The sequence below is a fragment of the Pecten maximus genome, chromosome 11, assembly GCF_902652985.1.
Source record: "Pecten maximus chromosome 11, xPecMax1.1, whole genome shotgun sequence".
In the NCBI taxonomy this organism is placed as follows: Eukaryota; Metazoa; Mollusca; class Bivalvia; order Pectinida; family Pectinidae; genus Pecten; species Pecten maximus.
This window is the reverse complement of record NC_047025.1, coordinates 8869611-8941699: the sequence shown is the minus strand read 5'-3', so window position 1 is coordinate 8941699 and position 72089 is coordinate 8869611. Positions and strand designations below refer to the sequence as shown.

The 72089-nt window shown below is 37.2% G+C and overlaps 1 protein-coding gene across 1 annotated transcript; it reads left to right on the top strand.

Moving 5' to 3' along the window:
- Positions 1–28276: 28276 nt before the first annotated feature.
- Positions 28277–64677, top strand: LOC117338350 (pyrokinin-1 receptor-like). The gene is made up of 2 exons (XM_033899674.1): positions 28277–28759; positions 62571–64677. Exons 1-2 carry the CDS (start codon positions 28348–28350, stop codon positions 63458–63460), a joined length of 1302 nt encoding a protein of 433 aa, XP_033755565.1. The 5' UTR covers positions 28277–28347; the 3' UTR covers positions 63461–64677.
- The last annotated feature ends 7412 nt before the right edge of the window (positions 64678–72089 follow it).

The following is a 72089-nucleotide window of genomic DNA, read 5'->3' as shown; positions in this document are numbered from 1 at the left end:
ACCTTAGCTGTTGATAGGACGTTAAACAAATAAAACCAAACTAAAACTAAACCAAACCAATTCCGAAATTAAACTGTGCAAATTGTTGATTTTTGGCTTTGATGCGGGTCACCGAAATAAACGAACGTGAACATAACAGACCACCATGTAACACTCTAAACCTTAATGTACTGGAGTCTACTGTGCCTGTCCCAACATATGCCAAAAAATGCCGACGTCTGTAAGCCACGTCTTTTAATATGACCGTCGCTGTTAATCATAATTAGGACATTAAATACGATTAGCTGTTAATAGGACGTTAAACAAAATTAACCAAACAAATATTTATATATATTTATCTCATCGATCTATCAGTGAAAATGATTTAGAGCTGATTACAAAGTAACAAGATACTTCATGCATTATGTATAGTGACGATCACTCAATTAAGAATAACAATGGCATTTTGCAAGATTTCCAAGAAATGATTAATCATAACTGTTCGATTTTGTTTTGACCTCAATGAAATGATTATCTTGCATGCTTTATACCCATAAACAAGATAAAATTTAAGTTACACGATACCACTCATCAATTTTATTGGGGGAAAAAGTTCAAGTTTGCTTTCTAATTTGTCGAGTAACGAATCAAATAATTCTGGAATTCCCCGTAAGACTGACACAATTCCATCTTGACTAGCTCATAAAAACTGATCTTTGGTAGGAATTATTTTACATCCGTAACGCCCATCTTTCTCATTATGTTTCATATTGTAATAGGAATATTTTCTGTTGCAGTGTGTAGCAGAAACAATGCCAACAAAAGCAATCGTTGTCAGACTCATTTCATTGATTCGCAGTAGCCTAACGTTCAATTTGACCTAGACTACACAGGGACACTCGATCATTTGTCAAGTTGTACAATTATAAATAACAATAATACAAATTAAACAAATGGAAAGTCTGCTTAACTTCATAATTGACATCGAATACTTTTTATCATCAATTTCCTTTTTAGCCCACCATCATCAGATGGTGGGCTATTCAAATCGCCCTGCGTCCGTGGTCCGTCGTCCGTCCGTCCCTCCGTCCCTCCGTCCCTCCGTCCGTAAACAATTCTTGTTATCGCTATTTCTGAGAAAGTACTGAAGGGATCTTTCTCAAATTTCATATGTAGGTTCCCCTTGGTGCCTAGTTATGCATATTGTGTTTTGAGACCAATCGGAAAACAACATGGCCGACAGGCAGCCATCTTGGATTTTGACAATTGAAGTTTGTTATCGCTATTTCTGAGAAAGTGCTGAAGGGATCTTTATGAAATTTCATATGAAGGTTCCTCTTGGTGTCTAGTTATGCATATTGCATTTTGAGACCAATCGGATAACAACATGGCCGACAGGCAGCCATCTTGGATTTTGACAATTGAAGTTTGTTATCGCTATTTCTGAGAAAGTACTGAAGGGATCTTTCTCAAATTTCACATGCAGGTTCCCCTTGGTGCCTTGTTATGCATATTGCGATTTGAGACCAATCGGGGAAAACAACATGGCCGACAGGCAGCCATCTTGGATTTTGACAATTGAAGTTTGTTATCGCTATTTCTGAGAAAGTACTGAAGGGATCTTTCTCAAATTTCACATGCAGGTTCCCCTTGGTGCCTAGTTATGCATATTGCGATTTGAGACCAATCGGAAAACAACATGGCCGACAGGCAGCCATCTTGGATTTTGACAATTGAAGTTTGTTATCGCTATTTCTGAGAAAGTACTGTAGAGATCTTTCTCAAATTTCATATGTAGGTTTCCCTTGGTGCCTAGTTATGCATATTGTGATTTAAGACCAATCGGAAAACAACATGGCCGACAGGCAGCCGTCTTGGATTTTGACAATTGAAGTTTGTTATCGCTATTTCTGAGAAAGTACTGAAGGGATCTTTCTCAAATTTCACATGCAGGTTCCCCTTGGTGCCTAGTTATGCATATTGCGATTTGAGACCAATCGAAAAACAACATGGCCGACAGGCAGCCATCTTTGATTTTGACAATTGAAGTTTGTTATCGCTATTTCTGAGAAAGTACTGAATGGATCTTTCTGAAATTTCATATGTAGGTTTCCCTTGGTGCCTAGTTATGCATATTGCGATTTGAGACCAATCTGAAAACAACATGGCCGACAGGCAGCCATCTTGGATTTTGACAATTGAAGTTTGTTATCACTATTTCTGAGAAAGTATTTAAGGGATCTTTCTCAAATTTCATATGTAAGTTTCCCTTGGTGCCTAGTTATGCATATTGCATTTTGAGACCAATCTGAAAATAACATGGCCGACAGGCAGCCGTCTTGGATTTTGACAATTGAAGTTTGTTATCGCTATTTCTGAGAAAGTACTGAAGGGATCTTTCTCAAATTTCATATGGAGGTTCCCCTTGGTGCCTCTTTATGCTTATTGCATTTTGAGACCAATCTGAAAATAACATGGCCGACAGGCAGCCATCTTGAATTTTGACAATTGAAGTTTGTTATCGCTATTTCTGAGAAAGTACTGAAGGGATCTATCTCAAATTTCATATGGAGGTTCCCCTTGGTGCCTCTTTATGCTTATTGCATTTTGAGATCAATTGGAAAACAATATGGCCGACAGGCAGCCATCTTGGATTTTGACAATTGAAGTTTGTTATCGCTATTTCTGAGAAAGTACTGAAGGGATCTTTCTCAAATTTCATATGGAGGTTCCCCTTGGTGCCTCTTTATGCTTATTGCATTTTGAGATCAATTGGAAAACAATATGGCCGACAGACCGCCATCTTGGATTTTGACAATTGAAGTTTGTTATCTCTATTTCTCAAAGTACTGAATGGATCTTGCTCAAATTTCATAAGTGGGTTCCCCCTGGTCCCTTGTATTGCATTTTTGGACCAGTCTGTCCTCAAAACAACCTGGCAAACAAACAGCCATTATCGTTAAATCTCAAATTTCTTATATAGCTAGGATTCCCTTGTTTGAAAAGTACTGGAGGGATGTCTCAATTTGCACAGATTAGTAAAATGAAGGGAAAAGTAGAGAAAAGATCAATCTGACATGGAACTTATGAAGATCATTCAATGGTGGGCGCCAAGATCCCTCTGGGATCTCTAATTTATCACTACAGGTGATATCGCGTGTCCATAGACGTGCTCCATGCAATCACATTTGTCCTTAACCACTGGTTGGATTCTAAGGAAGGGGTATTAAGGCTGCTAATGCATGGAATTATAATTCACAGTTTCCTGGTTATTCGTACTTTATCAATGAATAGTGTAACCTTTAAAATTCTTGAGTATTGAGTTTAAGTTTCCCAGCCATGTAAATGGTCCCTTTAAATGCAAAACAAAGGTTCAAAACTTACAATAGTATATATGAAATAAAGGACATGAATATTAATGTCAATATCTTTGCCTGAATTTTGTAGAGGGTCTGCGATTGCTTTATATGTTTATTGATTAGATGCGGAAACGGTTTCCATAACACAAGGGGGCGTACGTTGTTTTAATGTTTATATTTATTAAATGGTCTAGGTCTTAGTTGAACGTTTGCCATTTTGAGAGAAGATATGAATTGTTTTAGATGGTGACACATTAAAGTCTTTAAAACATTGTACTTTATACTCCCTGCTTGACCCTCCCTCGTCCCTTAAATACTTGGTTTGGTTTATTATTTTTTAACGTTCTTTCAACAGCTTAGGTCTTTTTTGGATGACCTCCCATGCTTGTGGCATGCGTGCGTATAGTGAGTGTTTATATCTGTTGTGGGAGGCTCACTTAAAATACATTCACACGGAAACACCTAGACCTATATGTATTGAAAGGACGTCAAACATTCAACATCTAACCAACTTATGGATTCATTGGTGGCTAGGGAAAAGTGATTGATTGTTTAGAACCATTTGATGTCCTACTAGCACATCAATGAGAGCTACTTCAAGGGCATTTTATAGTGATACCGGAATGACGCTGCCTTTTGTATGTCTTCAGGTGCCGAGCAAAGCAGGGGAGCGAGTGGAATGTTAATGACCTTTTGCATGTAACGACCTTTGGACAGAACCCACTGACTCCCAAACCAGGGCGAACGCTCAGTTCAACGGCAAAAACTGGCGGTGATGGAACATAAGTAACACAATTCTATTTAGAAAGAAAAGGAGAGACCAAATCCCAAATTATATTGCTACTGATGACGATCTATATCGACCCCCCGACCTACAGGGAAAATAGTACTGGTGCATGCGCAAAACCTTTATAACCTTACATTTGTATTAAAGAGTCATATGAATAGCAAATAGCCAAATAATTACTACTACCGTGCAACTTTATAAAAGTAATTCCATCAATTTTCAGTTTGTATCATTGCTAATCACGGACCTTGCTGCTGACATGTAATGTTTTATTGTTTGAGAAAAGCATATTTCACGGGAACACAATTAGCGTGTGTATCACATGCATTTCCAACAATAACCTTATCGTAACGCGCACAAGTGTCTTTAGCACACAACAGGGGCATTTGTTTGACCAGATGTGACTGTATATATGTTTAAAGATTAATTCTGTGGCGACTCTGAATAATATCACGTTGATTTGGCATATAGGGAGGCATTTCAAACATCTCAAGCGCTCTTTTTATACCCTTTTAAGAACTCTCTGAACATGGAAATGTGACTTTTGAAAACTATTGTAAACCGCTGAGTTTGAGGTAAAAGGTGCAGATTTCTGAAAAAAGGCCCCAACTTCACAGTTTAACTATGATCGGAGGTCTTTATAGTATACAATATGCCATAATTGTGAAGTAGTTTTTGCAACCGCCATTAGACATTTCCGGATAAACACAAAATTAGTGTTGTGCCTTAATAAAATTAAATCTTGTCAAACAAATGTCCCTTGTTGCCTGCTGTTGACATTTATAAGTATAACGGCATGGCGATTTTTTCATGTTTTATTTTAGGTCATCTGACCCATAGTCATCATGATTTGTCCGTCGTCGTGCGCCGTGCGTAAAATTTTCACATTTCAAACTTCTTCTCAAATTCCACCAGTGGGTTTCATCTCTAACTTACCAGAAATGATTCCGAGATGGTCCTCACCAAGTGTTGTTATTTTTCAGGTCGGTCAGAAATCCAAGATGGCCGCCATGTCAGCCATCTTTAAAAACACATTTAAACTTCTCCAGTTCCACTTGTGCTATTGAGCTGGAAATTGGTGAGGATGTTAAGGAAGGAGAGCCAATAAAGTGTTGTTATTTGTTGGCTTTTTAAAAACTTTGACATGGTAGCCATGGCGGTCATTTTGTAACATAATTGTGCAATCATGGTTTTTCCTGAACAACAACTATGTCAAACTACTTCTCAATTCTACCAGTGAGTTTCAGCTCTAAATTACCAGAAATGATCCTGAGATGTTCTTGATCAAGTGTTGGTATTTTCCGGGTTGATCCAAATTCCAAGATGCCCAACATGCATGGCCAACAGTGCCACTATACTCGCTACAGAGAAAGCATACTACAACAGTATAAGGGCCCCATTGCATGATCGTAAGAGGCGACTAAATTTGGGATCTTATATTTTCTCTTCTTTCTGAACAACTTTCTTCTTCCTAATGTCTCCCTTGACAATGCCTCACTTTTGGCCTTTAGTTGAGCGTTCGCCCCTGTGAGGAAGGCTTTGGGTTCTGTCCCCTTGCCAAGACATACCAGAGTCTTTAGCAAGAGATCCCAGAGGGATCTTGGCGCCCACCATTGAATGATCTTTATAGGTTCCGTGTCAGATTGATCTTTTCTCTACTTTTCCCTTCCTCTAAGTCTTACTAATCTGTGTAAATTCAGAAACAGCCCTCTAGTACTTTTCAAACAAGGGGAACCTATATATAAAATTGAAGATTTAGCGATAGTGGCTGTCTGTCGGCCATGTTGTTTTCGGATTGGTCCCAAAATGCAATACCAGGGATTGGTTTGGTTTGGTTTATTTTGTTTAACGTCCTATTAACAGCCAAGGTCATTTAAGGACGGCCTCCCGTGCGTGCCACATGTATGCGTGTAGTGAGTGCGTATGTGTGTTTTAGGAGGCTGCGGTATGTTCGTGTTAAGTCTCCTTGTGATAGGCCGGATCTTTTGCCGATTTAGTGTGCTACCTCACTGAAGCATACTGCCGAAGGCAATACCAGGGACCAAGGGTACCTACATATGAAATTTGAGAAAGATCCCTTCAGTACCTTCTGTAAAATAGCAGTAACAAACTTCAATTGTCAAAATACAAGATGGCTGCCTGTGGGCCAGGTTGTTTTCTGACTGGTCTCAAAATCCGATATGCATACCTAGGCACAGAGGGCAACCTACAAATGAAATTTCAGAAATTTCAGCAATTTCTGATCAATAGCAATAACAAACTTCAATTGTCAAAATCCAAGATGGCTGCCTGTCCGCCATGTTGTTTTCCTATTGGTCCCAAGATGCAATATTGCAGAACTACAGACCAAGGGGAATCCAATATGCATAACTACGCACTGAGGGAAACCTACATATGAAATTTGAGAAAGATACCTTCATTACTTTCTGAGAAATAGCGATAACAAACTTCTATTGTCAAAATCCAAGATGGCTGCCTGTCAGCCATGTTGTTTTCCGATTGGTCTCAAAATGCATATATGCATAACTAGGCACCGAGGGAAACCTACATATGAAATTTCAGAAAGAGCCCTTCAGAACTTTCTGAGAAATAGCGATAACAAACTTCAATTGTCAAAATCCAAGATGGCTGCCTGTCGGCCATGTTGTTTTCCGATTTGTCTCAAAATGCATATATGCATAACTAGGCACCGAGGAAAACCTACATATGAAATTTCAGAAAGAGCCCTTCAGAACTTTCTGAGAAATAGCGATAACAAACTTCAATTGTCAAAATCCAAGATGGCTGCCTGTCGGCCATGTTGTTTTCCGATTTGTCTCAAAATGCATATATGCATAACTAGGCACCGAGGAAAACCTACATATGAAATTTCAGAAAGAGCCCTTCAGAACTTTCTGAGAAATAGCGATAACAAACTTCAATTGTCAAAATCCAAGATGGCTGCCTGTCGGCCATGTTGTTTTCCTATTAGTCTCAAAATGCAATATGCATAACAAGGCACCAAGGGGAACCTATATATGAAATTTGAGAAAGATCCCTTTTGCACTTTATGAGAAATAGCGATAACAAGAATTGTTTACGGACGGAGGGACGGACGGACCACGGACGCAGGGCGATTTGAAATTAACTACTAGGTCATTTAAGGACGGCCTCCCGTGCGTGCGACATGCATGCGTGTGGTGAGTGCGTATGTGTTTTTTGGGAGGCTGCGGTATGTTCGTGTTAAGTCTCCTTATGATAGGCCGGAACTTTTGCCGATTTATAGTGCTATCTCACTGAAGCATACTACCAAAGACACCCAGCAGAACACCCCACCCGGTCACATTATACGTGCCCGGTTTTGGAGGTGGAGGAAAGCCGGAGTTCCCGCAAAAAAACACCAGCCTACGGTCAGTACCATTTAACTGCCCCACGTAGGTTTCCACTCGCCACTCAAGAGATGGAAGGCCAGTGATGAAGTGCCAACAATACCCCTACCCCGAACCAGGAACTACAACTTAGCAAATCACGAGAAGACCGTACATTTTAAAAAGGAAGCATAGTGTTTTTTGAGAATGAATTAAAGACTTTGACATTTGAATTCCATAATCTGATCTCTTTAGCCGGCGGTGGTTTGCACAGTTTTTCGAATTTCTTTTCTTACATCGTTATGTGTACAAAAGGGCAAACTGTTTTTTGACGCTGGAAGGAATCAATTAAAGAGGCATCATGTCTCAGTAAAATCCGGAGTACACGAATTCCTTTTCCTTAGTATCCGGATTTGTTCCGTGTGTTTTTTTGCCATTATAACTATGCCATATACAATTTGTAAAGCTGAAACCCCAGCAGGTTTCCCCAAGTCGTATATTATACAAATACATGTATATTATGGGTGTCCTTGCAAAAGTCCAGAATATTTGACACAATGTACTGGTAATCGACCGTTGTTCTATTGCACGAGGCCGAAAGCCGAATGCAATAGAACATCGGTAAATTACCAGTATAGAGGGTCAAATATTCTAGGCTATTGGACTGACACCCGTGATATTATTTTTGTTTTATTAAATAATCTCTTAACACACTTAAGAGTCAGTCACTGTAATCCCGACTTTCCTGTAGTCCTAAAAGTCACCATGACAGTCGTCTGGCAGTGTTGACATCTGTGTGACTTAGACGCTTGAAATGGTAGGAATACATTCCGAAACGTCATTGGTGTTCAATAGTTCGTACGGGACCAAATTCCGAACCGTCACAGGTGTTCGATAGTTTGCACGGAACCGTGGAATAGTTTATAATATTCCTTATGTGTATAGTTAAGGGAAGTCAAACGCAGTATATAATCAATTGAATATCTTATATTACAACTATGCAGCTTATATGCTATGAGCACTAGTGTATATATTGCAACAAGGCAGTTTTATTACTATTAGTACTAATACATATATTGCTAGCAGACAGTTTCTGTATCATGATTCCATTTTTCAATAACATAGTTTTCACCTTGTAAAGATTAAACACTTTTATTTCCTCGTTTGAAAAATCCAAACTGTAGTAAGAATAGAATTTTTCTACTTGGAACAAAGGACATTATATCAATTGTACAATTTCTAAATTGTGTCCTTGTTTACTAAGTAAAATCATGGCTTAAGTATTTACTACGACGACCAACCCAAGTGTGTGACATATGCAGATCGCGTTAATTATCGCAAAGGATTTTATGACATTTGTGTTACTAGCGGACTTTGATTTAATCTTTCAGTTTGATAAATCGGATGTTTCAACTGAATAATCATTTGCGTTTCTATCTACAAACTTTTGCATTTTAATCTTGCTTTGTGAAATTATATATTTTGATTCCATCTATTTATCTTTTGACTTTGACATATTCTATTCATTTAGCCATTGATCGGTTTAACTCAGTTGCAATATCATTTAATACGCGTGACCATTTAGCCTTTGATGTTACGTAACTGGTATGACCAGGTATGACACGTAAGTCTCGGAACAAATGTGAGCTAATTATCTTTAATTATCTCACCCTGCCCTGCAAGTAGGGCGTAAGAATTGTACCTGCTGTCCCCGTTGCATGATCGTAAGAGGCGAATAAATTTGGGATCTTATCTTTTCTCTACTTTCTGAACAACTTTCTTCTTCCTAGTGTCTCCCTTGACAATGCCTCACTTTTGGCCTTTAGTTGAGCGTTCGCCCCTGTGAGGAAGGCTTTGGGTTCTGTCCCCTAGCCGAGACATACCAGAGTCTTTAACAAGAGATCCCAGAGGGATCTTGGCGCCCACCATTGAATGATCTTCATAGGTTCCATGTCAGATTGATCTTTTCTCTACTTTTCCCTTCATTTTACTAATCTGTGCAAATTGAGACATCCCTCCAGTACTTTTCAAACAAGGGAATCCTAGCTATATAAGAAATTTGAGATTTAACGATAATGGCTGTTTGTTTGTCAGGTTGTTTTCAGGACAGACTGGTCCAAAAATGCAATACAAGGGACCAAGGGGAATCTACTTATGAAATTTGAGAAAGATCCATTCAGTACTTTGAGAAATAGCGATAACAAACTTCAATTGTCAAAATCCAAGATGGCTGCCTGTCGGCCATGTTATTTTCAGATCAGTCTCAAAATGCAATATGCATAACTAGGCACCAAGGGGAACCTTCATATGAAATTTGAGAAAGATCCCTTCAGTACTTTCTCAGAAATAGCGATAACAAACTTCAACTGTCAAAATCTAAGATGGCTGCCTGTCGGCCATGTTGTTTTCAGATTGGTCTCAAAACGCAATATGCATAACTAGGCACCAAGGGAAACTTACATATGCAATTTGAGAAAGATCCCTTAAATACTTTCTCAGAAATAGTGATAACAAACTTCAACTGTCAAAATCCAAGATGGCTGCCTGTCGGCCATGTTGTTTTCAGATTGGTCTCAAAACGCAATATGCATAACTAGGTACCAAGGGAAACCTACATATGAAATTTGAGAAAGATCAATTCAGTACATTCTCAGAAATAGCGATAACAAACTTCAATTTTCAAAATCCAAGATGGCTGCCTGTCGGCCATGTTGTTTTCCGATTGGTCTCAAATTGTAATATGCATAACTAGGCACCAAGGGGAACCTACATATAAAATTTGAGAAAGATCCCTTCAGTACTTTCTCAGAAATAGCAATAACAAACTTCAATTGTCAAAATCCAAGATGGCTGCCTGTCGGCCATGTTGTTTTCAGATTGGTCTCAAAATGCAATATGCATAACTAAGCACCAAGGGCAACCTTCATATGAAATTTGAGAAAGATCCCTTCAGTACTTTCTCAGAAATAGCGATAACAAACTTCAACTGTCAAAATCCAAGATGGCTGCCTATCGGCCATGTTATTTTCAGATCGGTCTCAAAATGCAATATGCATAACTAGGCACCAAGGGGAACCTTCATATGAAATTTGAGAAAGATCCCTTCAGTACTTTATCAGAAATAGCGATAACAATCTTCAACTGTCAAAATCCAAGATGGCTGCCTGTCGGCCATGTTGTTTTCCGATTGGTCTCAAATCGTAATATGCATAACTAGGCACCAAGGGGAACCTACATATAAAATTTGAGAAAGATCCCTTCAGTACTTTCTCAGAAATAGCGATAACAAACTTCAATTGTCAAAATCCAAGATGGCTGCCTGTCGGCCATGTTGTTTTCCGATTGGTCTCAAATCGCGATATGCATAACTAGGCACCAAGGGGAACCTACATATGAATTTTGAGAAAGATCCCTTCAGTACTTTCTCAGAAATAGCGATAACAAACTTCAATTGTCAAAATCCAAGATGGCTGCCTGTCGGCCATGTTGTTATCCGATTGGTCTCAAAATGCAATATGCATAACTAAGCACCAAGGGCAACTTTCCTATGAAATTTGAGAAAGATCCCTTAAATACTTTCTCAGAAATAGTGATAACAAACTTCAATTGTCAAAATCCAAGATGGCTGCCTGTCGGCCATGTTGTTTTCAGATTGGTCTCAAAATGCAATATGCATAACTAGGCACCAAGGGCAACCTTCATATGAAATTTGAGAAAGATCCCTTCAGTACTTTCTCAGAAATAGCGATAACAAGAATTGTTTACGGACGGAGGGACGGACGGACGGACGGACGGACGGACGGACGGACGGACGACGGACCACGGACGCAGGGCGATATGAATAGCCCACCATCTGATGATGGTGGGCTAAAAATGGTAGTTGCTACTCCTGCTTAGCGCTCAGCATATTTGGAGTGGGACGACTGGTTCGCCCGTTGTCAGTATAATGTGACCGGGTGGGATGTGAGGTAGCACTATAAATCGGCAAAAGTTCCGGCCTATCACAAGGAGACTTAACACGAACATACCGCAGCCTCCCAAAACACACATACGCACTCACCACACGCATGCATGTTGCACGCACGGGAGGCCGTCCTTAAATGACCTTAGCTGTTAATAGGACGTTAAACAAAATAAACCAAACCAAACCAATTATCTCACCGTCTGTTCTGACAAATAATGTTTTGAGTAATATTTTATTTATTGTAATTTAAGACTGTATCAAATGTTTGTCAGATATATAGAATCTGGAGCTAGGGTTGTACAGGTTGGTTTTCGGATACACCGGAGATGGCCTGCCGACTCTTTGAACGTTTGACTTATTAAATTTTACATATGGACTACTATTCACCATCTTTGGATTTTTATACTTTTTTTTTTCACAGCAAAAACCCCGTGATATTGTGAAGCACTCATGACCTTAGCTGTTAATAGGACGTTAAACAAAATAAACCAAACCAAACCAAACGCACTCCATGATAGATTTTCTGTGCTGACTTTATTGAAATACTCTGGGTTATTGGCTTGTCGTTTGTTCAAAAATATCGAGATAACTATTGTATATACAATATAAATTTTGCAAAAAATACAATACTTTTATAATTTTCATATGTTTTTCCTGCTCTGCCATTTTTAACCCTAGATAAATATGTCAAACAATTTCGTGTTGTCCTTAGAACGGTTAGTGCTGATACCGAGTAGAGTTCACATAACGTCCAATTTTAGTTAGCCATTGTACTCTACAACAAAACAACAGCTTGTAGAGTTCAGAGGTTATCACACAGGTATACTACATCTCTTGCTGTATGTCAGGACTCGGATATAATTGCATTTACAACTTCAAAGAAGAGAACTTTTAGATTTCATTTGCAGATTAGTTTAACAAATCAAAAAAAGAATTATGTCAACTCTATCTTTAACACATTAATTTATGAATTCATTTTCATTTTCCTCCAATTAATTAAAAACGTTACTTTCACTTAGCGTTTGATAAATTATACACATGTATTTTAATATCCCTGTACACGTTTATCACTTTCTGACTGATAGCGGACAGTATCGTTCTGCTAACCTCCGTCATTCAGCTATGGCATTTGCAGCTTGAAAGGGGTTTTGTTAATTGTTGTTGTTTGTTTGTTTATCGAATACAATTCCAAAGAAGACTAATTTTGAGATGGGGCAATCAGTAGTAGGTGGTGGCTACCTCACAGAAAAAACCAACCGGAGGCCCGCCGCATGCTATCCAGATTAATTAAGGTAAAGTGTCTTGCCCCATGACATCCTACGTCAGTACTGACCGGTTCGTTCCACAGCTTCCCGATAAACACAAAACGCCGGGGGAAGGGAGAGTCGTACCACGCATATCGGTCTACACCCCAGGTTACTTATGCCGTCGCTTTATCCGACTGAGCTATCGCAGCCTGTGGTTTGGTTTGGTTTGGTTTTTTTTGTTTAACGTCCTATTAACAGCTAAGGTCATACATGTACAAAGAACAAGCTGTGTATATTGTGGCCGTAAATAGTTAGGGGAACCGTATATAAATGTATTGATATTATTAACAAATTGAAATGAATTACTGCAAATGCATATTTAATGCCGCTTATTGTATTTCGAAACACAGAATTGCCCATTACTTGAATATACACTCGTATATTTCAGTAAGATGCACGTGCTCGTGAACCTGTTTTCAAATGTATAACTGGAATAAAATAGCATTTCATAGATCACTTGAAAGTTAATAGGTGTTTGAAGCTCCCTGCCAAGTTAAATGAGTGTTAAAAAAATCTCTTGTCAATATGTAGAACATTTTCTTCACACCTATTATCATCTGTTTAATGTTAATCTTCCATTAAGGGCACTTTCCGAAAAAAAAGCCATTACAAACAGTTACCTTCAAAATCCATCTTATTCAGATATACACGATTGAGATAGCAACTGGTTACAGACACCTTGAGCGATGGTAGCATTTTCGCTTTTTGTTTTTTTGTAGGACAAATAGTGGGAATTAATGTTTCCTTTCACCATTTCCCAAGGTTAGATGTGTAATTGTTACGAAAACCTGGATTTCTGTTAGAGAAATATATTTAAGGCATTAGCGAAAGCATGGCATTTCAGTATGCCAATACTATAAGTGTGTCCATTAATGGCCTATCATCCGTGGGATGGCCTATTGGTTTGGTTTGGTTTATTTTGTTTAACGTCCTATTAACATCTAAGGTTATTTAAGGACGGCCTCCCGTGCGTGCGACATGCATGCGTGTGGTGAGTGCGTATGTGTGTTTTGGGAGGCTGCGGTATGTTCGTGTTAAGTCTCCTTGTGATAGGCCGGAACTTTTGCCGATTTATAGTGCTACCTCACTGAAGCATACTGCCGAAGACACCCAGCAGCACACCCCACACGGTCGCATTATACTGACAACGGGCGAACCAGTCGTCCCACTCCTTGTATGCTGAGCGCTAAGCAGAAGCAGCAACTACCATTTTTATGGGATGGCCTATCATCCTGAGATGACTATATAATGATACGTAAAACAATACCGATCTGCATTTGGCTGTTGTTGTGAGAGGGTGAAATAGTGTTAATACATATTTTCCCCAGCTCAGGCATGCCTGAACATATCCTATCTGTGGCAAGTACATACATAACTAGGGTGACCATAGCGGCCATTTTGAATGGGGCAAGAAGAGACCACATTTCATTGCAATCTAGTCGACCACAACATGATACGTCAACTACAATATTACTCGCAACTAAGAGGTGAAACCCCCAGCACAATCAATATAAGCAATATTGTCTGTGAGAGAGAGCAGCTGTAGATTTTATCGTTATCCTAACCGCCGTAGATCTGAACCACTCGAATTAGTTAGAACTACATAAAGTTATGTTTTTCTTTTAAAATGCAGTTTAAAAGGTTTTGGCAACCCATATACATGTCTAAATAAACGTTACATAAATGTCAAATCAATGCGTAGTTCGTGTAGTTGCACAAGACTTCTGAATTAAGTACGAACACCATTAACATTAGATGTTCAGTAACTGTGGCATACATGACAGTAGGCCCCTTACTGCTACGCGCTAGGTGATTTTAATCTTAAACCTTAAGTATGTCAGTATGAGATGACGTCTTTTATAAAACCGTCATATAATTGACAAGGGTAATTTCACAACATTTGTATTTGTAAGTTTGGGAACGTAATAAAAGCATATACACTATGTTAAACATGACATGTATGTAAATTTATAAATTCTGAAAAGATATGCATCATTCGCAATTGCTGTTTCCAACACTCGCATCACATTTCCCGACATGCACGTGCCATCCTGATTCCAGACTATAATTAATTTTTCCTCCAACCAGGACAAAGTGATAATTATGGAATTCTTATGACGAATAAGAAGTGGAGATAATGTCAATTTATTTAAAACAGAACGACTTTTGCAAATAATTATACAACAACGCAATTATCCTATCTCACTTGTGCATCTATTTATAACTATTCGGCAAGTTTAAATTTGTATTAAATTAATTCTGTAATTAATATTTTTAGCATTACTATATCAAATTGAATTTTGCCCGAAAATATAGAATTACATGCTGATAGTTCTTTTGCTAATTTCATTTTTGACATATTCAAATTTTAATATTTTTCTTTCGATATGCTTCTTTTAAGGGCTTTATGACGCAGAATGCGAACTGTTTAAATTCAAATCAACATGTCATTTCGTATCAACAACGTGGAATTACATTTACAAAAATAACACACGAGTTCTAGGCCAGAAGTTCAAGTTCTGAAATAATAGTCTTTACAAGCGAACCGGTAATTCTAAGATGATTAATTTTTATGCAAATATTTATCATATACTTCCTACTAAATACTGCATTCCCGCCCTGTGTAATACGGCTAAATTCACGTGGCCCATAGCATACCGCCGGTCGGAAAATGCATATCACGTATCGGACCGCCGGTCGGAAAATGCATATCACGATTTTCGGAACTCCTCTTTACTGTTTAAGTTCGGAACGCCTCTAGGATGAAGCACGCAGCAGAGGACAGTGTTGGCATTAGAGACGCGCACCATTAATGACAATATCATCATTAACATTGGAACCAAAAGGAAAAGGGTGTGTGTGAAATAGATTCTGATTCTGATTGAACATGTACAATGAGCATGTGATTGAACAGTTGTTATTTTTAAAAAGAAAATTATCATGTTTATCTGTGTAGGCAACCTGTCACCTGGTAAATCTGGTTAATATACATACACATGTATTTATATATATGTAGCTTAAGCAAAACATCACTGTTGTACTTGAGTGTCATACATTGTTAAGTAATTTATATATAATTACTGGTAATTGTAAATTGTTTGTTGTGGTTTCCATTTCATTGCTCTGTACATGTCCTTGCATATGGTTTATTGTATTATATGAAAAGCAAAAAAGACATGTCATCCAATTAAAAACATATTTTGTTTAATAAAAAATATGTTGAGTTGAACTTTTTGTGTTGACGTAATTACTTTCAGTATTGAAGTATATGATAAACAGAATAAAACATAGTAAAATCCATATCACATGCCATATAAGCCCTCGACCAATATCAGACCGAGGGCTTAAAATCAATATCCGCCCTCGACCAATATCAGACCGAGGGCTTAAAATCCATATCAGCCCTCGACCAATATCAGACCGAGGGCTTAAATTCCATATCAGCCCTCGACCAATATCAGACCGAGGGCTTTAGCTCGAGCCCTCGGTCTGATATTGGTGGAGGGCTGATATGGCATGTGATATGGATTTTACCATGTAATATTCTCTTTATATATGAGTCCGCCTGAAGCCTGAGAGGGCAGAAAGGTCTAGCGGCAAAGTCTTGTTGTTGTTTTTTTTATATTTTTTATACATTAACCTTCGCAAGGACATATTCATTTTTCTTATATGCTATATACATAATATACCTAATCTGTCCTGCAGGTAGGGCGTAAGAATTGTACCTGCTGCCCCATGGCATGATCGTAAGAGGCGACTTAATTTGGGATCTAATCTTTTCTCTTCTTTGTTAACAACTTCCTTCTTCCTAATGTCTCCCTTGACAATGCCCGACTTTTGGCCTGTAGTTGAGCGTTCGCCCCTGTGAGGAAGGTTTTTGGATTGCGGCGACTTATTCGCCCGCTGTCACTAAATTGTGACCGGGTGATGCTGGGTGCCTTCGGCAGTATGTTTCAAGGAGGTAGCACTATAAATCGGCAAAAGTTCCGACCTATCACAAGAAGACATAACACAAACATACCAGACTCTCCAAAAACACACATACGTCCTAATCACACGCATGCATATCGCAAGCACGGGAGGCCGTCCTTAAATGACCTTAGCTGTTGATGTGACTTTTAGCAAATAAAATCAACCAATCAACGAAAGATATACCTAATTAGTCATGCTGTAATAACGACAGTACAGGTAAGGAAACTAGAATTTTCGAGGCAATCTGTCCTTTATCAAGACACAAGTAAATTACAAACGAAAATACAAAATTTCAAATTAGTGGTCAGTAATTTGCAAGATAGGAAAATAGCATCTTGATATTATAGAGACCAACCAACCAATTGTTTCCCCATAGACTTTAGTGTTAACGTTTTGTAGTATTTCATTAAATTCTTGAATTCAATATGACAATTATGGTTTATAACAAAAGTTTAGGGTCTGATATAACACCTAATAAAAAAAAAGTTGGGTCCTTCAGCTGAAATTTTCTCCAGGGTAGCCATTTTGAAAATAGGTGAATTTCGCAGTAAAAATTCTCAAAAATCTTAAATGTTTACCTGTTTATTATTATTACCTGAACTTTTTGGGAAAAAATCAATCGGACTTACGAAATTTATATCAACATTTCTTAGTGATAGTTACCTGTCAGGGCTACATATCTATTTTCTCACTTCATAACATACTGGCCAATTAGTGGCTGCCAGACATTTTATCCTTGGCTCAACTTTCTATACACAGTGGCTGTTTCAAAAAAATATTTTTTTCAATTGGTTGGTTGTTCCCTATAGACATGACAAAATATGTTTTCCCTTGATGAAGTCACTGTGTGTGTTGTAGGTATGACTTATATCTATATGCGAGAAGACATCTTCCTTTTGTCGGCTTGCTCTATCGATAGCTTGGTTTGGTTTGGTTTGGTTTGGTTTATTTTGTTTAACGTCCTATGAACAGCTAAGGTCATTTAAGGACGGCCTCCCGTGCTTGCGACATGCATGTGTGTGGTGAGTGCGTATGTGTGCTTTGGGAGGCTGCGGTATGTTCGTGTCAAGTCTCCTTGTGATAGGCCGGAACTTTTGCCGATTTATAGTGCTACCTCACTGGGGCATACTGCCGAAGACACCCAGCAGCATACTCCACCGGGTCATATTATACTGACAACGGGCGAACCAGTCGTCCCACTCCAAATATGCTGAGCGCTAAGCAGGAGTAGCAACTACCATTTTTAAAGACTTTGGGTTCTACCAAAGCCTTCCTCACAGGGGCGAACGCTCAACTAAAGGCCAAAAGTGAGGCATTGTCAAGGGAGACATTAGGAAGAAGAAAGTTCCTAGGAAAGAAGAGAAAAGATAAGATCCCAAATTCAGTCGCCTCTGACGATCAGGCAATGGGGGCAGCAGGTACAATTTTTTGCTCTATCGATAGCACATGTAACCCTATTATTTAGAAATCCTAGCAGTTTCTTTCATTAATTAAGGCTGATGGTTTCTATTAATTTCCTAAACATAATTTGAAATTATCCTATGAGATATTGATAAGGACTATCGTCGTTCAGCAGAAGTACCAGCCTATAAGAGTCCTATAAATCCAATATCACCGGGGATCTCAAAACAAATTAAGATTAAATTAGTTGACCGATAATTAAAATCCCTTTTCGAGTAAAGACGTTTTTTCCTGAGTGTTAGTTACTTTGAAGTATTCCTTCCCTATGGGTATAGAAAAGATTATAGCATTGGCGGTGTTTGTCGTTATCAATTAATGTGACCTTGAAGGACGTATAACACCATTAAAACAATATCGATTTAAATAAATGTCTTCCGCTGAAAATAAAGATAGAGACAAGATAATTACCAATCGAAGCGTGATTTGTGCTACCAGAAGATATCTTTTACAACAACATAGAAAGTCTAAAATCTCTTTTCGGGTATGTTTGTATACACAAATCTTGATTTATCTAAAGCATGTTGGTTTGGTTTGGTTTATTTTGTTTAACGTCCTATTAACAGCTAAGGTCATTTAAGGACGGCCTCCCGTGCGTGCGACATGAATGTGTGTGGTTAGTGCGTATGTGTGTTTTGGGAGGCTGCGGCATGTTGGACTGTATCTCAAGATCTGAAAAGCCATAGCAACTTCTTGATTTTAAACTAATTGTTAGTGTACCAATATATATTTACATTTTGATATGCTTCATTTGTTTGACGTCGTTTTCTTTCTTTCTTATCAAGTCCATGATAAAAGTTTGGGTTTGGTTTGGTTTTATTTGCTTAACGTCTTGTCAACAGCTAGTCATTTAAGGACGGCCTCATTTGTGTTTTGGGAGGCTGCGGTATGTTTGTGTTATGTCTCCTTGTGGTAGTCCGGAGCTTTTGCCGATTTATAGTGCTACCTCACTGAAGCATACTGCCGAAGACACCAATCAGGACATCTTACCCGGTCACATTATACTGACAACGGGCTTTCGGTATTTATGACTGAAGAAAATATAAACAATATATTTAGTATACAATTTTATCGTGTGTCGTACCCCAATATATTTGATGTATTTTTGATTCCGATTTTAAAAATAAAGTTTAGTTTGGACTGGAAACCAGGCTTGAAGCTTTGTTTGGTATAAGCAGTTAAGAAACTGCAGAGATGATTGGGCTTGTTTTGAGTTTTCTTTTCTTTTACCGCGTTACAGCCCACCGACAATAATTAAGCATTTACGACGTAACAACACGTGAAAACGACGTCAACAAATAAAAAACAAAGCAAATGAACCAAACTCGAACTAAAGAGGAAACATTATAAAACAAGAGATCCGAAGGGATCTTGGCGCCCACCATTGAATGTTCTTCATAGGTTCCATGTCAGATTGATCTTTTCTCTACTTTTCTCTTCTTCTAAGTCTTACTAATCTGTGTAAATTCAGAATAAACCTCTAGTACTTTTCAAACAAGGGAAACCTATATATAAATTTAAGATTTAGGCACCAAGGGGAACCTATATATGGAATTTGAGAAAGATTCCTTCAGTACTTTCTGAGAAATAGCGATAACAAACTTCAATTGTCAAAATCCAAGATGGCTGCCTGTCGGCCATGTTGTTTTCCGATTGGTCTCAAAATGCAATATGCATAACTATAGGCACCTGGGGGAACCTACATATGAAATTTCAGGAAGATCCCTTCATTAGTTTCTTAGAAATAGCGATAACCAGTTTCAATTTTCGAAATTCCAAGATGGCTACCTGTCGGCCATGTTTTTTTCCGATCGGTCCCAAAATGCAATATGCATAACTAGGCACTAAGGGGAACCTACATATGAAATTTGAGAAAGATCCCTTCAGTACTTTCTCAGAAATAGCGATAACAAACTTCAATGGTCAAAATCCAAGATGGCTGCCTGTCGGCCATGTTGTTTTCCGATCGGTCCCAAAATGCAATATGCATAACTAGGCACCAAGGGAAACCCACATATGAAATTTGAGAAAGATCTCTTCAGTTCTTTCTCAGAAATAGCGATTACAAACTTCAATGGTCAAAATCCAAGATGGCTGCCTGTCGGCCATGTTGTTTTCCGATCGGTCCCAAAATGCAATATGCATAACTAGGCACCAAGGGAAACCTACATATGAAATTTGAGAAAGATCCCTTCAGTACTTTCTGAGAAATAGCGATAACAAACTTCAATGGTCAAAATCCAAGATGGCTGCCTGTCGGCCATGTTGTTTTCCGATCAGTCCCAAAATGCAATATGCATAACTAGGCACCAAGGGGAACCTACATATGAAATTTAAGAAAGATCCCTTCAGTACTTTCTGAGGATTAGCGATAACAAGAATTGTTTACGGACGGACGGACGGAGGGACGGACGGACGGACGGACCACGGACCACGGACGCAGGGCGATTTGAATAGCCCACCATCTGATGATGGTGGGCTAAAAAACGGCAGGCGAACTTGTTGCTAAATACACCATAATTATCTCAACTCAAAACTAGCGACTTCGGATTTCAGAGGAGTACCTGAAACCAGCAAAGTGCCTAGGTGATAAATTGCCCAAGCCTGTACATGTGGAAATGCGATAAATAATGTGACCCATATATTTTGGAACGATGATGCAGCTTATTCTAGCAAATGCTTGACCGGCATCCCAAAGTTTTCTTCCATAATCTGTATAGGACATCAATCTAATTAAAATATAGATGGTCATTCTCACTACGTTACATGAACATCTAACAACATCCCAATAGGGGTCACGTTCTGATGACCTTTTGGATTAGCCAATCAAATGACTACTTCCAGAATATTTGAAGTGAATTATTATATCCGAATTAGCACGACTAAAGTTCATAACTTGCATAATATGTCAATTTATTTCAAGTCATTTCGTCCCACAAAATTATATAGTACATGTTGTACCGAAATGGTTTGCTTCAGATACATGCTGTAACGAAATGGTTTGCCTCGATGACATCGGAAAATGGACAATTCGCCCTGAAAGTGAAATACACACATCTCAAAGGTCATCAGAACGTGACCTCTTATGGGATGTTGTTAGATGTTCATGTAACGTAGTGAGAATGACCATCTAGATTTTAATTAGATTGTATAGGACATTAGGGTTTTTTAATCTCGGAGATTTCGAAAATTTGCCGTTGAATTATTTTACAAGGCAAACCATATTACCCCTCATTTGCCCTAGGCCTCCTCGCATCTGTTAGGCAGTACCACGATAACTTATTTCCTTGCTGCGGAGACAGTCACCGAGCTGAGGTTGCCCTTGGTCGTCTTAGGATGGGACATACATATATAACGCATTCTTACTTATTGACGCGTGATTACAAACCTCGCACCGCACGCAACGAACCATTTACCGTCAAACATCCTGTATTCGATTGTATTGATCAACAACCTGTTACAGCACAGGTATTAAACTGATCAATGTACAAAATAATAAACTATCTAAATATGGCATAATGTACTTCCGAATATGTGTAACCTTATCCGTATTATTTTAAATTAGATAAGCGCGTGTGCCAACACATGTTTATTTATTTCGTTTTTTATGGTGTCATGTTTCATACCGATTTTTACTCGTCGTTTTTTGACCATTATTACCTTTCCAGAGTTGAGAGGTCGATACTAATATAATATAATGATAATAACAATTAAACTGTTTCTCTGATGAATATGTACTTCAATACCGTGACTGATATATGATATACAGTATATCCGTATTGCATTTTTATCACAGTAATTTATGAATATACAATGCCAATATTTTCCACATCAAACAACGGCTGTTACAAAGTAGATTCATTTAATAATGTGACTATAAGACGTAAGCTGTATACACAATATTTAGGTTAAACTTTCAGTCACAATGGGGAACGTATGTTTACAAACGTATTGAACTAATTTCCTCTTATGAAATTCGACAGCTAGTTTTAAGGATTTTTTCTTCGCTTTTACTAAAGTAAAGAAAACTCCTCTTACCGGAAGATGGAGGTAATCGAAGTAGTACAACCAAGCTTTTTCAAATCGGCAATAATATACACTTATACATACATAATACGGACATTGCCTACATGAATGGCAGACCCCAGTTTCATCAACGTTTCTAAGCTAAAGGAAATTCCTTTACATTAAATTTCTTTCTGAAAGCACTATTGTATATAAAAGGGGAACTAACAGAAAATGTATTTCCCTTCACTTTTTAGTGATTGATTAGCTTTGATTTATTATTTAGCGTCCTATCAACAGCTAAAGGGGGGGGGGGGGGGGGGATACAATCTACACTGTTGTTCTAAGTAAGAATCATATGATCATATCTGAACCATTTGGCAAAGTTTTGTAACATCAGGGCATCTCTGTGATGATATCATTTGACAGGATTTCCTGGATAATACTAATGTCCTTGATGATTTGACCCGAGTAGATCCCGATACAACCACGCTCAAGTATTCAATTACAATTAAATAAACATCCAATAAAACCGCTAGTTCATTTCAGATTCTGGTATTAATAAAACGACCGAAGAATCTTTTTAATCGCAGGAGACTGATACTACAAGAGAAGACCGGTCGTATTGATGTAAGTAAATGTGTGAAAAGCGTGTAAGTCGAGCAATTTTCAATTAACAGTAACACTGACCGTGTTTCATAACGGCCCAACAACACTCAAAAAGTCACTGGGGCCAAAAAAAATGGCGAGTAAAATGGGGAAAACGAAACATCAAACAAACGAAACATGTATGTCTCTCTTGACAATGCCTCACTTTTGGCCTTTAGTTGAGCGTTCGCCCCTGTGAGGAAGGCTTTGGGTTCGGTCCCCTTGCCGAGACATACCAGAGTATTTAAAAATGGTAGTTGCTACTCCTGCTTAGCGCTCAGCATATTTGGAGTGGGACGACTGGTTAGCCCGTTGTCAGTATAATGTGACCGGGTGGGATGTGCTGCTGGGTGTCTTCGGCAGTATGCTTCAGTGAGATAGCACTATAAAAGTTCCGGCCTATCACTAGGAGACTTAACACAAACATATCGCAGCCACCCAAAACACACATATGCACTCACCACACGCATGCATGTCGCACGCACGGGAGGCCGTCCTTAAATGACCTTAGCTGTCAATAGGACGTTAAACTAAATAAACCAAACCAAACCAAAAAATTAAAAAAAAAAAATTGACGTGGGGGCCAAGTGTTGACCTCACCATTCAACAATTTTACTCGTAATACTTTTCAGATTCATAAATCCTTCGACTCAATATTTGATGGCCCTTTTGTGTTCTGAAGGAAATATCAATTATACTTTAGCGCATATTAAATTAGCTTTCTACTCGTAATAATGCAAAACTTAATACGCTCATAACTCTGTGTTACCATTTTGATATTATGAAACAGTCATTAAGGGTTGGGTCTAATGTGATAAAGCACTGCTTATAAATAAAATAGTTTGATGAAGGTTTAGCATATGTACTTGGTATTCCTGAAGTTTGAGTGAAAATAGACGTAGAGATTCTATACTATTGCGTATATTGTTCATTTTCATTTTGAAATACCAAATTGCTTTGATTGTAATTGTATCTACATCAGATAGTTATAAGCTATGAACCAAAACAACACACCAATGTTTCAGAACTCCGGTGACAGATAAAGCGAATATTCCTGTTGTTAGGTATTTAATAGTCTTATGAGATTTTTTTTCTCATACAAAATTACATTAAGGAAAAGCTTTGAAACGACGTAATTACATCTCCTATATAGGTTAATCAAACAGGATAGAAACATTAGTTCTGACAGAAAGAAGTTTTACGAGTGTTTAAGCGCTTAAAAACTAATTTAGAAAACTGGAAAAAAAAGTAAAGCCTATAGGAGAACTGACCCGCTTAAAACACTCGTGGAATGTTGTCAGGGGGAATGGGCTTGGCATACATTGCTAAATCAAAGCTCCAATAAGTATTGATGTTATAAGCTATGACAGGAGCATACATGATTTAATTGCTATTAAAATTATCCATATATTAGCTTGAGTGGCTTTTATGGGAGTGGGCTTCAGTGAGGTATCACTATAAATCGGAGAAAAAAGTCCGCACTGTCACAAGCCTCTACCAGAGCCTCCCACAAAACACATATGCACTCACCACACACATTCATATAGCACGCACGGGAGGCCGTCCTTCAATGACCTTAGATGTTGTTAGGACGTTGACCAAATAAAACCAAACCAATTTTATAGGATTCTTAGGGGGAAACCGTTTAAACTATAATTTTAACCGTAACTCTCCTGTACTGATATATAACAGGTCAATATACTGAATCTAGGGTTGTTTGTTTTGTTTTGATTTACGTCCACACTACAAGGTTATGTGAAAATGATTCCAATAAGAAAGCAGATGTTTGTAAACAACACCATACTTTCGAAGGAAAGTAAATGGACGACGTGACAAGCACAATTTTCATTTGTCCAAACAAACAAAGACACGTGTGTTCACTCGCTGGCCCATCTTGCAATTATTTGTTATTGTTAACCTTCTTTGTTATTATTTATTAATAGTTTGTTATCATTACGTTGAATAGTAGTTTGTATGACGCAGGTGTCGGACAAACTATGTTAGCAAAACCAAAACGAGTTTATTCAGGGATTTTTCTAAATCAATTGGTTTATGGTTAGTGCTCGTGTTTAACGCCCTAACGCGTTAAGGTCATTTAAGACGGTGCTTGCTTGAGTGGGCCCAGCTTAAGTGCCGCGTAATAATGTTACTTCACTGAAATGCCATGTCACAGTCATATTGGACATGACATGCATCAATATTCAGTACTATAAGTCAGCTTATTTTCACGGCGACTTAATTTCCCGTTTTCATGATTAGCGCGATTGAAAAGCCCCACTCTATCTCATTATCTGATTGAAACGATTAAGCGACTCTTCTCTGTTCCTTTTTCCTCGAAAAATCAAAACAAACAAAAAATAGTTACTTCATTCTAGTTTTAAAATATGCGGCAAGAGCTGCTATCAGTACCATGTTATCAGATTGTAATGTTACCTTCTTCAATAATGACCTTTCATGTGACTACACTATCATCTTTAGGCGATCTTTGCACAGAAAACCTTGTACAACCCACACGTAACTTCAGATAACTCCATATGATATCATCAACTTTGTGGCAACACCACCAATTTCCAGCAGTTAATTATTAGATGTTCCTGTTGTCACTGTGTATAGCTAATATAAACATTTGATAGATCAGGATGTAAGCTAATATTCGTAGTGACATCTGAAGCGTATTCTGTATTAGCTTTTGAAAACGAGTGCCCAAAACTATTATGCCGCGATCACGTACTCGTAAAATTGTATCCTCTGGCACGTGTAATGTCTTAAGCAGATCAGATAAGCATGCTGTACATTTTATCACAACGAGGTGAACGTCAGGTTAGGGTGTTGTAGTTGTGGAATTTCGCACAACCATCTACGCAGCTGACTTGGTGAGGCATATGAACTATATTAACATTTAGTATGAGAGTCGCCGCTGTAGTTTTTTCTCCATAGCCTAATTGTTTATTACCTGACCGAGTTGAGGATGTGACCTCGTGCAATGGGAAGTCATAATTTGTATCCGAGTGCGTTTTATTATGTAGGTGATGTCCTAGGATGCTTGCTTTGCCTTTTCCTAGGAAAACGGAAGCACTTATTTTAAAAATATCTTGATATTTCCATTGCAAACAAGTGATTTTAAAGTCGACACATCACCATTTCATGCAATAGAGTTCAATCAGCCGTCATAAATAAAGGCGGGATGAAACTGTTCAGTGTTAAATTATTATAAAAGCTTCATCCAGGGATATTAATAGACATGTTGCCCCTGGACAACTTTCACCGAATATACGCGTTCGACTTTTACAGTAAACAGTATCTGCATGTTAAGCAGCATTCATTCCGCTCATTTGATCCCATTCGCTACATTATTCTGAATTCTAATTCAACTAGGGATGACTTACTAGTCGGAACATAGCGACATCCAGAGTCCTTACAACACTTCAGAGGTTTTCTTTTCTTTTAATTTTCAGGTTTTTTTTTTCAAATATCAGTATGAAGTAAACCGACCCGTACCGAGAACACTCCGGCCAGACGTAACAGGGCATCGTCGCTTAGCTATACAAATATAGTGCACATCACGATGTAGACTAGTACGAACGTCGACGTAACATGACACATGACAAGGAATTATACATAATGCAGCCGATATTCAATTATCTACGGTGTCCGTAAACAATGATAAACTATTTCGTTCTCTAATAAAATCAATCTAATTAAAATCTAGATGGTCGGTCGACCATCTAGATTTTAATTAGATTGTAATAAAATATTCGCATGCACTATCTCGTTCGCATGTAATTATATTTCGTCTGCACAATATTGATTTCATGCACCAATATTTCGTTCGCAAGTAATATTTCGTCCGCACAATGTATCTCGTTTGTATGCAACAATATCCCGTTCGCTTACAATATGTCGTTAAAACGTAATGGTATTGCGTTTAGACGGAAAACCTATGTTTGTACACAATAATATTTCGTTCATAGCAATAACATTTCGTTTATAGCAATGATATGAACATTAAAATGCAGAAATGTTTTATTCAAACGCAATATCTCGTTCGCACACAACAGCTTGTTCCAACGCACTAGAAACGAGGTCTCAATACACGGACTTGCTATCATATGGTAGATACAGTAAACACTTGTACAAATAAACATTTACTCTCACAGATTATTTATTATGATGCATATACTGTAAACGTGGTTATTTTATGCGATGGGTTAATTTCGCGATTTCGATATGTAAACTATACACTTTGGGTTAATTTTCGCGATTGATCCATCCATTTGTAGTTCGAAATAACGCAAATTGATATCCAGATAATACGCGTGGAGAAATTCTCGCGATCAAAAGGACTCCGCTTAATTACCGTAAATTTCCCCCATCGCGTAGATTTCCACGTTAATAGTAAGTCATGCAGCAGATTGTGCAGGTGTTGTGATATTCCGGTGTTTCTGCTTTAAATGTCCTTATTTTCATTTTAATCTTCTTTTTGAGTTTAAAACGTTACGCTAATTACGATAGCGCCGATAACATTATAGAAAATCATTCCAGATTTGCTAATTCATCTTTACACTTATGAGTAGAAATTCGAGTACATGAACATATTAGAGAATAAAATATGTATATAAACTGTACTTTTTGCAATGATCAATTTTACATCGGCTTTCGCAAGAAACGGACCATGATTGACATTATAATTAATTTGTAACGATGATGTAATAACGATACCTCGTCGGCTTAAAATCAGTTTGTTGACTGAATAGCCCCATTTAGATTTAAGTGGTTCAGGCTATGAGAAAAAGGTGCAGCGCTTTTCAAGGGCCATCACATTAGAATTCAATACCTAAACGCGATAATATGACCATTAAAAAGACATTCCTGTTATTTAAACATAGATCCCGATAGCCTGAAGTATTGCTTAACAGTTGTAATATAATGTTTATTATTGTCATTAGTAGACAGAGCAAGATATGTAATCAAAAACAAGTAAATAAATCCTTTCCTCGAGGCGACCACAAATATTATTTGTTACAAGCCCCAAAATGATCATGCGTACACGTCAAAACAAGTCAATAAAATTGTTTTCGAATATTAAATACCGAGGAGGTCTCTGGTGGTAGACAAACTAAGTGAAAATGTTCAATGATATGCAATTATGTAAATGAACATAAATATACACTTGACAAGGTGGATAATGCAATATTGACGTTAAGCATGCTGTAGTCTTATCGTATAGCGAGTGTTGTATTGAATTAATTATTTTAATTACATTAATCGTTTCCTTGTCAAGACATTAACAGCACGAGAACCTGTTGACTTAACACTTATATACAGCTATTTATAACAACTACTAAATACTGTGACGGGAGTCGTGTGATACGTAGTCTGTTATACGGAGATATAATCCACGTGTAAGCCTGTTCCATAGTAATGCGATTGCGTTAGAAGCAGCGCTCAAAGGCTGCCAAACAGTAAAGACGAGACAGTAAGAACTCCGCTACTGCACTGGAGTAGAAATTGTTGATCGAACATGAATGGTCCGTATCAGCCCTTCACGGGACCATGCTTACTTCCTAACTCAACGCTATCACCGCTACAGCGCATCATCAATGGATATAACTATTCGAAGGAAAATGTTTCCGTGGAGCTTGATTTAAACCAAACATCTAATGATCCAACCTATAGTTCAAGCAACGTACCTGAGGCACCTGTATACCTGTTAGTGTTTGCAACATTGTTTTATGTAGTGATTTTTGTTGTGGGAATTTTAGGTAATGCGGCCGTGATCGCTGTGGTGATTTATGGGAGAAATATTAAGAATGCTGTCAACATCTACCTAATTAACTTGTGTGTTGCTGACCTCCTCGTCATGGTGGTATGCATGCCACCCGTTCTCGTTGAGCTACATACCAAAGAAGTCTGGTATTTCGGCGAAATCATGTGTAAGTAGTACATAATTCATGTCTTGTTGTATGATAATGTTATTACCATAGGTTGTATTAGTACAGGGTACCGGTCTCTGTGATCTATAATTAAATGTTTTCCGTTCTAAAATGTTCTATAAACGTTGATAAGACACAAAGAAAACCTATATTTGTGTTGGTCGGGGTGTGCGGAAAAACATAATATTGTATCACTATTGTAAATGGCAACTAAATTTATGTTACAACATTATGAAATTGTATTAGCATCGTAAATATAATCTACAATTATGTAACAGTATAATGTGTTTTTCTTGCAAATGTAAACTATATTATGTTACAACTGTATAATATTGTACGACTATCGTAAATATCAACTGTATTTATTACAGCAGTATGATATTGTATCACTATTGTCAATGTAAACTATAGGTTACAACAGTATGATCTTGTATTACTAAACAGCTTACTATAGTAATCAGTCTAATTAACCCTAATGGAAACACGGGGTCATACTATGGGAAGAAACCACAGAACCTGGAGAAAACCCAGAAGTCGGACAGGTTAATACCTTTCTCCTGCGGTCAGGAAACCGAATCCTTGCGAGTGATTTACTTCTTCACCACTCGACCATTCGATTACTAATGCAATGTTCCAAAATAGCTTTTTGTGGCTTCTTTTTGGGAATTCGGGAACAGTGACTACAATGAAGTTCACGCATATGTATTTTCTTTTATCTCAATGTACATTTTTTCGTTGTCTTCACTTTTTAAATTTGAAGATTGCTTTAACTACACTGGATACTGTCCCCAAAAGACAAATGAAGATTGTAATATTCGTATCAGCTGCTTGACATTCTGCTTTAAATCCCACCGTCAGTATAACGTTAACAAATATAATGGCAGGCTACCATGTCAATGTTAAATATGTGTTAATGACACCATGAAATGACTAATCAGAGGCTCAAATAATTCTTCAAATGATGATAGGTTTAGCGAGGAAGCCAGATCCGTACATACCAAAATCAAATTCTTCTATATCGATTACACGGCGGAGTGATTATCATTTTTGGGTTATTTCAATCTAATTAAAATATAGATGGTCATTCTCACTACGTACGTTACATGTTGTTCATGTAACGTAGTGAGAATGACCATCTAGATTTTAATTAGATTGGGGTTACTTAAGAGATATGATTTGATTTTGTTACTCCATTACAACATTTGGTATATTTCTTTTTATTCCTATATTAAGTATCTCCCAAACAGCTGTTAACTGATAACCCTAGCTGTTGCTAAGACTTTAACTCCAAACAGGGCACTACAATAGGCACCATGTGGTGAATACATCATGCCTATTATCAATGGAACAGTGACTTCAAACCTAAAATTAACAATTGATTTGGTTGCTTTATATCAGGACATTTGTACTGATTTGTAGATTAATCGCATAATACAGGATGAAGGTTGCGTTCGTTATATTCACTATCGCAGGGTAATCGTGACAATGTTAGTATGCTTCATACACACAAAATATTCAATCTCCGACGAAATCGTCTACGTGAGCTTGTCGTTTCTCCCGCTTAAGTCGCAAATGTCATTTCCGTTACACAATATAGCGTTTATCGCTCTCAACATCCCCTTAGATAGCTTATTCACACTGTTAGAAAAGTATGGACAACATCACCCGTCAAGAATTGTGTTAGATTTTAGATAAAAGCGTATTTGCATAATTGCGGTGTTTGGCGCGCGCGAATTACATGGACTACTTTTAAGTATGTCGCTTTCAGAGCACGTGCTGCTTATAATGAGGGTACACATCAAGGTGAGAGAGAATTGTGATTAAATAAATGCTGTTTTTATATTAACCTTGCATTTAAGATACACATCGACGATTTCTCTTTATATTGTTGTTGTTAACATGTTACAGATAAGTTCCTGTCAACATATTAAGGTCATTTCAGGATACTGTCTATATTTTGCTAGAACGGGGTCAGCGTACAGTACGCTTCGTAGTTCCATCTTACATAAATGCCATGTTGCAGGCACATGGACATCGCTCCTGGTCCATTATACTGACACTAGAATGAGTAATATATACGATTCGGTATCTCGAGGCGTGCCGTAAGGGGTTACTCATATGACTTTGCTGTTGCGAGGATGTTATCAAAACAAAGTAACGCACACAAAAAATCGTTAGCGCAAATAGCCCGTGTTAAAGAAAGAAAGACTATAATAATGTATATATATATTTTACAAAGAAAAAACAAGGAAGAATCATCAATCTATTAAATATTATATTTAGACTTATTAAACGCGTTTATTAAATCCAATATATTAATTAATTAAGTAAAATATGAACACAAGCGTCAGGTTAAATTCATTTAAATAACACGCGAAATTCTTTCGTAGCTTTTTCTTCTAACGCCTATCGATGCATGTAATCGTTCTTAGTAACGTAACCTCAAGTACTGACTTGCTTCTTATAGAACAGGCGAGTTTCGTTTTTCGTTGAGATAGTAAACACGCCAATATTGATGTATACGACCCATTAATTTCTTGGGATCTTTGGATGCTTACCTTTTGTGCTGTTTTCATTATATTTTTATTAAATAAAATTCTCGTCGACATGCGACTCGTCTATCGAGATGATATCAAACTCCAAATCAAAGATACCTTAATGCAAATTAATGAAATATTCTACCTCTGATGTCTGTTAATGTTAACTTTTTACTTCTGGCAGTATTTCTTATTCTCGTGTAACGAGCTATTTACATAAATGAATTAATATAAGACAGACAGAACTTTGGCCTACACGGTATATTTTTATAGAAAGAAAATCTTCAAATATTATTAAAATTGTATTTTCTGAAGACAAACAAATTAAAAGTCGAGGCTACGTGAAAGTACTCTCTCTATTCATCAAGATATTTATACATCATAGACTATTGTCATAAAGTATGTTTTATCATGTTGACCGACATCTGTCTTTTACATTTCTGTATAATCCTTAGGGTATGTTGACGGTTTCCGTTTATGGTTTTAGTTTGTTTGTATGTTAATTTCTTGTAAAACGCGTGTTGCCCTAGCGACATTTGTGTTGTTGTGACGCCTAGAGTGTGATAATATCACTTCTTTACCCACCGATTTCTTGAGCAAGATCATAATTATGATGATTAATGACATTTCGTAATAAAAGTTATATTTTCATTATCATGATTTCGTTAAGAAGAATTGTAGAATGAAGTTTTCTATATAAACGTTATTTCTAGAGATCGGATTTACTTTAAAACTTTAAACTTCAAAATATTCAAAAAAATTGATTTCCATGGTCGTCTGGTTCTTACTCACCATAAGACAATTTATCCTGCTTAAGCATTGAAGATAGATAATGATTGGATTAGCCCGTGACATTCATTGTGATGTAATTGTGTTATACACAGTGCGTTTATGTTTAATTAATAATTTATGTCATAGACTTAATTAATTCGTTACAATAATATATAGTGCAGCATGATGGTTTTAGCCGGGACATCTCGTATTATTTGATTGATTTAATAGCCTCCATTTAAAACCATATTGTACTTGCATTAACATGTCAACATCCCCTGTTTGTTTGTTTGATAACAAGACTGACAATTCTCTTTTTAGAGATGGTTTGATATTGCTTTAATTATTATTCTATTAACACATTTAGGTCAATTATGGGCGATGTCCCCGAATGATGGGGCCACTGACGGACTCTTTAAGACAAGGACTTTCAACTTTAACATATAATGGTAAACATATTGTCCAAAACGACAAATATTGTGGATAATGGATGTTTTAATATATACCATAAAACGTAAACATCTTATCCTACCTGTACATGTATATATGTTAAGAAAAAATGGAACACCAGTTCAAAGAAATACTTCAAAGAAATACGTAGTATATTATATAAAAATAAAAGCATACATACAGCTGATAGCTCACACAGTCGGGCTGGATTCGCGAGAATCAAAGGCGTATCAAGATCGCTTCATACTAATCCACAGTTGCTATATATTAATTTTAATGTTTTACAGTAATTCTAAAAATACCGAAAATCAGCGGTAGGATTTTAGAAGGCAAGCATCCAGACCTGGCATCGCAGTTGGGAATTTTCCGTCAATGTTTTCAATGAGTATACCTTGATTTGTAATTCGACAACGTTATCAGCACACAGAATGTACTTGTTCGATAAGCATTGGCTGAATACTCAAGACGCCCTTCCTGTGAAAACTGCATGCTATCCTTCGAGGATAACGAATTTGGACAGGGGTTACTAAGGGGTATTAGAAAAACACAAAAAAAAATTAATGCCGTTTTACGAACACTTACAATCAGCCTTCTTTCAATGTAACATTGAAGCATGGTTCTGTATTGTCAAGATATTTCTTTCTTAATAAATCTATAAATACCAATATTGACCCGTATCTCTTATCACGGCATCCTGGTTAACACTTATCTACTATAGGAGCGACATGTTTATAGCTGAAGTGGTGTTCCGCTTAGAAGGATGAATTATCAAGACACGTATAGGCCTATGATTTTCTCTTCAAGCGAGGCTAAACTTTGAAATAGACAGAGTCCATTTCATTATTTTGCATTGTGTCCCTCACGAACATTTCTCAAAGATAGGATTTAGACATTTGTAATCGTATTAATAAATATTGTTTAATCGTACATTTTATTATTTATGACTATCAACAACTGCTGCAGCATATAACAACATTCAAAAATACATTGAATTATATGGAAATATCATTTAAACATGCGGTTATGTAGCTCTTTTACGGCATGCTCTAGAATAGCTCAATACAAACTACTCATTAAAACACATACATATAGCTGTGTGCCGGACTATAACATTATTCAATGCACAATCAAATGACGTCATAATTAACGTAGCGTCATACTTGGCGGAACAGATGAAGACAGTTCAAATTGGCGACGTAAAAATCTTGGCAGTCCAAGGGTTAAATAAGGACGGTTTCTTCATAACAGTTTCCGCGATGCTCAACTAACCAATAGTCTTCAGTCTTTCTGAAATTAATGTATTAACTGGCTGAAATAATATCATTTGTCTGGGCTTAATGTCCTCACTGCAGCAATATATGTCATATGGAGACGATGTCAAGGAATGGATTTGACCTTGACGAGGGATTAAAATTTGACAATTGGCGAAAAGATGGTGTTAAATGTTAGTTTTGGTAAGCATACGTCATTACGGACAACAAACACAGTTGTATACAATTTATTTTGCTTTTATTACAACTAATAACAAAATTAATTCAACATAATGCCTATTCTCTCTCCGTTACACTCCACCATATAAACCCACATATATACCACTTATAACCTAATTACACACAAACTGTACAGCAGCTGCCCTGCAGGTAGGGCGTAAGAATTGTACCTGCTGCTCCCATTGCATGATCGTAAGAGGCGACTAAATTTGGGATCTTATCTTTTCTCTTTCTGAACAACTTTCTTCTTCCTAATGTCTCCCTTGACAATGCCTCACTTTTGGCCTTTAGTTGAGCGTTCGCCCCTGTGAGGAAGGCTTTGGGTTCTGTCCCCTGGCCGAGACATACCAAAGTCTTTAAAAATGGTAGTTGCTACTCCTGCTTAGCGCTCAGCATAGTTGGAGTGGAACGACTGGTTCGTCCGTTGTCAGTATAATGTGACCGGGTGGGGTGTGCTGCTGGGTGTCTTCGGCAGTATGCTTCAGTGAGGTAGCACTATAAATCGGCAAAAGTTCCGGCCTATCACAAGGAGACTTCACACGAACATACCGCAGCCTCCCAAAACACACATACGCACTCACCACACGCATACATGTCGCACGCACGGGAGGCCGTCCTTAAATGACCTTAGCTGTTAATAGGACGTTAAACAAAATAAACCAAACCAATATTGAGCATAAATGCATTGATGGCTCCGATTGCAATATAACGGTTTATTTAACGAAAGGTATCATATTACGCGAGGGTAGTTAAAATGCTTAACGGCCCAATAACACTATAAAGGTCATAAGGGCCAAAAAAGTGTTTAAAAATACGAGCAAAATGGGCAAGAGACAAAATGACATAAACCAACGAAACATGTAAAATTGTAGAAATATATTGGTACACTCACGATCAGTTTAAAATCAAAAAGTGGCTATGGTTAGTCAAATCTTGTGATAAAGACCAATAACTTTCAGATAGTTCAAAATTTTATATATACTAACAGGGTCTTCAGACTTGTAATGCTGTTGTAAAAACTCTCTTGCAAGTTGTAGATCAATGCAATCCAATGGAAAGTGTTTGACGGTAAATGGTTCATTGCACACGATGCTCTGGGAAAATAAACTTTCATATTACCATGCATTCTGAGCAATAACCTGTTAACTATATCAAAACAATGATAAAGGAGGAAAGGGAGTCAAGATATATAAATATTAATTTTATCACGAACCCCTGTGATCCAAGTCGCTCGATTGATACGATTCGAAGCTATTATTACATGTACCAGATTCCTTTAAAACAATCTCGGAATATTTGTTGATATTTTCGTGTCCTAAGCACTCTTGTTTCGCCGTATCTTTTTCTATTGCTGTGTGTAAGACTGCACGAAATCGTTTGTTTCTGATCGACTGCTATTCGTAAACAATCGAAAGGCAGAATGTGAGGGTCATCATGGGGGCATACGATGCGTTTCAACCTATCACAGGCACTATTACAAACATGAGGTTTAATAATCACATTCACATACGTCATATTGTTGGTGAGCTAAGAATATACTAGAATGTATCTATATTTCCTGGCTAATGAGCATTGCAGGAATAATGAGCATTGCAGATTGCAGATTCCTGCAATGCTCACTCATACAGCTTCACTATGCGTTTATGACCCTTGCTGTCGTGAGGTCGAAATGAACTTAGAAAAATGGAAGTGGAAATCGACGACAACAAACTGCAAAATTAGCCAAACAAAAAAACTGAGACACAATTTTGTGGATACAATGTACCGCACTTGTTATTATTAAATTAGCAAAATCGTTTAAGAAACAGATAAAATGGCAAAACGAGTCATCAAATTATAGAGAGTAGCTTATTAAATGACAGCGCTGTCCAGAATAATATTGCTAGCAGCCATTTAATCCATAAGTGGCGTCTACAGACAAATATAGAATCAAATATACGCAGTTTTTTTCAAGAATGTAGAGCACATGGACACTTAACTGACCCAATACTCCCAAAAAGACTATTTTTAACCTGACAAAGTATGAGACATATACAATCTTTAAGAGAGGACGTAGATTGTTCGTAATCGAGGGAGATCCTGAAGACCAAAAAAAATGTAAGTGGGTACGTACTGGTATAAATACTAGTCAATGATGTGCATTGTGGCGTTATCATGAACGCTCCAGAAAGGGTGAATCGACCAGCTCTGTTTCAATGCTATCTGAAAAAGTATCAAAATAGAAAATTCCAGTATTCCCAATGCATTTACTATTGCACTTGAAGACTGAATATCTGTGAATATCTGTAAATCTACTGGTTTAATGGACAGGAAATATTTAGGCAGTGTTCCTGCTACGTGATATATTGAAGATGGCTTTTTAATAGGGTTTTTTCTTGTGTCAATTTCTGAACATCTATAAATAAATTGACACAGTACTATTTATCCCATAATGTTAAATTACAAGTTCCAATTTCAAGTAAATTAACATGTCTGATATGCCACACAACACCTGCCTGCAGGTAGGGCGTAAGAATTGTACCTGCTGCCCCTATTGCATGATCGTAAGAGACGACTAAATTTGGGATCTTATCTTTTCTCTTCTTTCTTAACAACTTTCTTCTTCCTAATGTCTCCCTTGACAATGCCTCACTTTTGGCTTTTAGTTGAGCGTTCGCCCCTGTGAGGAAGGCTTTGGGTTCTGTCCCCTAGCCGAGACATACCAGAGTCTTTAAAAATGGTAGTTGCTGCTCCTGCTTAGCGCTCAGCATATTAGGAGTGGGACAACTGGTTCGCCCGTTGTCAGTATAATGTGACCGGGTGGTGTGTACTATAGTATATCCATCTAACATACAGATCTACTTACACATGCCTTCTTAATACAATGTATACACTTGTGTAGTATTATTTTCGAAATGTCTAATAATTTTTTATTAACTTTAAAATAATGGTCTGCCTGAGGTAACTGTATTGACTAGAATTATTCTAAAACTAACAATGAGTTATGATATATTTACATAAATGCACCATGATCTATCCATTATCTGCACCATAACACTTACTCCTTCACTCACACCACTCTTTCTATACTCACTCAGTCTGGACCGCTCTCTCTTTCGTTCTCTTACACTCTGGATCCCTGGTCCAGTAGTCCGCAAGGGTGTAGGTGGGTCCGTCTGGGAGTGTGGCAGTCTCGACCCTCTTGACACTCAAATATCCCATGGGCAAGTAGTGTCTGTGTAGGCGCCCTCGTCTTCTGGCCTGGTCCTTGGTTGCTCTCAACAACTGGGCGGTGTTGCCCTGCAAAACAGAACTCGGGGCCTCCAAAAAGAAAAACCGAGGGTCCTCAGCCGGAAAGTCCATCGGGTTTCCCTGACCATCGATCTCTGGAACATCTGGCTGTTTCCCTGATTGACTGGTGTGTGGTTCTGGTTCCCTGTCTCCTGCAAGCTGAGCTGTAGCACAAATAGGGCTGGCGTGTCCTTCAAGCTACGGGTCTCTGGCAAGCAGCTAGGCTGGTTCCCAGACGCAGATGGAGCTGGTTCATTCTCTGACCCTGGTAAGTTGGGCTGGGTAGCAGGCGTTTCCTTCATGTTCCCCGTCTCCGACAAGCTGGACTGATTATCTGGCACAGATGAGGCTGGTGTGTTCTCTGGCAAGTCTGGCTGGCATCCAGCTGCCTGGCTAATGGGGCTGACTGGCAGACAGGCCTGGTCCCACCCCATAGCTTCGGCTACACTATCATGAAACTCTGCTTCGTCATCAATAGATATCTGTGGGGATCCATCCCACTCTGGTAGCAAAGGGGACAGGGGTGGTGATGACTCCAGAAGTTTGTGCTGAGGTGGTGTAGTGGCTACCTTCACAAGGGGAGGGAACTCAACCCTTGAATTAACCTCAGACCTACATGCTTATATACATGGGTCCTATGACTAAACCTCTTGCACTTGAACTCACAAATAACTTAAATTAACTTTATATACACCTGTTCCTATTGTATATCATTCTCATTAATGAAATACATCTATTCATATACATATATATAATGCGAAATGATTCGCTCTCATTCCTCATATACCATGGTCAATATGAACATCTATAAATAAATTTACACAGTACTATTTATCCTCTTATGTTAAATTATAAGTTCCAATTTCAAGTAAATTAACACGTCTGATATGCCACACAACACTAGCAATATTGACTCGCTTTAAACTCAGAATATTAGGAGTGGGACGACTGGTTCGCCCGTTATCAGTATATTGTGACCGGGTGGAGTGTCTTGCTGGGTGTCTTCGGCAGTATTCTTCAGTGAGGTAGCACTATAAATCGGCAAACGTTCCGGCCTATCATAAGGAGACTTAACACGAACATACTGCAGCCTCCCCACACGCATGCATGTCATTCATTCCTACTAGTGGATTATTAGAAACAGCAGTACTCATTTTTGCATTGAATACAATCAATACAATATTTTTTCATCTTTCCTCTATGGTACAATTTAAGCCTGGTACTGCAGATCTTGTATATTTAAAGCATGAGGAATACACATCTGTTCTTTGTCTGATGTCGAGCTGACCTAACAAAACAATAGATATAAATTATTCGCTCGTCAGTAGCCTTCAGTCGACGTGTTAGATAACAGACGTCATATATCCCTTGTACCTTCGCAACGATACGTCGCCCATATCACTTAGGACTCGGTACATAATTCTGCGGTATCTCAGGCGGCAGACGTACATGACTTGGAACAAAATGCAATTCTAAATGGAAAGCTGTCAATACTTTTTTTCTATTCAAAACATGATAGAACTGTTATTTAAGCGATATATATTAGCAAATTATATTTATAGTTCAATACACCGGCAATATTTTTGATATTGCTAAATATTCAAATATTTTGCCTCTTCAGAAAAAAATGACCCAATAACAACTTCTTTCTTTTGAAAGAAAAAACATTTCCGGACATTTCGTTCCTACTGATGATACGACGAATATCCAGTCCAATTAGGTTAGATTGTTTCCATATGGCATTATACGTGGTGGACGTACAGATCGTTCGCTAATGGGATAATAAAATCTCTGTGGATTCATTATATTGCAGGGTTTGAAACACAGCAAACATATCGAGCCGTTTTTCCTTATAAAATGGCAATGACAAGTTCATTAGGGATTTTATAACACCTAAGTAATCCCGCAACTGAACGTTATTAGCCTTTAACGAAATAAATCAGTACAATTTTCGCCGTGCAATCAATCTAACGTGCTCCATCATCTTTTTTAACTACATGTAACGGACGTTTGGTCTATAGCTGACAGGGAAATGACAAACACTATTTAAGTTCATGAAAACTCGATGAAATTCTCCCTCCGGAAACCAAACACTAAACCTGTATCCGATGCAACTCGAAAACTTACATTGGACTTAATTATCTCTATGCTTCATCAATAAATTAGAAGAAAGAGTACGATACATCGCATCAAAAATCAATAATGAAGAATCGCTTTTGGGTGAAAGTGGAAATATTCTCGAGTGGAAAATCATATCCTCGGCAAATAATTCCTTCGATATCCCTTGGGAACATTTGTGTAAGATATGCAAGATATTCAATATATATGTCGATATATTTTGAATTATCTAAAAGGCTTCGTACCACAACAGAGTATGGCGGAGAAGTAACCATAATCAGGTTACATGACATGCATCACTGACTCTGTTCCATGGTATAATGCTCCGATATTGATCGCTCAAAAGGTTGAATAGACTGCTGTATAGAAATATATTTAAGATGCAACAAATCATCCCACAAGGAAACGGAAATGAATACAGATCTCACGATTAGAAATGGAAAAAACCGATATATTTTTTTTCAGCGAGGTCCTTTCAACATATCCATGTCATTCGAGGACGTTACAAACTTGAAACGTACCAACGCAAAATCAATTCCATTCCCATTGATTTTTCATTTCTAAAAAATAGTATTGAAAACAAACGTAATGCAAAATTTTATTTCCATGTTTAATATTAAGCTTGACAAAGAAACAACATGAAAACTCTAATTGAACGCTTTAAAAACTGTGTATTCAGTCTTTATGTAATGGACTTGATGTTGCTTAAAAGCGCGGCAAATATAAGATGAAAATGTCTCAAACTTCAACCACTTCTCATTTGAAGTTAAATAATCATTTGAAGTTGTATAATTTCAACTACCCTATGTTATAGAAGGGATAAAAAATGGTTTTCATATGTTTCACAAAGTGATCCCATGGTTGCCAGGGATGCAAGAGATCAATAGATCTCACGTGGGGTATCGAAAGACAGCTGACACGCGCTATATTACGCTACTCACAACAGCGTAACGTCACCAATGTCTGTAGCGTAACCACGTCTCAAAGTGATAGCGTCATCAATTTCTACGCACATGTCAAAGGGCTTTGTTGATGGCGTGATAAAACGGTTTCCCAACACCTAACAATTTTGAAGTCCAATATTTCCATAAACACACCTCTCTGTGTCCTTAGTTAGGATGCAATGATCTTTCAAACAAGCATACATCAGTTGATAACGACAAATGACACACATAATGTAGACACACGGGAAAATTGGTGTATTGAAACAAAAACTCGTTTATTCCAACAGAAAGATGAATTCTACTTTACTCCTGTTAAAGGATCATTAGAAACAGTAATATTCATTTTTACATTACGCAATCAAAACCATGTCCTCTTTATTTATGTCGTCTTTGCCTATGGTACAATGATATATTACCGAGTTCAAGCCTTATACAGCAGTTCTTGTATAATTAAACCTTCAGGAATACACATATATTCTTTGTCTGATGTGACGCTGACCAAACAAAATAATAAATATAAATCATTCGCTCCTAAGAAGCCTTCTGTCGACGTGTTAGATCACAGACGTCCTCTTTTAACAGCTGTGCTTTCTTATAAAATGGCAGTGACAAGCTCATTAGATATTTTATAACACCTAACTGATCCCGCTGCTGAAAGTTAACAGCAATTTAACTAGAGAAATCATTACAATTTGTGCAATGATATCAATTTATCGTGCTACATCATCTATTTTAGCTACATGTAAGGAAGTTTTGGTCTATAGCTGCCAGGGAAATGACAAACACTATTTAAATTGAAGTAAACTTGACGTACTCTTTCCTCCGGAAACCAAACATTAAACCGTATCCGGTGCAACTCGAAAACATACATTGAGCTACACTCTTTGTATGCTTCATCAATAAATTAGGGAAAGGAGTGCAATGAATCCGAGAAATCAAGCATTAATAATGAAGAAGCAATTTTGGGTGAAAGTGGAAATTAATTTCGAGTTGAAACTCATATTCTCGGCAAACATGTCTTTCAATCCATTGTAAACAGTGGTGTAAGTTTCGTTTTGTTGAACCGTGGTGTACGTTTCGTTATGTATGGGGATGGGTTTACTAATAACAGCCAGGCCATATGATTCAGAATTATCTACAAGGTTTCGTGCCACGGTAGAGTATCGGGAAGAAGTGACCCTGTTCGAATTACATGCTATAGAGCACGGACTCTATTTATGGTATAATGCTCTGTTATTGAACGCTAATAAGGTTGAATAGACTGCTGTATAGACATATTTGCAAGATGACATAAATCATCGACTGTTTTATGGTCCAACACTCTCGTTATAGACAGGGCCACAATGATTTTTTTTTCATCGACGTCCTTTTGACATAGTTAGGTCTTTCGAGGACGTAACCAACTAGAAATTTGCCAACTTAAAATCGATTCACATTGATTTATCATTTCAAAAAAAAAATAGTATTGAAAACAACCATATTGCACTTTTGTATTATTGTGTAGAGAAATTCCATGTTAGATAGTAAGCTTGACAATGAAAGATGAAATTTTTTATAAATTGAACGATTTTAAAACTGTATTCAGTCTTTATATAATGAACTTTGTGTTGCTTACAAGCGCGCGATAAATAAGATGAAAAATTTCTAAAACAGCCATCACTTCGGATTTGATGTTAAATAACAATTTGAAGTTGTAACATTTCAACTACCCTATGTTATAGAAGGAATAAAAAATCGTTTTCACATATTTCACAGGGTGATCCCATGGTTGCTACGGAGATACACCGATCTCACATGAGGTGTGACAAGACAGCTGGCACGCGCTATATCACGCAACACACAACCGCGTAACGTCACCATTTTATGTAGCGTGACCACGTCTCAAAGTGAAACATCATCAATTTCTACGCACATGTCATATGACATTGTTGATGGCGTGATAAAAAGGTTTCCCAACACCTAACCATTGTGAAGCCCAATGTTTCCATGAACATAACATCGTGTAACGCGAGGACGCAATCATCTTTCTAGCAAGCGTCAGCTGATAATGACAAGTGAACACACATAAAGTAGAGATACGGGGAAAATTGGTGTATTAAAACAAAACAAAAGATTGTTTATTCGAAAAAAAAATTCCTTCATTCCTATGAGAGGATCATTAGAAACAGCAGTATTTATTTTTACATTACGGAATCACTACAATTATTTTTTTTAATTATTTCGTCTTTGCGCTGTGGTACAACGATACGTCCCTGAATATACAAGCCTGATACTTCAGTTCTTGTATGATTAAAGTTTTAGGAATAAGCATCTTTTCATTGTCTGAAGTAACGCTATCACAACAAAATAATAACATAAATTATTCGCTCCTCAGTAGACTTCAGTCGACATGTTAGATAACCGATGTCCTCTTTACAAGAACCCCCTTCTATCCAATCTAATTAAAATCTAGATGGTCATTCTCATTACGTAAATTGAACATCTAACGACATCGCATAAGGGGTCATGTCAGAATGGCTAGCTTCAGATCCATGATGTGACGAATGGGTGAGAGCGATGACATCGAAAAATTGACAATTTGCCCTGAAAGTAAAATATTGAGATAACAAAGGTCACCAGAACGTGACCCTTTATGCGATGTCGTTCGATGTTCATGTAACGTAGTGAGAATGAGCATCTTTATTTCCATACGATTGCCATCTATCTTCACTACGATATGTTGTTCATATCACTTAAGGCTCGTTACTGACTGATGCGGTATCTCGGCCGGCAGACGCCTATAACTTGAAACAAACAAGACGTAATCGTAATTGGAATTTTTTCAATCATATTTTTCTTTTCAAAACATGATAGAAATGTTATTTAAGCTAATATTCGTATATTAAATTGATATTTCAAAATATTGGTCATATAATTGATATTGCTAAATATTCAAATATTTTGCAAAATTATATTAGCGTCTCTTTAACGATAACTTGACCTCTATTAGACCCTGGCATTAACCTACATTTGACATTGACTTATATATTGCCTTGACATTGACCTAGCTCAAAATTGACCTTGACGTCATATCAATATACGGATATTCTCTAATTATTCAGTTAATGAAATGTTTTCTTTTCATTTTCCGTCAATGTTTCCTGAAAGGAAACAACGGCTATGTATACATTTCATCTTGAAGTTCTCTCATTGTATCGTATGGTATAGACAACTCTAAAAGTGGCGCGTTTTCCGTCTGTGATATATTTTTTAATTATTTTTAACTCTAACTGCTTACGTGGCCTAGCCTGGATATGTGTGGGCGAGTTTGGATTTGTTTTCCATTCAAATAGTGATTCTACACAGACTGGGTAAACGTATTAAGTAGGGGGCCGTGACGCGTTGGTATGTGTTGTAGGCGTGACAGATTTATGGGACCCTTACTGTGAAATGATATTATGCATATTATGCTAATAATTTCTAAATACCATGTTTTTATTTTGAAATTGCAAATCTATTATAGCATGACCTTTAACTCTGTTTCAATGTAATTATTGCATATTCGGGCATTTTATGGCATGCGTAACAGATTAACAGGCAACTCATGACGTCACAATTTTCTGTAGTTTATCTATATTTAAATTTTAATAAGTTTCAACATGATGTTATGGATAACGGCTAAAACATGTTTGCATTGCTATGTAATGGTTACGTTTGTGTCGGTTTATTTTTGTTACATTTAAGGATGTGCCAGGTTTTGAGGTGGAAAAAAAGCTGGAGTACATGGAAAAACAGCACTTTATAGGTACAACATTTTATTTTTTCTGTCACTATGGAAATGTAGGTCGGATAGCCACACACACACAAAATCGTACAAAAATACCTACCCTAGCATGAAAAAATACATATTTATAACAAAGTGATAGTCATAAAAAATTAGCTAACACAAGTCCGCTATATAAACATACATTTCATATGGAGTTCTTCAATTAATTCAGATCCAAAGGTTGCTTACTAAAGATTTGTTACTTTTTAAGTATGTGGGAAAAATAACTTAACATTGGCCTGTAACATGGATAGGGCTTTCTCAATCCTCGTGTAAGAGTTTGACTTGTCAGCACTCGGCCAAACTCTTACACTCAGGTTGAGATATTCAGGCCCATGCTAGATTTTATTAATCTCAAAGGCCTTTATCGAGGTATAAATGAGGTATTTTTCTGAAAATGACTGCGCATGATGCGGTCTTCATCAATTCTCACCTAACATAAAAACACAGGTTTTGGTTTGGTTTAATTTTGTTTTGTTTAACATCCTATTAACAGCCAAGGTCATTTAACGACGGCTTCCCATGCGTGCGACATGCATGCGTGTGGCGAGTGTTTGTTCGACATAGTTGTGTATCATGCGCAGATGGTTTAAGATAAAATTTTACATATAATGGCCGCTTTTACGAGAGCAAAATGATATTCCAACATGGATCAAAAGTACTGTGCTTTCCAAACAGAGCACGCGAATGTACTTTTTATATGGTATATAAAAAATACCAACATATTCATGTGAAAAGTAATAAGCAAATCTTCAGACGTATGACAAGATCGATCACGAATGCCACCAAGAGGAACGTACATTCTATATGACGTATAAAATAGTGCTCGGTAGGAGAAATTTATCTAAACAACGACAAGAATAATTCCATCATTATGATACTTTAAAAGTTGATATTTTAGCGGTACATTCATTTAACCGTGTTTTTTTTCGCGTTAGAAACATTGCGCCTTTTTACATAGTATAAGGAAACTATCTGGGTGCGCTAATTCGTCATTGCTCCAATATGTCAAGATTATGAAATGAACAAAAAATTTAATGCGCCAAAATCTAAGTTTACATGTTATAAAGAAACTGATAACATATGTAGTATATCGTTGTTCATATAACAAAGATAAGCATATGTATACATTTAAAAAAACATATATCGGTAGACAGTATTAAGTTAACTCACACAATTTTGTTTTGTTTATTTGGCTATGCTGCAAACTTAAAACGTATTTTCTGCATTTTAGACATCTGGTAGAAGTATCTCTTCAGAGGAATATTTGATATACGTTGGCTGCCCGTTATTATAACATGCAAGTTGTATGATTCGAATATCTTTCAGGCCAGAGCATTTAGTTGATTTTTCCTTTAATCTGAGGCATGTTTTGTAATTCATCCAGTATATCGTGGTGATCGAATCAGATTAGGATCCTTTATACAGTCCCCACCTGTCGAACTTTATCGAGGTATCTCCACCTGACGTGCTTCATATAGTTTTTTATTTGCGAGCATGCCAACAATCAATTTGAAGCTCTTGTCACCATACCAAATTATAAATAGATGTTACACAAAGAGTGATCGTTGTAAAATAATAAGCACGTTTATCATTATAAATCGGCAAAAGCTCCGGCCTATCACAAGGAGACATAACACGAACATACAGCAGCCTCCCAAACACACCTAAGCACTCACCGCATGCATGCTTATCGCAAACACGGGAGGCCGTCCTTAAATGACCTTAGCTATTTGTATAGTGCTACATCACTGAAGCATACTGCCGAAGACACAATATGCTGAGCGCTAAGCTGGAATAGAAACTACCATTTTTAAAGACTCTGGTATGTCTTGGCCAGGGGACAGAACCCAAAGCCTTCCTCACAGGGGCGAACGCTCAACTAAAGACCAAAAGTGAGGCATTGTCAAGGAAGACATTAGGAAGAAGAAAGTTATTAAGAAAGAAGATTTGGTGTAAACTGAATGTTATTCAACAGTTGTAATGACCATTCAAGCCCTGGGAGTTGAACAGCACCCAACTATTGTGGTAGAAATTTTGTTATTCTATGTAATTTATCCGGATCTTATTTTTTTCCGGATCTTGGTTATTGCGAGAAGGGTATTTAAGATTTATCAAAACTTTTCTGAGGTTCTCTAAATTCCATATTTTATTAACACCACCTCTGTAGTATTTTAGCTACAATAATAAATAGTCGGCTAGTAATTTAACGGCTTTTCGCAGGAAGATGAAAGACATTAACAAACTTAAAAGGCCTTTATTCCAACATGGCATGTGGTCCTTTTTTCAAATTCAAATCTGTTTCTCATTTGCTCTGGATTATTATTGGGCATACGGGTTCAAATGTTGCTCCCCTTGGGTCTGGTAATGGAGAGGTTCATAGGGAATGGGGGTCAAGTCATTTAAATCGATACTTGTCCTAGACAACAAAATGGAATTTGATGAAATTTGGTCCGGGGCATTATTGGGCACCGAAGATCTAATGTTGTATTAAAGGAGTGTGCGTCTCCCCGGGAGAGTGGGACTTAAAAGGGGGGACGCGACCATATAGAGGAAATAAAAGGACTTAGTCCAAATGTGTTCTGAAACATCATTCGGGTGATTTAATTTGACTTTGGTACAGAAAGCTAAACGTAAGTTAGAAGAAAGTGTTTTACTTCCGTGTATTGCAATTGAAAGGCGGCTCCAAAATAGGAAAATATTTTCAGTGTGATTGCACTACAAAGCGTCTGCCAGTGGCTCACTGTCATTAAATGATCTTATTGTGTTAACAAGGCGACAACCAATGCCAACAAAACCAAAGCCAAATTGAAAATCAGAAGTAAAACACTGTATCGGTTTCCCCTGCAGAACAGTATGTATCCATCCTAATATCCCTATGTTGTGTTCCACTAGCCACCTGTCTCCATTGGTCGTCCTGAGGAGTAAATAAAGCAAACCACAATTCTGGGGATAGCGGAGGCGTCTTCCAACAGTGTATTACGTCTTAGGACGTCCAGATTATTTATATAAGTCAATACACAGTGTGGGTCGGGTGTAGTGTCTCCAATATTTTCTACTCAGGGACATTGGAATCTTCTCTCCCTTTTGCAACAGTTGGAATCTTAAATACTTCTTTCCTCTCTTTTCCCACTGCTCTCTCTCTTTTTGCGATTTGTTTTCCTCTATAGGTGTCTCTTGACCCTTATATGCCCCAGGCTTTTGCGAGGACGTTAAACCTCATTAAACAAACCCAATACACATGGCACTGCCAATCATAACTGACATGCTGCACATGAATAAAAACCAACTACTTCAATTATGTAACAAAATATTCGACTATTGCATTTTAAACAAAACATATACCGTTAATCCTTAAATCACTTCCCCGTATTAACGAGCCGATAAAGACATAATCACATTCACCGGAGCCAAGAATTGATAAGTAAGCTAAATACCCTGTAATAACAGAATACCAATAAACTGAAGGTTATAGTTATTTCATATTGTGAAATACCCTGTCAATACATAAGGTCATTGTGGGATGGGATGTTAGTACCAATTATAAGAATTTGTTACGCTATCAGAGTCGTATTAAATGGATGAATATAGACGCCATGTTATGATATATTCATTTTTTAATATTTTGTACAATACATTGTTCTTTGCCTCGCTCATCGCCTGGAACTATCTGGCATTTATCGTCAAGTCAAGTTGAGTCGTTGGCAACCATTGTTGTAAAAATCACCGATGCACGCCAGAATCGTGCTTACACCAAATTTGCAATTCCTCCTGGAATGTATCTTCACTTTTTTTTGTACAATTAGTGAAAGGACATACATAATTTTGTTTAGTCTATATCCGAACACGTTCGGAAATAGAAAATGTCTGTTGTATGCACGCAACCGTCAGAAACATAATTCTCGTACACAGATAATCCTTGGCTTTCTTCTGTGTCATATTCACCAGGGAGACAAAAATCTCATCTGGGGTTTTCTCCCCATTGCAACGCTTTCCTGTTATTGATGTCTTTCGCGTCTCCTAGACTTCTTTCCTATTATGACTACTACGATGTCAACGCACCTTGAACCTTTCAGGTAGAACGCATTGCCCCCTAGGCGTTGAGTAAAGAAGTTCATAAATATTTATAATTCTTTTTATCTTTCCCCAAAGAGATTCCAGGTCAAAGTACAACTACCCAATAATACAAATTTATGCTCTACTAGTCATTTTCATTACACGGTTTAAGCCTTTGTTCTAGGTTCGTTATCTGACCCGATTATCTGCAATGGTGATTTGGTTTTAGGTTTTACCGACCATTCATATTCTGACAATTTTAGTTTTTATTTTTCAACAAGGGAATTTTAATATTTTACTATACCGTTTTATATTAAACCATTTTAACAATCATAATTTCAACTATATGGAGTGTTGTCGTTATTGCATTATTGTTTATAGATCCTTAAATAAATCTTACAATTGGACTCTGTCACCTAGATGTTTTTATATGCAAAAACGTGTTGAGGGTTTCGTTGAATTGAATATTATACAATAAGTAGTCTACATTATCAATTCATGTTTTATCTAATATACACTTTTTATCAAATTTGCTATTACAATTAACATTAAGACAGGTGTTGCAGAGTGTAGGCCCATAATTAACATAATTTATTTATTTATTTTTAATAGACCATTTGCAACAATTCATGGTAATTCAGCAGTAAAATGATAATAAGTATGCACCAGAACATGGAAAATAGACAGTTAATGTCTTTTAGGTCAAACCTACACCTAAATATTCTCCGAAAAATATAAAATTATAAAATAAATACTTCAAAACTATTCTTCAGGATTTCTGTCGTCAATGGTATCGCTATATGAAATGGAAAAAGAAGCGGCCTATGGAACAAATAACGATGCTTATCTTACTTTACTTAATCCTTTAGTCATTGTATTCACTGTCAATATGTTCAGTGTATACTGCTAATCCTTTGCTCAGTTATACTTTGGAATATTCACTGAAATTAAATGAAATAGCGTCGTGTAGTTTTGATAGGCTCTGAGTATGGTCGGTACATGATGTCGGGAATTTCCGCTAATTTATCAGTAAACAAATAGTACATGCTGTCGGGAAATTCCCTTGAATTAGCAATAAACGAAAAGTACATGATTCAATAAACAAATTGTACCTGATATCGAGAATTTCTTAAATTTATCTGTAAACAAACAGAATAAAATCCATGAGATGAAAAGTGTCTTTATCCATTTATTCACTATGGTGTAAATTGATATAATGCTAAGCATTTGAACGAGTTGACGCAGAAAGTTTTCTCATGCAAACTTGGTTTGGTTTGGTTAATTTTGCTTAACGTCCTATTAACAGCTAAGGTCATTTAAGGACGGCCTCCCGTGCGTGCAACATGCATGTGTGTGGTGAGTGCGTATGTGTGTTTTGGGAAGCTGCAGTATGGTCGTGTTAAGTCTCCTTGTGATAGGCCGGAACTTTTGCCGATTTATAGTGCTACCTCACTGGAGCATACTGCCGAAGACACCCAGCAGCACACCCCACCCAGTCACATTATACTGACAACGGGCGAACCAGTCGTCCCACTCCTTTTATGCTGAGCGCTAAGCAGGAATAGCAACTACCATTTTTATAGACTCTGGTATGTCTCGGCCATGGGACAGAACCCAAAGCCTTCCTCACAGGGGCGAACGCTCAACTAAAGGCCAAAAGTGAGGCATTGTAAAAGGAGACATTAGGAAGAAGAAAGTTGTTCAGAAAGAATAGAAAAGATAAGATCCCAAATTCAGTCGCCTCTTACGATCATGCAATGGGGGCAGCAGGTACAATTCTTACGCCCTACCTGCAGGGCAGCTCACGCAAACAATACTCGACAGGAAATTAAAAGATTTTTTAGCACGAACTCGAGTTTCAATCCTGTTAGATCGAACGTTAGTTAATCAAATTCTTGACAATCTGCTTTGACGAGTAGAACTTTAACGTACATTTCATAAGCATTCTAGAGGGAAAAGTTGTTGCAATGGTTGACTATGAAAGAGTTTATACAAGACGGAAATAGTACAGTCACAGATATGTTGAAACACATGCGGATCGATGGCAACGGTTATATGACTGGCAAAGGTAATAGTGTATTCCTAAGAAAACTGTTCTGAACGCGGGAAAGAGGGGGCGGTAGTTTTTTTCAGATTAGTTGGCATACTTAGAACATTATTTTCCGTATCCCATCTACCGTCACTCAGAGCGGTATCCAACAGATAACATAGTTTGCCAGTTGAACTTCATTTGATATACACGTAAATCCAATCCATCAACGTATCATCTAACTTCGCGTTTGTAAAAGATTATGTGATACTGTGAATTATATCGACATTATGCCTATTTATAGATCAGGATTTCTAGTGCTGGTATTGACTTTGGAATTCGGCCCAGCGTATCCATCAGCGTAGCTTCAAACTGTGCGCGACCGATTGATTATACCGAGAAATAAAGTTCAGTAGCATCTGGTTGAAACCAATAGCAATTATACTATCAATTCACCTCTGACTGTAAATATTAAACTTGAAAGTTTGACTAAGATGTATAATTCTGTAATCGACCATGTTTTAGCTGTTATCTTATTCTACGTTTTCGTACTGGAATCATTGCTGTAATTGTAGTTTAATCTGCATTGGTTTCTATGGCATTCATTGTTGATTCATTTTTCTGCTTATCTGTTTTATTTTGGTTTTGCGCCAAAAAAATTGAATACGTCATATTAATTACGTTTACAACTTATCGTATCAAGCGTTTAAATAAATTGCAAGTAAATAAAAAAATATTTTTGTAACTGTTTTTTAATCTTCTTTTAGCAAAGAGTGTCAAAATAATATGGGTTTTGTTAAATATTGAAAAAAGGGGGAGGGGATTAAGTACAAAAGTCACGAGTAAATGGATAGAGCCTTAAAAAGGTATGTATTACGTTGAACGGTTAGGTATCTGTCAGCTTTAGGTCGACAGAGCGATATCATGAGAACGCGACGGCGTCGAAATAGGATCAGCCTCGCTCTGTCACCGTCGCGATCTTACTACTATGTCGTGATCATCGACTGAACGAGATTGCAAGGTTGCGAGATGACCCTTACCGCTCACCATAATGTAAAAGCAAATAAACTTTACATAAATGCCTTCTGATGATTTGGTTTATTTTGTTTAACGTCCTATTAACAGCTAAGATCATTTAAGGACGGCCTCCCGTGCGTGCGACATGCATGCGTGTGGTGAGTGCGTACAGTATGTGTGTTTTGGGAGGCTGCGGTATGTTCGTGTGAAGTCTCCTTGTGATAGGCCGGAACTTTTGCCGATTTATAGTGCTACCTCACTGAAGCATACTGCCGAAGACACCCAGCAGCACACCCCACCCGGTCACATTATACTGACAACGGGCAAACCAGTCGTTCCAAGATCGGGGAGAAAGTATATCTCGTTACAGGGGAAGCTTATCTGGTGTCATGTTCGCGACATTAGAAAGTCCACCAGTAAGGTCCGCTGAATCTCGTTGTATGTTAATGATAGGAAACGGAAAGCGATCCCTTGTATAATTAGGGAATATTTTATTAAGTGTCATTAGGAATGTTTTCTGTCTCTTATTTCGTATCTCTTTGTCATCAACCCTCACGCTACTTCGCCTGTTGCGAAGACATTTAACCGTTTACATAGAAATATATTAAGCCATAGGTCAATAGGATGGCTTCAGTGCCTCAACCCTAGCTGAGACAACATAAGTTTCTATTCCTCCTGCTAGCATGAAGTGTTGTCAGTATAACGTGACCAGGTGAGGTGTCCTGCTGGATGTCTTTGGCATAAACTTCAATGAGGTAGTACTATACATTCGCCATCATTTCCGCAATTTCACAGGAAGACAAACACACACATTCACCACAGCTATGCAACTCGAACACAGGAGAGGCCGTTCTTAAATTACCATAGCTGTTGATAGGACGTTAGACAATACGAATACAACCGTACCTCAAGTTACGCTGCAAGCTTAACCTCTGTATGCCCTATTCCCATTCAGTAAGCTTAATAGAAGACCATTTTCTTTCTGATGTTTCCCATGACACGGTTTTGGATAAGGCCTTTCGCATTGAACGTTTGCCACATTGTGGTTGAATACTTTTCTGATATGAATCATTTAAATGGTAATTGATATTCCCAAATTGACTCGGCACCAATTAACGCGATTTACAAAGAAACCTCATCCATTGTCAGCATAATTGAACCGAGAGAGACGTCAATGCACATGAAAGATGCCCTTTAGGTGAGAAGCCCTCAAAACCGCCTCACCCAATTAGTCACCGTGCATTAACGACCTGCATCTAGGACGTAAAACAACATTAAATGTCAGCGCCTTTAAAGGTCGACATTAGTTTACCTATAGCAAAGAATGAAATTACATATTTTATAAACTTCCATTAGTGTTTATAATAATTAGCTCACTAAAATCAGACATGAAATTCACTTCATTTTTTTAGAAAGTTTCTATAAGTTTGATGTACGATCAAATCCTTGTGGGTCGCGGAGTACGTCGTCAGAACGTTATTGAATGTCTTTTGACCTGCTTGCCACGTTTTACTTCATTTACACATGTACTTTTAAAATATTCTGGATCATTTTCGTCCTGCTGGTTATATATTATAACTAGTCTGATATTGAAGAGTGACATTTTGATGACTACACTTGTCACTTTTATCGGACTTATGACCAATGTTAAGCGTACTAGCACTAATGTGTGTAGTGTCCGAGATGGTAAAAGACTCGATCGACTGTGTAGGATGTTTCGTCTCTATCACGACGTGTACAAGAAGGTGACAATGTACCTTTTGGCTAATCTTATAATAGGTATTTTGTACCTCCCATTCAGATTTTGATATTACGATTAGTTTCGAGTTCAGTCACCTCCTATCAGTTGTTAAGGTCATTAGTAACACTGACGAGTCCTAGAAGGACAAAATAGTTGTATAATGAAGTTTAATTGATTTTAGTTATATCTATCCAACTTTTAATTTGTTTTGAAAGGTGCTTATATCTTGTGTGGCTTTTGTACAATGCTCGTTTAGGGACTCGGTTGTTACACCCTCAGTTGATAACCAATAGGAATTAGTAGACCATTTGTACGTATGTTAAAAGTTGTACACTTTATATTTAATAAGTTTATGAAATTAATAAGTTAAAGGGACATTTCTTCGTATGAACGAAGTTTAGGTCGTTAAAATTGAACTAACTGGAAAATATGGGTTTTTTTCTAAATAGTAAAAAAAATTACATTCTTTACATTAATACCAGTTTTACTCTCAAGAATAACTAAAGTTCTTCGAGTTTAAAGTCGGGGAAATTCTAAAATCGCCCGAAGTATCACTTATTACCGACACATACGGTCTTGTAGGCACAAAAACTCGTATTATAATCGTTCGGAAATCCATTTCATCAATAGAAATTGTGCATGTCCGAACGAAGGAATGCTCCTTTAAAACAAATAATTTATTCATTAGCGGGTTTTTTGTTAAGTTTTCAAAGTATTGTTGATAGAACTCTGTCAAATTTGTTAGAGAACTATGTAAAAATAGTTTAAAACACAGTATTTCAGGCGCTTGAAATTTTGATAAAGAAATTCTGCGACTCAGCAATACACATCGCTATGTACTCGGTGCTATACAGATGTTGATTACAGAGTCCCTGTCCAGATAGAGGCTAAGTATCAGGGAGTGCAATTAAAGAATGATATCGCCTGATCGTACGGGGTGTACAACGAGATACCCTTATGACCGAGTACCTGCCATTTTACCGATAATAGCATTAAAATGTAAATTCGTTTGATAAGCTTAAATACACAATTTGCTACATCGGCGACAGCATTTATTGCTTATCACAAAAATGCTTAATTTGACACCCACTGTATATACTTGCATTTAACACAAACAAATGCCAAAAATAGCAAGATTGTCGTCTCAAGGCGGTTCACAAATTACAACCCGAGGTTAATGGGCCTTTATCAATCGGCCAATGTCTTCTCATATTCCTTGTGGAGTATACAGCCGTATACTGCCATTTCGGCGCTAAAAGCTTACATACGACATTTCTTGTACTGCCCTACCACGTGCTTATTTACAGCCGGGTCGACTGGAACAACAGAGATAAGTGTCTTGTTCAATGATACAAGACAGCGTCTATGCAGGGACTCGAACTGGAAACCCTTTGGTCACGTAGCCCTATGTCCTACCACTAGACCTTCGTGACTCCGTTTATAACCCAAAGTTACGTACTATTTAAAGGAAGAGTACGATAGCATTTCTTCGGGTTTACTCTTAATGTCTTCATTTCACATCAGTTTTAAATGATAAACAAGAGGCCAGTGGGCCTTAACGGTCACCTGAGTTTTGAAATATTTAAGTTGATTAAATTGCCCCAATTTGGCATCACCAATCAGCCAAGGGGGTCAATCAGGGCGAACATGTGCATACCAGCGAGCTGACATCCAATGCTGATAATGTGTAACAAAGTTGGAATGAATTTCAATAGAAATCAAATAAATGACAGTCAAAATGTGATTTCCCTATATGAACTATAGTAAAGTTTACTCCCTCCCCAGGGGCAAACATGAAACCCCATGGTCATGAAATTCACAATTTTGGTAAAGCACTTAAAACCTTTCCATCTATGAAGTGTTTTGTTCTACCTTATTTAGGTCTTGAGAAGAAGTTTGGGATCATGTTATTCACAATTTTGATTGACCATAGGAGCTTCCTGCCAATTTCATTAAACAAAAGGCGGTTAGAATTGACTTCGCCTAAAGAGACGCTCAAACCTCTGATGGTTGGTAATTAAAGGCATAGTTATGTAACGTTTGACATTGATTTAAAATATACAACCTATTCTTGTTTTTGATCGATACTAGATAGTCTTACTGTAACAAATATTAAAAATGAAATGGAAATGTTACACTTCTGCATTTGTTAAATTTCTTTTAACATATTTGCATATACTTATTGAACATGATTTGATGTTGCGTTGTATGATATTATAGTAATTCATCATGATTATTTTTTGAAAGACCTTAAACTATAGATTAATGACGTAGTTCATATCGGTGACATGTTGTCAATTTGTTATACATGAAATGTATATACATTGTATGGTGTTTATAAGTAATACAGCAATGTTATCACACAACGTGTGCGCGTTACATTGCATGTAAACAGGCTTTTGTACGGTAGCACGTTTGTGCCCGTTGTCAGTATAATGTGACCGGGTGGGGTGTGCTGCTGGGTGTCTTCGGCAGTATACTTCAATGAGGTAGCACTATAAATCGGCAAAACATCCGGCCTATCACAAGGAGACTTAACACGAAGGTACCGCAGCCAAAACACACATATGCACTCAACACATGCATATCGCACGCACGGGAGGCCGTCCTTATATGACCTTAGCTGTTGATAGGACGTTAAACAAATAACACCAAACCAATATTTATTAAACAGACGTAATCAAGGTAATAACTTTGTCATATATGGTAATATTGTATTTCATATCCCGTTTAAGAGTTATGAAGCTACTTTAACGGCAGCTAGTGTACTTGACAAATGTTTAAGCCTGCAGTTTCGGCTGATCAAAACGAGTTTCTGAAACAAGCATGTCATTACCCAATCTAATTAAAATATAGATGGTCATTCTCACTACGTTACATGAACATCTAACAACATCCCATAAGAGGTCACGTTCTGATGACCTTTGAGATGTGTGTATTTGCCGATGTCATCGAGGCAAACCATTTCGTTACAGCATGCATCTGAAGCAAACCATTTCGGTACAGCATGTACTATATATATTGTGGGACGAAATGACTTGAAATAAATTGACATATTATGCAAGTTATGAACTTTAGTCGTGCTAATTCGGACATAATAATTCACTTCCAAGATTCTGGAAGTAGTCATTTGATTGGCTAATCCAAAAGGTCATCAGATCGTGACCCCTATTGGGATGTTGTTAGATGTTTATGTAACGTAGTGAGAATGACTATCTAGATTGGTCATTACCCTGCTATCGCGGTGTTGATCGGCGATCTTGTTCATTTTTTTATAAAAGGTAATATGGTTTTGTCAATATCCTAATATCATAAAGTATTCTATCACTTGTTCAAATGCAAATGCCCGGTGAAAAAGAGCAAGATAGAAGCTGTCATTACATAACCAAAGAATACGAACTGTCGCCTGCCACTTAACGATTGTCGAGGTTTGGTTTAACGTCCTATTTACAGCTAAGGTCATCGAGGGTGATGAAGTTCCGGCATATCTTGCTCTCGAGGTAGTGCATAAGTATCAGCTGACAACATCATAATATTCGTTACATAAACAACTTTTTCTTCCTAATATCTTCCTTGACACTGTTTCACCTTTGGCCTTAAAGTGGGTTCGCCGTTTTCGGAAAAGATCATTGCTTCAGTAACAAGTCCGTTAAAGACGAAGTTTTTAAAATGGTAGGATACTCCATGCTCCGTCCCGACTTCCTACAATGCTGTATGAATAACATATTCGTCATATCGCCTATATGATATGATGAATCAATTAAACATTCTGACATACTTACATTGTATCTAAAGTTTGGCAGCTGATGTTCAGGACTGACCTTTCTAATGACATTAGCTGTTGATAGGACGTAAAACAACAATAAACGTTTTTTGTATGTTTTGATATCGCGTTAATGCGTATATCGTGTCAAGGTACGATATCATATCAGGTACAAACAGGATCATTATAGCCCTAAATTTTAGTGAAAAAACACGATCAATTGGTCACATGCGTCGTCCTTCATTGGCCAAACATAAGCAATCTAAGAGAGGAATGCTGTGATGTGGGGGCCGCTCCCCTGGCCAAATTATGTAAAAATGGTTTGGTTTGGTTTATTTTGTTTAACGTCCTATTAACAGCTAAGGTCATTTAAGGACGGCCTCCCGTGCGTGCGACAAAATGGAACGAAGACATTACAATTAAACTTTGTTTTATTGATAAAGATATTTGAGGGACTGTGATAGCTCAGTCGGTTAGACTTTGATTCAACACTGCATAACCGGGTTTGTTTGTGCTTGGACCTGTATGTGCTGTCGTGGTTGTGTCCTTGGGCAAGACACTTTACCCCAATAGATCTGGATAGCATGCGACGTGCCTCCCGTTTATTGTTAAGTGAGGGTATCACCAACTCTGCTGGAAAGGAAAATGGTAAAAACCAGCAAACAATAAAACCTAGGCATTTATTTACGAAATGTTTTGTTCACAGAAAAGCTGTCGTGTTTGCCAAAGAATAAGGCTATTTCTGATGGTAATTTGGTGACATTGTCAATTATATTTTGATGCGTGAAACTTCGTGCCAATGGGTCGTACAATTCGTGACCTTGGCTGTATCAAGAATGCAAATGTCTAAACAAAACAATTGTATTTGATTTATTGAAGAAAAAAATGGTTGGTTGTTTTTGTCTTCCGTCAAATCGATACAGTAAGGTCATTTAAGGGCGGCACTTCAAACTTTAGACGTAAGTAATGCTTTAATGACATGGCATGTCTCAGACAGTAACATATATATCGTACCATTGTGCTGGCACCGAAATTAATCAGGAATACTGTGTATTGGAAGCAACAAGTATTATATCAATGACAAAAATTAATAAGACTTACAAATGCGCCCTACCTATAGGAATGCAATCTCTCCCAGGGTCCTTTGCGCCAGCCAATACACCTCTGTAAGTATATTCACTAACATTGTAACAGCAAAGTGGTCCGATCCAACCACTAATAAATGTACGTATGGTAGTATTGCTGTCTGCTACATTGGTTTGGGTATCAATCTGAATGATACCCGATACCAAATCCATATAGAATTTCACTAATGGACCACTACTTCTAATCTTGTAAATGAATGTTTCTTGTCGTAAAATATCATGTTTATTCTTTATCTCTCCTTCGATCATAGTTCTTTTCAGTTACCAGCTCCAGCAACAATAAATACTTGTCCGGGCTTTTTTTTTTTTTTTTTTAATGAAACGAGAGAATAAAATTACATTGAAGTTATCTGTCTTTTACACCAGTATCATTGATTAACTCATTTTGTTTTGGAGGAACAAACTATTCACATTCATACAATTACCGTCCCCGGGAAATCCCAATCCCAAGATAACGAACATATTTTATGAATATATTCCGATATAAATATCTCAATAACTTCACCTGAAATAGTCGTATAATATTAACTCATCTAAGCTTACAAATAGAATTCTGAACCATTTAAATCTAGTAATACTTTTAACGTAATCTCGAAGAAAAGGGTTTAATACACTAAGCTTTCCCTACTTATTAATTCCCAGAATGAGTATTAACATATCCCACATTCAGTGCGTAAATACACACGGATACACATTTTGGACAATAAAAGTGAAGTAAGATCAAAGATAAAACACAAAATAACCGAACTACGCTGTCGTGTCGCAGGATTACTATAGCAACTACGTGAACTTATTCCCTTGCTAGACAATATTGAGCACACAATTCACAACATTTCTTACGGCAGAGTAATTAAACTTTGATTTACATCTAAAAGTACTTACTACCTCCAAGCACACACGACTGCGACCCGAAATTCCCAAAGAATCCTTTACACGATAACTTGCGTACTACGTCACTTCCGATTTTCGTTTCGGTATACAACCATGCTTTCATTTATCTACCGACTCATTTGTGTAATGATCAGAGTCCTGCAGGTAGATCGTAAGAATTGTACCTGCTGCCCCCATTGCATGATCGTAAGAGGCGACTGAATTTGGGATCTTATCTTTTCTTTTCTTTCTGAACAACTTTCTTCTTCCTAATATCTCCCTTGACAATGCCTCACTTTTGGCCTTTAGTTGAGCGTTCGCCGCTGTGAGGAATGCTTTGGGTTCTGTCCCCTGGCCGAGACATACCAGAGTCTTTAAAAATGGTAGTTGCTGCTCCTGCTTAGCGCTCAGCATATTAGGAATGGGACGACTGGTTGGCCGGTTGTCAGTATAATGTAAACGGGTGGGGTGTGCTGCTGGGGTGTCTTCGGCAGTATGCTTCAGTGAGGTAGCACTATAAATCGGCAAAAGTTCCGGCCTATCACAAGGAGACTTCACACGAACATACCGCAGCCTCCCAACACACACATACGCACTCACCGCACGCATGCAAGTCGCACGCACGGGAGGCCGTCCTTAAATGACCTTAGCTGTTAATAGGACATTAAACAAAATAAACCAAACCAAACCAATCACAGCTGACCACGAGTTCATGCTTATCTCTTTATTGAATGCAAATGGTAGCAAGGGTAAAAGAAATGTAGCCTCTTAATACAAAAATAATTGTCAGAAACGTTCTGATCATTTAACTTAAGTAGAAATGCCACAATGGCTTGGTATCATTTCAAGGGAACGTCGCCTAAATCAGTCATCTGTAAATAGATCCGTGCACAGTGCAATAACGACTACAGAAATCATGGCAATATTCACAAAAGTACATTTCTAATGCAATTAGAAGCTCCACATTTAGTTAGCGTTTAATTACGTTTACATAAGTCTGTGATCATTTGTTTATATTCCCCATGGTATTCCATGTCCAATGCAATAACATGTTTGATCAAACTGACACAAAGGTTAAAACGCAACTTTTTAATGCCTGTTTATAAATGATTTCGAAATAAAACATTTCAACCTTCATGAATAGTTCTTGTTTGTCCGTTGGAAACACGCGAGGTAACTTAATATGGAGGAAAATTGGAATACCGAATAACATGGTCGGGTTGGTAATCTCCTTGTATTTTAGCTCCATATAAAACGTATATTTTGTTCGCACATTTTCTTATTTTGTTTTGGCTGGGACAGGAAGTCAAAAGCGAGGCTAAAAAATTACTTTCCATGTCAATGGCGGCGGCGTCTTAAACATTTCAGTTTAAAACATATTTTAGATCGGTTCCTCAAAAAGTATAATTCCAGTTTTAACAAAAATGTGATGTCGTATATAGTTAGATCACATAGCGAACACTTCAGTCCTTTATTCACAGAATATCATCGATAATTATGGTCTAGTGACTCTATAAGTTAGATGCTGGGAATTCATGGACAACATACATTTTTATTACATGAATTTTATTTCAGGTTTGTTTTGGTTTTACACGTGATCTATGCCACCTAGTCGCCTAGCCAGACTTTTCGCATCTTATACCACTGCGCTACACTCACGTTTTCAAAAAATATGTTTCAATGATGGTTTGACGCAGTGATGGTCTACTCGTAACCCTGACATGAGCATAGTTATCCAGTTGTGTCTATTAAATCATGCATACCTTGATCGCAATAGATGTACATATATGAATGCGAATTGAGACTGGTGTTTAATATATGTATTAATCGATCCTCTTTCTTTTCTAGTAAAACAATGTCGGATGAATATTAATGACATATAGGTGATACATTAAATTGATCACTAGCACAATCATAAATATGCTTATCGACGATCACTAGCACAAACATGAACATGCTTATCGACATGAATTCCATATAGGGTTGAGTTTGTTGTCTATGTGCACTCGTGTGCATACCACGTTCATTACTAATTTGATCAATATAAAAACAATTATAGAACAAATTAAAACATTTATCGCACACTTGATTTACAATTCATATTTGCTTTTGCTGTGAAATTTGAGTCCTTTTTAAACACATACGTACTACATTCAATAATTATAGGACATCAAACACACCTAGGTGTCTTACATTTTAACACCCCTTAAATATCAACAGAGTTACCAAACTTAGAACATGTCAACATTTGTTTTAAATTTCTAAGTTGTCTTCTACAATTGTATGTAAAATAGAGTCAAAAATGTTTCTTATCCGGCTACATTTACTTTGTTTTTTTTATCATGAAGTTGCGTGGATTTAAAGTAAAAAGAAAAGATATTAACTCAAGAGCAACTTAAGAGCTCAGCAAAGAGTGAAACCTGCAAGTAGGGCTGCTATATTGCCTTATAATCCGACACTCCGCGTGAACATCATTTTTTTTCTCGTACTATACTTTTAATATAGTGACAGCTTTAACGAAGAGAAATTACTATTCGGACTTTCATACCCATTTCCGATAATTTTACAGTTGCAGTTAAATATTCTATTATGTCTGTAATGTAATTAAACATTTAACCAAAACATAAATCACTGCGCGGATACTCCAGTTAGACCTGTTCAATTAGAGATATGATATGTCGCCAATAATGCAAATAGTGTAGATGAATTATTTTGCATTTTATGGATTTAGCGTCCAGAAATAGGAAAGGAAGAAAAGCAAATCCTCGTTTTCACCAAATAATTGTAACGCGCAGCACGTGTACCGCAGGGGTGCCACGCGTACGTCGGACTGCTACCAAGTTTTGCCCAGGGTTCGACTGCCGCTTTCGCTTGCAGATTCCAAATACAAATGAATTGTCAAGTAATAGACAATTTTTAGTAAACTGGTGAGAAGGAAAATAGACTCGTCATATAAAGTTCAACAATTTATTAACATGTGTAAAAATAACAAAGTACCAAAATAATACCCGTGAGACACAGTGAGGAGTTTACAGTTATATACGTCTAGCCTAAAACATATGCCAACCATCGTTTAATCACAACTAACCATATAAATGACATAAATGTATTTTACCCCCGAGTCTCAAGCACGTGGCATGTCCGGTCAGAATACAACATTTGCTAACCACCCGTCTTTCTTCCCGTATCTACTAACGAGGTTTCCAACAACTATCCCTCGCCTTACCGGTATAGAAACAGCCCGAGAGGCGGAAATATTCTCTAGCCACTCCGCGAGTGCTCTCAAAATGGAATAATTCCTTCAAGCACCACCCTGACTTCCGACATGACACCGGCACACGAGACTCAAATTAAACAAAGTTCTATACATCGAAAATACATCAAAATACTACACGTGAAAATAAAAATACATGTACGATAGTGGCAAATAATATCCAGCAGACAAATTAATATGAAATTTAGGAAAGGATGGGCGACGGTTATCTAATTAATTTCACAGATTAAAAGTCAACACCACTTACCCTGCTGACACCCCCTGCTGACACCTGGACGAAAAGTGATTGACCCCACAGCAGCACGGGTATCTTACGTAACCGGATGTTACAATTTTCCGGAACGAGTCCAGAAATAAACGAGCGGAACGCAACTGCGTTACATAATACTGTTCTGTATGAGTTTTTTAATTCCCCGACTAACATGAGTGTAATGCGACATTAATCTCATATCAAAAGGAAACGGGGGAAATGCATTACCTTGGGATTAGTGAATATGATATCTTATGTATTTTATTTTCGTTTCGTTTCAGGTAAAGCTGTGCCATTCCTCGAGATGGTGGTGGCCTCTGCTTCCGTTTTCACCATCATTGCTATCAGTGTGGAGAGATACAAAGTCGTGTGCAAACCCTTGTCCGTCACGGTAGAGAATGTGATTTACGTTGTTAAGGTGATCATCGTCATATGGTTAGCTGCCATCATTATTAGCACACCGATTTTGTCTATTGTAATATACAAGGACAGCAAGCTGCTAGATGGAACCCCAATCAAAGTATGCCGGGCACCAATCAGAACTAAGCTAGAAAAGTCATACATCGTCATATCTACATTTTTGATCTATGTCATACCTTGTGCTTTACTATTCACTCTGTATTGCCGCCTCTGTCGCAAACTTATCCCCGACTCAGAATGTCCCTTTGATATGTACGAGCGGTATGCAGCAGAAAAATTGCGTCTGAGAAAACAAGTTGTTAACATCATAGCCACAATAGTTTCAATGTTTTTCTTATGTCATCTGCCATACCGCATCGTCAGTTTGTGGCTGATATTTGAAAACAGTAAAAATGTGGCACGTCTTGGATTGGAAAAATATCTTGCAATAGTTTACTCAGCAAGAATTTGTCTTTACGTTAATCACGCACTTAATCCAATCCTGTACAATTTTGTTTCAAGAAAATTCAGACGGACGTTTAAAATGATGATTTATTTCCGTGGAAGGCGAAATAGGAACAATTCTTCACAAAGACGCGTAGTGGAGAGGAAATCTCGAGAATCCAGTGGAATGTATTGCAAAGGCGAAGTCAACTTAATGCGGATGGAAATTCAACAACGCCAGATTTCTTCTTCGTCGTCATCTTCATCAAACAGGCAGCGTATGAACGATTTCTGTCCTTTGTATAAGAATATTGCAAATTCCAGATAGTTATTAAATCAGAAAAGAATGATGTAATATTCTTGGAATTTATATTCTATTAAAAAAAGAAGAGCCAGTTTAAAATCATCTTCATACAGACTATAAAGTCAGCAATGATTATTCTAAAATAATTATCCGCAGATGTTTAAATTATTGAAGTGCGTTCAAGTACATTGTGTATTGTGTGTGGACCTTTTGTGAGACCCTGAACTATGTTTTTAATATTTTCATGTAATTTCTTGTTCAAAAGTCATTTGCTCAATCATGTTTTAATTAAATATTGTTGGAGGTGGTGTAAAACAACTTTTATGTTTTGAATATATATTTCATTTACTGACTTTGTCAATTGTTATATTTATAAATATATATGTGATATAATATATATTTTGTTATAATCATATAAATATCCGGAATTGTCAACCGTATCCAGTTCATAATGTTAAAATTAGATGAAACCTTGAGTTTCCGGTGAGTTTGAGGTAAACGACGATAAAAAATTCATTCCGCTTACTGCAGGTTTATATATATATTATACAATGTAAATATGCTTGCTGAAGCTGATGACATGGGTGTTCATTGTACGTTTTGTCAAAGCGAGAGTGCATAAACAACGAAATATATTCAGATTTCTGATCCCATATGTGCCGTTACAAATTGTCGCTAGCGCTGGACTTCGCATGTTTTCCGCTGTTTCTTGTGTTTTAATGATATACCAGTATACATCCCCGAGAATTTGCAGTACGATATCTACTTAATTCATAAAATAAACTAAGACGGGGTTCATTCTATCAAAACAATGTATTAAATGGCGTTCATTCTATCAAAACATTGTCGTTTATGTAATGTAATAAAGCTATTTATGAATTTCAGATATGTAATGTTCAAGTAACTTTTGATACCTACCATCAGTTTGTCTATTTATTCACGAAACTTTTAAACAAATGTGTTTCTAGGTTCTACCTTATAATATAGTTGTGTATAATGTTTGAAACTATTTTTCTGATACTGCTGTAATTGTGGGGCATACTGGTCCTGTCGTAACAGAAACAAGATATCTTATTTTTCATAATATCTAATAAATCCATATGTTAAGCAAGGTGTACTCGTCCGTCTCTCATCAGTTGTTTCCAATCATTAATGACAGCAAAACTTTAAAACATGTATTTATCATATTTACCTGACAAACAGAGAAACCTTTATCATTAAAGCAGTTACATAATTTCAAATGTTGTTGTTTTACTTTTATTTACCATTATAACAATAATTCTTATACACACATGTATAAATAATAGACAGGGATGTTAACGCTATCTCTATCCATTATTGCCGACTCCGAGATCAATTAAATTATTTTACCAAATAATGTCGAGGCGTGAATGACCCGGAGTATGTCTTTATCAATGTATTAGCGCGCCAGACACTCGAAGGGATTGGCCATCTAAAATAAACCATTTCCTAAAATACCCCTTTATGTAGACATGTTTAGAAAACATAATACCAGCGGAAATAACTGCAATTTGAGATTTCTGAAACTGCTGAGGACTTCGGATAGCAACAATTACGTATTTTATCGATTATAGATTGAAATAATGTTTAAAAAAGATATACGAAGTCTTCAGTGGCGACTAGTTTTGGGATAGTATCTTTCATTTTCGTAACGAAATATGCTCTTCTTAATGGGTTTTTTTTGTACGTATCGCTTGTTACACGACACAAACACCAAATGCCGGTATAACAGAATCATAATTCGAAGTCAAAATCAATTTAACGAGGGAAAAATATTAAGATTTGAAGATTTAAATTGAGAGTCACATGAAACAGTACAACGATAATAAAACCATGTGCTCCCGATGGGTAAACGTCTTTAAACAATACTGTTAATACTCTCACTTTACCAGAACAGGTTAAGGAGGGATTCGAGAGAGTTTTGCCGTTGTACTATATTTTTAATGCACCGTGATGCTTTTAGTATAAGAAATTGGGTCACCATTCAAACAACCGCAACAGGTTGTGTGCTAGTTGAGATATGGAAGCACGAGGTCGGTTCAGCAGACGTTGGTTGTGATGGTACCTCACCGTGTATTACTAGGAAAGCTTTGCTTGGTGCAAAGTACATTAAATGATATAATTTTCCCTGGGTCAAGGATTTCCTGAAACGCTTTCATCAATCCATCTCGTAAGGTCTGGAACTACAGAAGTGGGGACCCAGGACGCAGTATTATAGAACGGGATGTAGGTATACTGACAATACTTTCACTGAAGCCACCATCACCGCCTTTCTCATTGACTTCATCTGCTACCACTTTAACTACAGCAAAGTCTCCATCTTCAATTGAAATGTCTTAAACAAAGGCCAAAATAGATCTTATGTCACCATTGCTTATTGCCTCACTACTCTCCCTGTGCTTTGTTGTCTTACTCTTCTTGACACCCGTCTGAATACGTTATTGACATTTAAAAACAAAATTGATTTTTATCATTTCAAAATTTCAAAGTAAAATTTGGAAACACTGAAGCTATTTATAACCAACTAGAGTAACATCGGTTCGACAGATCTGTAAAACCTTTTCACTTCTACAATATAAAGGTGAAGGCTTCATTTTAATAGTCATGATTAGCAAGAGGCCCATAGGAACTCCACCGTTCACCTGGATATTTCAGTGATCATGTGAAATACATATGAGAAATATCATTAATACTTTTCCATTTTAGAACCACTTCTAAGTATCGTAGTAAAAAGGCGAAACATTTCCTTACCCAAGATTTGCACTCAACTTTAATAACCGATCCATTCAATCGGTAAGAACTAGTAGCTACTTAAAGTATTTACCTATATTTCCTCTATCAGGCCCCAAGCCTTCGTCCCCAGAGCAACTACAACAAAGGATTGCACGGTCTTATTCAAACGAGCACACCGCCCGTAAGTACGTACGATGGGTGAACAAAATGTGCGTCCGATTGTGACTTTACTTCTCTTTCCTCTATCCGACGGTGTGGATCCCCTGTTAAAGTGGTTGGGCTGACCCTTCAGGGGCGGGGCCAAATAAGGGAAGTATAGCACATGCTTTAATATCCTTCCTACTCTGTAGGAATGGAAGGGTTTGGTACACTTTAGATCATAACCATTGCTGAAAGATTAAGCCTAAAAAATAAAATCAAAACTAATGTCATATGAACATCACTGAAAGTATTTTGCCATGATCACTGATATAGCCAAATGAAGGGTACAGAACCTCTGGTCCTCTTGTCAATATTAATTGTAATATCGAAAAGTATTACAGTAAAAAATCTTTCTGTCAAGATTTTGACATTTTTCTCGACATATCTCGAGTTTTTTTACGCCTCCTATGATCTCTTTAGTCATTAAACATCACGGAAGCTCAAAGATGACATATCTGTACGCATTAACCATTCATTAACCATTAATAATTAATCATTAATTTCGGCTCTACTGCACCTAACTCGATTAGTACTGAAACGTGATAAATCCAAGGCTGCCATTTACTGCTTTCAAGGAGTAATGAACACAAATAGATTTAGATCTCGGATTAATTTTACTCTGCGGCAATTTTTTTCTGCGAAATCATTAGGAGTCTCTTTTATCGTTGACAATGCTATACCACCTGTTGTTGCCGTGTCGATTTCACTCAATACACATTTATCTTTTGTTCAAGTGATACGCACCTGGCTCCGATTCATAGATGTTCTTCAAGTTAAATAAAATCTTGAACTACCGATTTTCCATCATGGGAAACGATATTGGATTTGAAGCAATTATAACTAACAAGAGGCCCAGAGGGTCTACATCACTCATCTGGATTTCCAGTGATCATTGCAAAACTCTTTAGAAGAAGGATTTTAAAGAAATCGCTATATTCCCGTGTTGGTACCCTCAGGTCCCTGTGGGAGGAGGCAGACCTACGTTTTATACAATTTTCCCCCCTTCATTCAAGAATAATGTTTCAGACCAAATAGAGACCAAACCCTTTCATTCCAAAAGAAGAACAAATTTAAAGAATTGACGATGTCCAACTTTTCAGGCCATTGAGGCAGGCACACGTTATATAAAATTATTTCTACCACAATACGCTGTGTTATTCCACTCTCAAACCATTGTATAACTGTGCCGACTGTTGGATAAATATATGCCATATACCACTGCAATTGTTAATAGGACGTTAAACAAAATAACCCAAACCAAAATTGTTATTGACGTCATCAATACTCGAATGACGTCAATCGTACACCTTATTTGCATACACGAAATTAGACTTGGCCACGATCCCCTTTGATTCAAGCCGATATTGTGGTACAAACAGGTCACACGACTCGTGATTTTTGGATATGGAATTTATTTCACACTCGTAAGTTTTTTTGAAGTTACAATAGACAACCAAAGGATACTTCAGACCAAATGTTTTAAATAATTTGCTATATGTCTTCTTTTGAGACTGCCCCTCAGGCCCCTAGTTTACATAAAAATTTGGTCTTGTTCAGCAAAGGATCTTTCGGATCAAAAGGCATTCAGTCTTTGATGATTATTTATATTTCCCCTAGTGGGTGCCGCCTCCGTGCACAAATGGGATCCAGAGTCAAAATTTATGCTAAATGTGTTCCTTTCTGCTTACCGCTAAGCATAGTAGTGGGACAACTGGTTCGCCCGTTGTCAGTATGTGACCGGGTGGGGTATCCTGCTGGGTGTTTGCGGCAGTTGCTTCAGTGAGGTAGCACTATAAATCGGCAAAAAATCCGGCCTTTCACAAGGAGACATAACACAAACATACCGCAAGCTCCCAAAACACACATACGCACTCACCACACGCATGCATATCGCACGCACGGGAAGCCATCCTTAAATGACCTTGGCTGTTAAAAGGACGTGAAACAAATAAAACCAAACCAAACCAAATCCTTTCCCCCAAAGATAATGACCTTAGCTGTTAATAGGACGTTAAACAAGATAAACCAAACCAAACCAATTTCCCCCAAAGATGCTTCTGACCAAATGGTCAAAATCAATTCGGTCCTTTATCAACAGTATCTACTTAAAAACATTTTTATGGACAACGAAGGCCTTGCCATAGCATAGACTCAAAAGCGGTTGACTGATAAATACTGTCTGGAAATAATGACATGCGTAATATTTAAATGCGTAATATTTTTTAGAAATAAATATAAAACTAAAATTTTCCCTTCATTTAGAAAATGTAGAATGCCTATAGCCGTGTTGTTTAGATACTAGTACCTTAGGCAAAACAAAACTTACAATAATTGGGTATGTTATACAAGAATGTATCGCACACTGCGAGGACTCGTACCTCACGTTCATGTGACTATTCGGCTTTCTCCATTTATTGTTGTGTACAAACATAACATCACACGCATGCATGTCGCACGCACGGGGCCCGTCTCTAAATGACCTTAGCTGTTAATAGGACGTTGAACAAAAAAAAACCAAACCACATAACATCAACAGAGATAATTGAAACATGTTAAACATATATATATAGCCAATTTTATGGTTTGGGATCTTGCATCGCTAAATATTACCCCATTTCACAATTTATAAAAAGAAGTCACCTTTTTATGATTATTAGATCTACAGTTATAGCAGTCTGAACAGAAAATTCTTAGTTTTGGATTTTTTTCTTTAATGTGTGGAATCCTCTTCTAAGGAAACTAGTAACGATGATGAAACTGAAGCTTGTTCCAGTAATTTGTGATTATTTTCAGTAACTCTATTACTCAGTCAGCTACACTATTTATTGTTCTTCGAGGCTCCAACATATACTATACCCTATAATCATCCGATAACAATGAAAGGAAATATACTGTAAGCAACTTCTTAACTAGACATCCAATTTGCGTGTACAGCAATCAAACGCCTACTTTCATTCCCCCCAGCATCAGGATAATTTCCACCTACTATTGATCTAACAGAATATCTCTATTGTTAGACTGTAATTGATTCGTCAGTGATGACCTCGATAACAATATCTCAACATCTTTCTTAGGAACAATGTTTCGTCAGTGTTGACCTCGGTAACAATATCTCCACATTCTTAGGAACAATGTTTCGTCAGTGATGACCTCGGTAACAATATCTCCTCATCTTTCTTAGGAACAATGATTCTAACATTGATTTTATTGATTGCGTTGAAGATTTCTTCATGTTGGCTGGACATTGTTTCAAATGTTTTGCAGAAAACCTTCAATCGGAAAATAAACTATAAAATGTCAAGAATTCTTTTAAATCATGATTGGAATACTGCAGACCAAAGTATTCTCAAACAATCATCTTTGTACAAAGGTCAAAATCATTAATCAACCAAAAGTGTTTCTTCCATTTCATGTCGAAATACTGATAAAAGTACGAACCAAATCAATTAAAATCTTTTTGAAACTAAAAGATATTACTGCCTGCTCTTAACTTTACAATTATGTGATAAGATTTTTTACATTTTCCGATTGGTTAAAATAGTGTCACGTGATTCCCAAGAAAGCGTCATATTTACCGACCAAGCAAAACATTACCCTTTTCTTGAGAATAATAAAACTATTTAAGGACCTTATCAAAAGAATATAATTGTATAAGATTAATTGGTTTTCCCTCTCTTCCTTTTAAAAAACATTATTATCTTTCTGTCTCTCTCACTTTTGGCCTTGATTTGAGTGTTCGTCCCTATGAGGAAGGCATTTGGTTCTGTCCGCTAGCCGAGGGATACCATATCAATTTATCAATCTATAAAATCAGTTGCTACTAATGCACTACTCAGTAATGTGACCGGGCCACAGTATACTTAGTGAGGCAGCACTATAATTTCGAAAATCACCGCTAAACATACCACAGCCTCCTGAAGCGCTCAAGACACGCATGCATCTCGCACACCACAGGGGGGGCGTCCTCAAATGACCAAATATGTTAAATAATATTCAACAAACCAATCAGTAATATATCTGATAATACAGTAGTTACAAAGTAGCTTAATTCAATCCTTATCACCGGTCTATCACAAGGAGACTTAACACAAACATACCGCAGCCTTCCAAAACACACATACGCTCTCACCACACCCATGCATGTTGAACGCATGGGAGGCCGTCCTTAAATGACCTTAGCTGTTGATAGGACGTTAAACAAATAAACCAAACCAAACCAATCCTTATCACGTCCCGTCCCGATGAAATACAACTAGCCAATATCAGGAACAGCTGATGCGATCCTAACCAAATATGTTTTGGGGTGTCAAGGGGCAGCGGCAGCTTTTGTCTTGCAGGCATGTTTTAGTTTACATTTACAATTTGATGTTGTTTTCTTTTAAATTTTCCTAAATTTTAATTCACACTACCGTTTTATATTTAAGCATTGAACAGTTACCAAATGGTAGTATACAGTCGATATGAATACGATTCGGGTGACAGATAAATAGAATGTCGCCCGTCAGGGCTGTATTCCTACTCTGACCGAATCACTGTAAATTGTAGTATACAGTCTCATGAATACAATTTGGTTTACTAACGACATATAGGCAAATACACGCAGAATGTAAATATATGTTTGTAATTCAAGGACACTGACACTGTCTAAGCTGATCCCATGTCCTAAAACAAATGATTAATAATCTCTTCTTGATTTTTTAAAAGATAAATCTGCTTCAGCCCCACAGCAAAACCTTTGCAAACTTACTTTGATTTAGACAGATTTAACAAAGATATCAAGAAAACAACGTTATTTGCAGCTAAGTCTTAACGACAATGTCCTTAGATGTTTCATGAGCGCTGAACCTCATAAAACAATAAAATAAAATAAAAACCCAGCACGACTCTTCATTGAATTGATGCTATACAGCGGCCCTATTGTTACACTATGAAGTGGCGCTATTATTTGTCGCATTAAAGATAATGTCGTACAATGTCATAAACACCAACCAGACAGCTTACGATATAAAACCGAATGCTCTTCGTCGCTATAAAATGTAACGTTATTTTTTTATTATTTTTTTTTTTTTGCTACTCTTCTTACAGCTGTTTCAGTCGACACCATTTAAACACTTGGTTTTGTCCATTAATTTGCTTTTTGATATGATGTTTTGTAATACTTTTAATAGCATGATGTTTTGTAATACTTTTAATAGCATATGTCATGTCATGTGAAGCTCATTAGAGCATTTTTTTAAGTGAGCTATTTAATTGTATTATGCATTAACATTTATCATTATTCTTGTAATGTAGACACCTATTTCACTACTGTGATAATGATTAAAGAGACTGAATACAAGTATCCTTTTAACATTATATGATCCCACACCTACGAGATGTCTGCCGCTAGTAAATCTATCTGCTAACAGCGATATTCTTATTATAATATATTATTTTCAAAAGTAGACTTGTTATTTCCGCTCCGTGTAGCCATCAACGAAACACTAATTGATATGTATGGTAGATTATCAAAAGAAAGCGGACTAACGTGTCTGATTTCAATAAATTTTGTCGTTTCTAATTATGCCAATGTATCACTTTCCCTCCCTTCTTATCAACATGATTACATGTAATTATTCCGTGCCGTAGATTCTGCGACCCGTAATCTGTGTTGTGATGTTACATATCGGTGTATTAACACAGTACATTGTATGTGTTG

Bases quoted from the DNA above. Each gene is read 5' to 3' on its own strand.
- LOC117338350 (XM_033899674.1), top strand. From the start codon at position 28,348: ATGAATGGTCCGTATCAGCCCTTCACGGGACCATGCTTACTTCCTAAC. The intron at 28,760-62,570 runs GTAAGTAGTACA...GTTTCGTTTCAG, and splicing joins GTATTTCGGCGAAATCATGT to GTAAAGCTGTGCCATTCCTC.